The sequence below is a fragment of the Vicugna pacos genome, chromosome 11, assembly GCF_048564905.1.
Source record: "Vicugna pacos chromosome 11, VicPac4, whole genome shotgun sequence".
Taxonomy (NCBI): domain Eukaryota; kingdom Metazoa; phylum Chordata; class Mammalia; order Artiodactyla; family Camelidae; genus Vicugna; species Vicugna pacos.
The window spans coordinates 15185008-15256875 of record NC_132997.1 but is presented as its reverse complement, the minus strand read 5'-3'; the positions used below and the strand labels follow the sequence as shown (position 1 = coordinate 15256875).

Below are 71868 nucleotides of genomic sequence, written 5' to 3'. Positions count from 1 at the left end.
TGAGGAAACCAGGACTCAGGTAACTTGTCCAGGGTTCACAGCCAGTAAATGTATAGCAGAACTGGGATTTGTCTAGACCTCAAAACCTGTAATTATTATTTTTTTCCCTAAACTACTGTAGACTTTACCCTGTTATGGCGAGTTACCTGGAAATGTGCTTCTTGCATCCTGGATTCCTGAATATGTTGGTACCAGAATATAACATGATGATTGTCACGGCCCACTTGAGACTGTTGTGTAGATGGAAGAGGGAGGAACCAGAAGCTTCTAATGGGTGAGGAAATTAGGGTCAAACCAGCTTCATTTTTATCAGGAGGGTATTTATCAGTGTTGATCCTTCTCACTTCTCCTACGTACCTCCACCAGTTTCTTGATTTTCATTCATTTAGTAATGTTACTGAGCATGTACCTGACCTGTGTGCTAAGCAGTATGATTGAAGTGGTTTTTTTTTGCTGTTTGCAGTCTAACGGGAAAGTAATCACATTTACTCAATATGATGAATGCAGAGTGCTACCATTTATACCAATAAAAAGTTGAGCAAAGGTTTGAGTAGTCTGGGAGGGTTTCCTGGAGGAAGTGCTGTTTAAGTCAGAATCTGGAGAATGACTTGCAGTTAGCCGAGTGTAAGATAGGGAAGGGTGCTAAAGCATTTCAGGCACTACGTTTAGCAAACTGGTTGTAGAAATCAGGGAGTTTGCGATTACGATCCAGGGATATTTCTCATGGTGTTGCACAGGCAGGAAGAGCAGTTAAAGCTTCAGGTATGGATGTAAAACTAGATCATAGGAACTAAAATATGATAGGAAGGTAGGAACTGAAAACTAGATCAAGGCATCTACTCCCCACTCTCTGTACATTTACAAAATCTTCTCGCACCCTGCATCTCTACAAAGCTGGGTTTTTTTTTTTGTTGTTGTTGTTTCTTCTTGTTTCAATTTTACTACATTCCCATGCACTTGGCAGGAGACAGCTGACCCTAGCTGCCCAAAGGTATGTGTCTTCAGAGCACACCAACTCCTGGGGGAGAGAATCTAATGCAGCCTGGGCTAGTGTCCACCACTGGTCCAGGCAGCTGAGGCCTATGTGGAGTCATCTGATAAGGCTGAACTTCTTTAAGGTGGCACAGTGAGGTGGGGGTGGTTGTGAGATGTCTGCTGCTGACCTCTGACACTTACCAGGGTAGCTCTTGGTGCTGCTTCCCTTAATCTTGTGCTAGGCCAAGGCCTGCTGATGGGGGCTGGTGGTAGGAGAAGAGGGGAGGGCAAAGTCATTTAGGCGGGAGAGGGTCTTTGGGTTGCTTTTCAGGTACATCTACTTTCCTGTCTCTGGCAGTATGGGGATGGCAGCCAAACTGGATGGCGTTCTTTACAATGTATTTAATATTTGATACATATCTAACATGTGAGTTATGCAGCCTAACAATAAACACCCAAGAACCGACCACCCACTGACTGACTTCACACCAGATTGTCGGAGGCCCATGTTCTAATCTCTGTCTGCGAGTCTGCACAGTAGATCAGGGAAGAGTGTGTGCTCTGGACACCTGTATGTGACCTGAGCTTGTTTTTCTGTGCTATGGAGAGCGGGTAGTGATAGCCATCTCAGGGTTGGGAGGATTGAATGAAACACATAGGTCAGTGCTGACCCCTTGGCCTCGGGTTAGTGCTCTAGTTGTTACTCCCTGGAAGTGAACGGGCCTGGTAAGACCAGTGTCCTCCCTCCCCTAAGTCTCTTGGACATCATCCTGGAGTGTGAAGCAGAGTCCGCGAAAGTGAGACAGTTAGACTTGGGTCACACGGTTGTGTGGTCTAGGGCAACATCCTCTCCTGGTGAGATTTATCAGTTAGAGCATCTTCTCTGCCTGGCCCTGGTCTATGTTCCCACCCACCCTAAGGAATGCTGCAGGTGGTGTAGGAGACAGACTAATGAGGAAATAGATTACTGTGTCACTTGGTGAAGACACTGATACGAGATAATTCTGGAAAGAACCGCTAACTCCACCTGGGCTTCCCAGTTTCTAATTAATTCAGCAAATGGTGTCAGTATGCATTAGGACACATACTAGTTATTAAGCTACTTCAGTGAATAAAACACCTAGTTCCCGGGAGGCTTATGGACAGTGTATGCCTGGCTTAGAGTGAGCCCATTCCATAGGTTGCTGTTTGGTTTTGCTTATGGTTCTTTTGCTGTGCAAAATCTTGTAAGTTTAATTAGGTACTATTTGTTTGTTTTGCTTTTTTTTTTCTATTTCTTGAGTAGACTGCACTAGGAGAACATTACTGAGATAGATGTGAGATAATGTTTTTCCTATGTTTTCTTCTAGGAGGTTTAGTGTGTCTTGTCTTATGTTTAAGTCTTTAATCGATTTTGAGTGTATTTTTGTATACGATGTGAGGGAGTATTCTTTCTTCATTGATTAACATTGCTGCTGTTAAGTTTTCCCAAAACCGTTTGCTGAAGAGACTGTCTTTATTCCATTGTATGTTCTTGCCTCCTTTGTCAAAGATTAATTGACCAAAAGTTTGTGGGTTCATTTCTGGGCTCTATCCTGTTCCATTGGTCCATAGGTCTGTTTATGTACCAATGCCATGCTGTTTTGATGACTGTAGCTCTATAGTATTGTCTGATGTCTGGGAGGATTATTCCTCCAGCCTCATTCTTTTTCTTCAGCAGTGCTATGGCAATTCTGTGTCTTTTGTGATTGCATATAAATTTTATTATGATTTGTTCTAATTCTGTGAAATACGCCCTGGGTAATTTAATAGAGGTTACATTAAATCTGTATGTTGCCTTGGGCAGAATGACCATTTTAACGATATTGATTCTTCCAATCCAGGAGCATAGGATATCTTTCCATTTTGTTAAGTCTTCTTTAATTTCCTTAATCAGTGTTTTCTAGTTCTCCATGTATAAGTCTTTCACCTCCATGTTTAGATTTATTCCTAGGTATTTTATTACTTTCAGTGCTGTTTAAAAAGGGACTGTTTCTTTACTTACTTTTCCTGTTGATTCATCATTAGTGTAAATAAGTGCAACTGATTTTTGTACATTAATCTTGTATCCTGCTACGTTGCTGAATTATTTGATTAGTTCTGGTAGTTTTTGTATGAAACTTTTAGATTTTTCTATCTATAGTATCATGTCATCTGCATATAGTGACAATTTTACCTCTTGTTTTCCAATTTGGATCCCTTTTATTTCTTTTTCCTTGCCTGATTACTGTGGATAGGACTTTCAAGACTATGTTGAATAGGAGTGGTGAGAGTGGGCAACCTTGATGATCCCAGATTTTAGTGGGAAAGTTTTTAGCTTTTCACCATTGAGTACTAAGCTGGCTATAGGTTTGTCATAAATAGTTTTTATTATGTTGATATATGTTCCCTCTATATCCACTGTGGTGAGAGTTTTTATCATAAATGGGTGTTGAATTTTATCAAATGCTTATCCTGCATCTATTGAGAGGATCATGTGTTTTTTGTCCTTTCTCTTGTTGATGTGCTGTAATATATTGATTGATTTGCTTATGTTGAACCATCCCTGTGTTCCTGGGATGAGTCCAACTTGATCATGGTTTGTGAACTTTTTTATGCACTGCTGAATAATGTTTGCTAATATTTTGTTGAGGATTTTTGCATCTATTTTAATCAGTGATACTGGCCTATAATTCTCTTTCTTGGTAGTGTCTTTGCCTGGTTTTGGTGTCAGGGTGATGGTGGCTTCATAGAACGAGTTTGGGAGTACTCCCTCTTTTTCAGTCTTCTGGAAGATTTTGAGAAGGACTGGTACGAGTTCTTCTTTGTATGTTCAGTACAATTCCCCAGTGAAGCCATCTGCTCTATGATTTTTATTTGTAGGGAGGCTTTTTATTGCCAATTCAATTTCATTTCTAGTGATAAGTTTGTTCAAGTGGTCAGTTTCTTGATTCAGTCTTGATGGACTGTATATTTCCAGACAATTGTCCATTTCATCTAGGTTATTCCATTTTGTTTCTATGTAGTTGTTCATAGTATCCTTGTATGATATTTTGTATTTCTATGCTATTGGTGGTCCTGGATTTTTGTTTGTAGGAAGTTTTAAAATTTACTGATTTAGTAAGTCTCCTTGCTAGTTTTCAGTCTGCTTTGGAGCTTGCTGGGCTTCCTGTAACTGGGTGTCTGTTTCCTTTCCCAGGTTAGGAAAAGTTTTCAGACCTTGTTTATTCAAATATGTTCTCTGCCCCCTTTTCTCTTCTTCTGGAGCTCCTATAATGAGAATGTTATTGTGCTTGATGTTGTGCCATTAATCTTGTAAGCTGACTTCACTTTTTTTTTTCCTTCCTGTCCATTTTTGCTTCTATGTTTGAGGGAGTTCCCCTCACCTGTCCTTGAGTTCAATGATTTTTTTTTTGTGCTTCATCTGGTGTATTTTTAAGTTCAATTATTGTATTCTTTAGTTCTGTGACTTCTGTTAGGAACTTTCTTTTATTTTCTAACTCTTTGTTGAAGTTCTCACTGTGTTCATCCATTATTCTTGTGAGTTCAGTGGGCTTTTCTTATGAGTGTACTTTGAATTTTTCAGCAGGCAAATTACTTTTCTTCATTTCATTAATTTTTTTTCCTGGGGTTTTATCTTGTTCTTTCATTTCAAACATTGTCCATAGTCTTCTGTTTCTTCATTTCACTTGACTCTCTGTGTTGGTTTCTATGCATTAAGTAAAACAGCCACCTCTCCCAGTCTTGAAGAGTTATGTGGGAGAAGAACTTTGTCAATTAACCCTGCCTACCCTTGGTTGTCAATGAAACTGATTATCCAAGCAGCTTGTTTTATTTTAACAGCTCCTAGCAGTTGAGGGTGTGCCAAGACCAGTCAGTATCCCAAAGGGGAGACTCTCAGTCAACACCAAGGTTCAGGCTGATTGGAATCCAAACCGCCCAGTAACAACTTTTAAAGAATACAAATATACTGAGGCTTGGGACTGCAAATATAGGCCCTGCTGGCCCCTAGAGCTAGGAATTCTGGAGGTGTCTCCTGGAGAACAGTCACAGTGAACAGGGCTTCAGATAAGTATACAAGATCCTTTCTGGGAAATGTCAGTGAGCTGTAGCAAGGCAGACTGAGAGTGTAATGGTGGCACCCCCAGCCTACCTCCCCTGAGAGCACCTCAGTAGCCTCCTGATGTGTGCCAAACCTGAAGCCTGCCTCCAAGTCGAAAGCTCTAAGACTAGAAAGGAGGCCTTTTTTCACATAAAGGCTGGGGTTGTGTCTCAGTGCCCTGAAAGTCGTAGCCTGCCAAGAAGTGTCTCTCCAACTGTTACAGTCCCATTGGACTGAGACATGCAATCGGTCCTGGCCTCCAGAGGTAGGTGATAAAGGAGCATCCCCTGAGTGGAAGCCACAAAACCTGGGTCACCAGTGTGTAGACATTCCCTGCTTGGAGATACTGGCTCTCTGAAGCCCATCAGAGGGAGAGTGTGAAGATGGCTGGAGTGAAGCAGTGGGAGGGTGCAAAGATGCCACCTTCTGAATAAAAGGGAGCAGAAGAAATGGAAAAAGATGAAGTAAGAAATATAGCAAGACAGAGGGAGAGCGGGGAAGATGGCACCTGCTGGCTGGAGCATAAAGCTGGCATCCAAAGGGAAGGGAAAAAAGAGATGGTACCTGCCAGTTTTATTAAGGCAGAGGGAGAGCAGGAGGATGGTACCCATCAACCTCTGTCCCTGGGGAGGTGCCCAGCAGCCCCTGCCCCTCAGACCAATGCTTTAACTTTTGGAAATGAGTCTCTTTCACATAAAGTGTGTGTGCTTTTCAAAGAGCCACTTCTGCACTTGGCCCTGGGACCAAAAGCACAGGCCTTTTAAGAGTGGTTCCTGAATTCACCACAGCCCAGTGTGTCTCACAGTCATGTGTCCTTGAGGGTCTTCCAAGTCAGATGCTTTGGAGGTTTCTCTCTCAGTTATCAGTCTTCAAAATTTGAGTCCCCAGTGTGGGGGTACAAACCGTTCACACCGCAGGTAGAAGTTCCATGTTCTGAGTTCCCTCCTGAGTGTGTCTGTGCACACCAGGGGTGTGGTGTCTGGTGAAACTGTGTCTCAGCCTTTCCCACCTGGTTTGATGTGGTTTCCCTCTTGTTTGCCTGATGTGAAGGGGTTGCTCCACCATTTCTTAGGCTTTTCCAGAGGAAATTGTTCCACATGTAGCTGTAGATTTGTTGTGTTTTTGGGAGGTGGTGAGTTCAGGATGTTTCCATGGCACCACATTGAACTGAAACCTATTGTATATGTTTTAAACTTTGGTTTTCAATTGCTCAGATCACTACTAGTATATGGAAGTATGATTAATGCTGTGTATTCATGTTTATGTATGGATCTTATATTCTGGGATCTTGCTAAAGCTATTTATTATAATATATTATGAGTTTTCTTATAGATTCCTTGGAGTTTTGTCCATAGACAATGATGTCATCTGTAAATAATGACAATTATATTTCTTCTTTTCTAGTCGATATGCCTTTATTTCCTTTCTTGCCGCACTGCACTAACTAGAACCTGTAGTAATGTTGCAAACTGACAGAAGACAGCAGACATTCTAACGTTTTTGAACTTCGGAAAAGCATTCATTCTTTCACCATTATGATGTGAGACGTGAGTGTTTTGCAGATGTTCTTTGTTAGGTTGAGGTAGTACCCTTCTATTCCTAGTTTCTGAGCATTTTTAATATGAATGGGTGTTGAATTTTGTTTAATGTTTTTTCTGTATTGATGTGACTACATGGGTTCTCTTCTTTAGACTCTTCATAGGTTAGATTACAGTGTTGATTTTTGGCTATTGAACCAGGCTTGCATTCCTGGAATAAATTCCACTTGATTATAATCTATTCATGTGGATGCTTATGGTAGGTATTCTCGTGGATTTCTTGCTGTAGGCTAAATTACGGTTCCCCAAAGAGGTCCATGTCTAATCACTTCTATAACAATGTGTGATTGTTAACTTGTATGCAAAAAGGATTTTGCAGAAGTAACTAAGTTAAAAACTTTGAGTTTATCATACATTTTCTGGCTTTACTTAATATAAAAGGAGGTACACAGGAACTGAGAGATACCATGAGACGATAGAAGCAGAGACTAATGTGATGCACTTTGAAGGTGGAAGAAGGGACCAACTGCAAGGATGACAGGCATCCTCTGGAAGCCAGAAAGGGAAAGGGAACAGAGTCTCCTGTGAGGCCTCAAAAGCAATCAGCCCTGCTGACACCTTGACTGACATCAGACTACTGACCTGCAAAACATTACTATAATAAATTTGAGATATTTTAAGCTAGTAAATAGTAATTTGTAATTTAATGATACAGTTTGTAATTTGTAATACTTTATAATAATTTGTCATAACAGCCAGAGAAAATGAACACAACTTGTATTTTGTTGAGAATTTGTGTAGGTGTGTATCCATATTCCTGGGAGTATTTGTCAGAAATTTTTATTTTTGAGCTGTCATTATCAGGGTTTAGTGTTATGTTATGCTGGCCTCATAAAATAAGTTGGGACATAATCGCTTTGCTTCTACTTGGTGGAACAGGTTTTGTGGAATTCATATTATTCTTTTGAAACATTTGGTGGAAATCGCCAGTGAATACATGGATCAGGAGATTTCTTTTTTGGATGGACTCTACTATGAATTGAATGACTTTAAGAGTTTTAATATGTATTAGGTCATCTAGTTCATCAGAGTTAAGTTTTGGTAGTTTGTGGTTTTCAAGGAATTTTCCCATTTCATGTTTCTTTTCCCTGTGTGTGTGTGTGCGTGTGTGTGAGCGCGCACGCGTGTGTGTGTGTGTATATATATATATATATATGTGTGTAGTTGGTTTACAATTTTGTGTCGATTTCTAGTGTACAGTGTAATACTTTAGTCATATCCCATGAATATACATACATTTACTTTCATATTCTATTTCATTAAATGTTACTGCAAGATGTTGAATATAGTTCCCTGTGCTATACAGTATAAACGTGTTGTTTATCTATTTTATATATTGTAGTTAGTATCTGCAAATCTCAAACTCTCAATTTACCCATTCCCTCTCCATTCCCCTATGATAACCATAAGTTTGTTTTCTCTGTCTGTGAGTCTGTTTCTGTTTTGCAGATAAGTCCATTTGCTTCTTCTCCTTTAGATTCCACATTTAAGTGATATCATGTGGTATTTATATTTCACTTTCTGGCTAGCTTCACTTAGAATGACCATCTCCAAGTCTACCTATGTGTTGCAAATGGCATTATTTTATTCTTGTTTATGGTTGAGTCATATTCCATTGTGTAAATATACCACAACTTATTTATCCAGTCATCTGTCGTTGGACATCCAGGTTGTTTCTATGTCTTGGCTATTGTAAGTAGTGCTGCTGTGAACATTGAGGTGCATGTGTCTTTTCCAGTTAGAGTTTCTTCTGGATGTATGAACAAGAATGGAATTGCTGGATCATAGGGTAAATCTTTTTAGTTGTTTGAGGAATCTCCATACTGTTTTCCGTAATGGCTGCACCAAACTGCATCCCCACCAACAGTTAGTGGGGTTCCCTTATAGGAGGAACTGTTTTATATGCAAATACAAATTTGTGTTGCCACCAGTCCACACACAGGTCCAGCCAGCCGTGGGTGGGAAGGGAAGGAATAGTAATTGTGGGGCACCTCTGCAGACTCATTAGCCCCTAAGGCCACAGCAAGATGAGTCCTCCTCCCTCACCTGGACAAGATGCTCCGCACAGAAATCCCACAAATCCCACAATGACACTGACTGTCATTCCCCTTTTACACACCTTTAACAGGCACCCCGTGAACTTTCTCTCAGCCCATTCCCCTTGTGTCCTTGGGATTAACAGGAAGCTGACTCCACCACTCCCCGCATTGCAATAATCCCAGGAGGCTCCCTCTACAATGGTGCAGAGAGGCAAAAAGCCCTGTCTCTCAGGCCAAGACTTCCTCTCTGGTCAGGACACCCTGGCCTATCATCTGGCTGCCTCAGGGAAGCAGACTGAAGCTCCCCAAAGACAAGTGCTGTCTCTTGGCTCCATTCTAGAAAGCTGGGTAGTGTTCAGATGGCTGAAAGGCATGAAAATAGCTCCCCATCCCTAGTTTGCTCAGGGGTGCAGATGATGATGGGATGCCCCACAGGCCTGTGGCCAATCAGGCTCGAGGGAAAATAACAATGCAGGGGTCCCTCGGGAAAGTGGGAGCTGCAGACTCCCAGGACCAGTCTGAGGACCCTGTGTCAATGTGGAGGAAGATCTAGTCAGCCCCCTGTGGATCCATAGCTCCAGGGACCTCCTCAGCCTCCTTCTCTGGACCCCTCTCTGTAAAGCAGCACAGACATGAATAAGACTACTGTGTTCTGAGATCATTTCCAAACAAAACTGTCATCATTCACATTTTACATACATCACCCCAATGTGCTGCTCCCACCCACAGCCATCCAGATCCACCCCCCAGCCTAACTCCCCTCCACCCTACACCACCCTGGCCCTGATGATCTGACCCTCCTTCCCTGTCCTTCCTCCCTGGGGTCAGCACTGAATGAGGAGGAGTCCCTAAGGTCCCCTGGGGTCCCCCTGGGGGCTGGCAATGGAGGACTGGCCTGTTGTTCCCTACTGAGTGCAGTGCCTCTTTCTCCTCCTCCTTCCTGCGACAAACAGGTCACACCTCTTTTTTTGCAGTGAGGGGTGAGCCAGCCCTAGAGTCAAAGCTGGCCTCCCAGAGATCCCAAAGTCAGGCCTGGGCAGGGACAGCTTCCCAGCAGACACTGGGCCTCCACTAGAGGCCGCTTCCTTGACTTGACAGCTGGTGGAGGTGCTGGGCTGAGGCCAGTTCTCTGAGAGAAGGGGGCCTGGGGAGCCCCCCACCTCCAGGGCAGACAAATCTCAAGGGCCCTGGGGCAGAGCTCTGGGACATCCCCCAGGGCCAAAGGCTGTACTGAGAGGCCAAGAGGAAGGCCAGGATGCGGAGCTGCCCCTTGTCCTCACTGGACCCATCCCTTGGCCCTGGGGCCTCCCTAATAGGAGACGTCTCTCTGAGAACTGAGGCATCCCTGGGTCCTAGACTCCGTGCAGTGCACTTTTGACCCCGGGAAGGGGAGAGGGGCTGTCCAGCCTGGAATGGAAGGAAACCATGATGTCCTGGAGAGAGAATAAAGTGTTTGGACATGAACAGGCCACTGTCTGCTCGGTAGCACCTTAGAAGTTCCTCAAAATCAACGTCTGCTGGGCTGTCTTCATCACCGACCCCTCGCTGGGGGCCTTGGTCATGTGTCTGGGCATCTAGGCCAACATCTGACTCATGAGGACTTGAGTCCTAATGGGGTACACTGTGACTGGTGTGTGCCCGCACACCCAACTCCTCCTTCAGGGCCAGGAGTCCTTTCTGCACCAGCTGGTAGGAGGGAGGTGGACAGTGATTGGCCCCGCATACATGGTGAGGGAAGAAGGAGGGCTGGGCAGGGGGATGATGGCATTGGGGAGCAAAACAGGGAATGTCAACAGGCCTCCAGTCAAAGTACAGACACTAGAGCACTCCTGCTGTCCTCCTGGGCCTAATTCCCAGCTGTGTGTCCTTCCTTTCCCTCTGGGCCCCCATCCTCTCCTTCCTATGGTCCTGCATCGCACCCAGTCCCTAGCAGGCCCTCCATGAGGCCAGGCCTTCCAGGCAGGGGAGGATGAACAGAGCCATGAGGGCCTCCTGTTATGTGGTCCCATCCCTCCCCGGCTGACCTGGGTCCTTGCCTCCCTTGGTTACCTGGGTGTCTTATGCCTTCCCTCTTCTACCTGGGGTCCATCCCTCCCTTGTCTCCCTGAGTGTCCCTGCCTCCTCTGGCTCATCTCTTCAAGGGTGAGTCCTGCCTCCTGTTCCAGCTCCTCAGCTAGGGCCAGGAGGTCCAGCTGTGGTTCTGGGGAAAGCCAAGTCTGCCAGGAATAGAGGGTGAATGACTGCCTCTCCCTAAGAAGGAAGGAAGAGGCTGTGAGTATCCTTGGCCTGGAGTAACTTGTGAGCCATGAATACCTGGAGGGAAAGCAAAAAGCAGACCCACCCCATTGTCCTCCATTAGGTAGCCTGTTTTAAACCACTGAGGCAGTCAGCTACACACACACGCACACACACACACTCACACACTCACACACACGCACGCACAGAGAAAGAGAGAGAACTCAGGGACAAGGATCAGAACTTAAGTCCTAAAGACCCAGGCAGAACCCCTGTCCTGGTGCTGAGAGTGCCAGTCTCTGGAATCTTGCAGCCCCCACGCTCCAGGCCCAGCCCACCTTGGTGACGCAGGCTTCCTGGGAGCACAGCTTGTCAGCGTAGCTCAGGAGACGTGGGTCCGTGTAGGTCCCGTTCTCTTCCTGCTTCAGTTCATTTCTGTCCTCTTGGAATTTGGCATCTAGCTCCCCAGTGGCTGAGGGGACAGGCCCCACCAGCTCCTCCATGGTGTCCACATGCTCTTTCACAGCCTCAGGGGGATTCTTCTTAGGTGCCATGGCCTCCCAGGGACACTGGGATCTGTGTAGCTTCCTGGGCACACACACTGGGGGAAAGCGGGAGGAGAAATAAAGGTGAGGGGCTCCTGCATCCAGCTTCTGACCACGCAGTGCACATGCTGGCTCAGACAGTGTTATGAAGACATAGACGTGGGTGTGGTTGGGAGTCATGACCACCTGCATCTTCACCCACAGTGTTGGGGAATGAGGAGGGAGAGGTAAGGGGGAGCTTCTAAGAGAGTCACATGTGAGGAAGTGTGGAACCTCCAATTTTCCAAGCGTCTCCCCATCCAGCCTGCTTCTCAGGCAGGCTGTATGTGGTGTCCTTAGACAGGAAGGTGGGAGTTTTGTAACTGTCCAAATCAGTACCCCAGGGTGACAAAGGACAGCTGAGACCCCTCGATGGCTGTTCAGGGTGAAAGACCAGTAACCCCCTTGAGGGAAAAGGGCTGATGGGGGGACAGTGCCCATCCCTAAGCCCCTGTTACCTTTGTGTTCAGCTCCAGTGGGCACGTGGTTACCTGACTGAGGGCCCACTTTTTGGGCTGGGTCCCCCGAGGTTCTGGCTTTGGTGGGGCTGGAGGAGGCAGGCCCTGCACCCTCTGCATCCACTGCACCTGTTGAATCTGCATCTCCTCTGCCTCAAACTCCATGAACCTGAAGAATGAGGGAGGCACAGGCCATGCTGAGAAAAAGGCCTGGGCTCTGGAGCCCACCAAGGGAGCAGAGATGGAGGCATCAGAAGAGGTGGTGCTGGGGACAGTCAAGGCCTGTGAGGTACTGTCCCCACCAGGGAGCTGCTCTTGTGGCAGATACCAGATCTGAGGCCACCCCTGCCTCCCAGCACTGGATGGTGTTCAATAGCATACACCCAGGTCACTAAATTGAAACAGGCCTGCATGGAAGGCCCACAGAGGAGACCAGGATGGAGTCACATGGACTGTACTGAGAACACTACCTGGATGTGACATCCTGTGTGACTGACTCCTGGGAGAATGGAAGCCCTGGAGGACAGGGCTGTTATCTACTTGATCCATTAAATGATGGTTGTTTCTAGGAAAGCACCTGTCCCTAGTGGACCTTCCTATTTGAAGAATAAATGAGCACAACAACCCCATCATACAGATGTGAGTGGACCCGGGACCCCACCTCTCCCACCCAGGGATCCCTGCTCTCACTCTCCTAGGAAAAGGACCACTAATGGAATCACAAGTCTCCTTTGAAGTGGAAAATCAGTTTCACCCAAGGACAAAGTCCCAGTGACACAGAAGGCAGAGGCTTCCTCTTGGGCAGGAGGACAATGACCAATTAGCACAACCACAGCATCTCCAGCTGACCTTTCCAGGGGCCAGGGCCTCAGAAAGCACTTTCCATGAAGGGCCCCCTCTGTTCTACCCTGCTAGGGCCTGCTCCTCTGTTGACCCCAGTGTGCAGATGGGCAAACTGAGGCTCAGAGAGGTAGAGTGACAATCCCACATGTGACTGCTAGTAAGTGGCTGAGTTATCAATGTCCCAAGAGGATAGAGTGCTCACCTTTGGAACGGAAGGTCCAGCACCTAATGGGCAGTGGTGAAGCCTCTATAGTTGCCCAGGAATGTGTTCAGGTAGGAGGGGTGGCCGCCCAGGACTGTAGACACCAGGTTCATCACCAGCTTCTCCAGCCTGTGTCACTGAAGGCTCCACACTCTGTAGGTCTCATCCCTGCTCCCTGATGGTCCATCTCTCCCCTGGGGTGGAAAGAGGAGAGACATGAGTCAGCGGCAGCACTGGGGACCCCCAGTGGGTTGGGGCTGGAGCTCAGCCCAAATCCTAAAGTCTCAAGTTCTTGTGCCAGAGGTGGAAGAGGGGAGCCCTGAGCAGATTCAAGGTTCTCAGCATCACCATAACAAGGGGCGGAGGGCGATGATTAAATGCGTCAGTGTCTCCATCATTGTCAGAACCTCAGTGACTGCACCTCCCTGATGAACTACCTCAACCCTGAGACTGCTGCCACAACATCCCGTTCCAGAGATGAGAAGACAGAGGCTGATCCCGGGGTGGGAGGGATCAGGATTGTTAGGCCAACGTGGACACGTGGGGATGGAGGAGAAACAGGACGGTCTGTAGAAAAATGTAGAAACACTCTTGACTTAACATGAACTGAGTTCTGTCAAAGTCTCTTTCTCAGATTCTGTCTCATAAGTGGGCATTGACTTTGCATCTGGCCAAGGCAGGGCCTGGGCTGTGAGGGGGGGTGGGAGAGATGGGGCATCAGATTCCTTTGCCAGCAGGTCTCTAAGAGGGAACCCAGGGGAGGAGCAGGGCAGCTCTAGGACCCGGGCTTCCTGGGTGTGGACTCTCCTCGCTCACACTCACCCTGAGCCCATCCTGGGCTCTGCTGGTGTCGTGGGTCACCTGCCCTTCCTGCAGGGAGATGGCATGGGGTATTCTATGGACCAGGTCCTGTGAGGAGTCCTGCAGACACACTGCCCAGCAGCCAGGCAGAAACCTCAGAGCCCTGTCTGGTTGTCCTGACTGGTTCTCAGACCCATAAGACAGCTCCAGTCTCGACATGCACACACCACTCTCTGCACAGACCTCCATCAGGGACAAAAAGCTGACAACATGAGGGCCTTGAATTCCCACTGGCACAGAGAAAAACCCCTCAGGAGTCCTCTTTCCCCCTGCCAGCCCTGTCCTTGGGTGTGGCCATGACAGGACCACCAGGTTTCCACGTGTTCAATGGCTGGTTCCTGCCCAGAGGGGACACCTCCCCTCAAGTCCCCCTCCCCCCACATGGAGATGAGGGGAGTGGGCCTGCCCAGGGAGGGCTCCCAGAGGAGGCTGGTCCCAGATTGGCCTGCTCCAGGCTACCCAGTGTTACCTTAAGTGACCGCCTCATAGTAGAGCAGAGGTGTTGTGGTTGAGGGTTCAACCAATGCCTACGGCCTCTCAGAAACCTCTCACTCCAGAGTTTCCTGGAGGAGAAGCCCCGAGAGTTCACGAAACAGAAAGAACTTGTTTCTCTGTGAACTGTCTCCGGCCAAGTGAGGTTGCTCTGGGGCTGTCCCTAGAATGTGGGTGCCTGGTAACCAGGTTCCATTTCTGTTGGGGTCTGTGGTAAAGGAAGTGACATCACTTCCTGGGATCCACTTCCTGGAACCCACTCCTCAGACAACACCTCCACACACAGCCCTCTGGGCTGCTGCCTGCTCACCCCCTTCTCATTGCAAACCCACCTCTTCCACAGTTACAGCAGCCGTGCCCTCTCCACGGCTCCTGGGGAGGCTCTACATGCAGCTGCGAGGAGAGGACTTGGCTTCCAGACTCAACTCCTCATTGTTACCTGTTCTACATCTTGTATTTATCCTGGTGTTTCTCCAGGATGGTCTCCCCATCTGCACAGTGGGGCTGATTCTAGTCATACTTCTAGAGATGTCCTCAGGTGCATGTGGGGTAAGACCTGAGAAGTGTGGGGGTGGTGTCACTTGTAGGTGATGCCTCCAACCCCATGATTTTTTGTCTTATAACCAAGCTCACATCTGTTCCTCTCCTGATCCCACCCCTTATTTAATGTCACTGTGCACGTGTGTGTGTGTGTGTGTGTGTGTGTGTGTGTGCTTGTGCACACATGTAAGCCATAGCTCACTCTCTGTGCAACCATCAGAAAACTGCCCCCATGTGGGAGGGTTGGGCAAGAGCTTCCTGAGGTCTGAGGGTTTCTAATTTCCAAAGCAACCCTGATGAAAGGGGTTCAAGCCTTGGCCAGCAGGTCAGAGCACCGTGACCCCAGGCCTTTCAGGCAGCAGGGGCTGGAGCTGGGATCACAGACTCACACAGTCTGGTTCCACTGTCCACACTCAGCACCACAGTGCTGGGGGCAGGGAGACTGTCCCCTTCATGGGCACACAGCCTGGCAGGGTCATCTCTGGCTGGACACACAGTGGTCCAGGGACAGATGGGCAGTTGAAGGGTTGCTGTCACCAGAGAGATCTGACAGTGTCATTTGGTGCTGCCTCTATGTTCCTGTCCTCACATGCATCTCCCCAAGTTACAACCCCAGTATAAACAGTCACCCTCCACAGGAACAACAGGATTTTTATCTGCTGGAGTAAGAAGACCCTCAGTCTCAGTGGAAATCCCTGCTAATCAATTTCTCCCAGTGATTTCATGAGGAAAGTGTATCAGATATGATCTAATCTCCTAAATGTCTAAGGTTCAGTTGGCCCCAAGCTGCCTTCTGAAACTATCTTCCCAGCTATTCTCCTGTCCATGCTGCAGCTTCATCTCCCCACTTCTCAAACCAGAACCTGGGGCTCTGTCAGTCCTCCCCTGTCCCTGGGTCCCAACTCCAAGTGCATTCATCACCTCTCTGTATCTCCCTCCCCTCCCTGTCCAGGCCACCACTGACACTGTACTGGATTCATGCTCTTTGCTTCCTTTTCTCACTCCCTCTTACCCAAGCAGTGGATGTTTAAAAGACAGATCTGTTTCTGTGACTCTGCTAACACACAGAAATCTCTCAGAGGCACTTTGGGGAAAAGCCCCAATCCTGGACAAGTCCTCAGAAGCATCCCCAGGAGGTAGCACCTTCATCCACTGGGTTTACACACTGCTAAAATGCTGTGATACCCAGACAGAGTAAATGAATCAAATTTTCATTTCATTGCCACATAAAACAAGAGGTGTATAGTCAAGAAAAACTGCTCATGGAAATGAGTGTGTTCATGAACAGGGTGATCTGATTCATTAGGGGTTGTGTCTAGCTGGATGCCTGAGCCTGGGGAAGGAGTTATCTTCCAGGTGAGCCAAGGCTCCAGGCAGTTGCAGGTCCCCTAATCCCTGCTTCTTGGGAAAGTGGGGGTTCAGCTCTGAGAGGTTACAGGCCAGTCTGTACCTGACGTAGGATGGGATGAGGTGGGAAGGGCTGAGCCTCTCACACTCATTTCACAGAGTGTCTGGACTCTCCATTCTAGCTCTTAGCTCAGGAGGAATGGTGACACTTGGATATCCCATCACCGATGAGGAGCAGATATGAGTCGGGTCCAATGAGACCTGGGGCCGCACCTTACTTGTGGACACCTGCAGCCCCATCCCTATGAGGGCAGAAGACATAAAACTGGCACAGAGTGTGTTGTGCAGGATCAGGGTGGGTAAGCCTCCTGTGAGCTTCCTGGTGGCCAAGGGGACAAAGGCTTCACCCCTCACTCTTGACTGTCTATTGCGAATCAGTGGCCCTCTGGCTAACCTATGATGTCCACTGAAGACATAATGGTTGACATGTCTCAGGCTGCCCTGGGCCACCCTAGGCCCCTGCTCTGTAGAAACATGTCTGAAAAGTAGTGAACCGGCCTCAGCATTCTCCCACCAGGACCCTTCTGGCAAATCCCATCCTGGCCCCTCCACCAGCTCCTCCTTCACATCTTGCTGCCCTCCCTTCTGTGTTTGTATGTGTGCTTTTACCTCCACACTTTACCTTTTGCTGTTTTCTCAGTTTGGGATGTGCACTTTTTTCCTTGACTCAGCTCATGGGCTCATCTCAGCCCATGTGGAGCCCACTGCAGGGACCTACTGCAGCAGACAGCAGGGGCGGGAAGGCCTCTGGGCAGTGGTGGGAGGAACAGGAGGCCTTTGTGCTGCTCCACATCCTGGGTGTAGAACCTTGGCAGTGACTGCTCGGGGTGTGAAGACCCGAGTTTTGCTCTGGAGAAAGATAGCCTGGGGTTTGGTTCCCTGCTACTTGTCCTTCCTGGGGGAATTGGGAGCTCCCTCAAGTGTAAAATGGCCAGAGTCACAAGGCCCAGGAGCCAGGGAAAGGAGAAGCCTCCTCATGCCTTGTAGTGGGGAAGCAGGGATCCCTGCATGCAACCTGGGAAGGGCCTGGGCCAGCCTTTGGAATCCAGAGAGATTGAGCCATCAGGGCAGAGGTTTTCAAACTTTAGAGTCTCAGCAGCAGAGCCCTTTTCTTGAAGACAGCAGACTTGGAACACACAAGTTCAAGCCTTAGGGAAGTGGGGTGGGGCTAGATCTCTGGAAGCCAGGACCTCCTCTGAGGAACACCCTGGATCCAGGCTGGGGGCACACACACACCTGGAGGACCACTGCTCCAGGGTGAAGTAGGGACACAGGCTGCCCCAGGAGGCCTGGGACTGAGATAACAGCTCAGGTTCTTCCTGGTAACTGAACCCTCCTTCTTTTTGCTCACCTTTGGTATTTGGTAATGGCTCTCTGCAAACTCTGGCCTGCCTTTTCTGCCCTTTCAAGGAGGAGCCTATGGAAAGGATGGACCTTGCTGGACTCCATGAGGCTAGTGGGAGCCCTAGATGTCAGCATGACAGCCACAGGCATTTGGTCCTGCGACCTACCATGTCAGGGAGGCCTGGGTCCAGGGAGCAGATCTCTGAGGTTCTAGATTGTTTTGCAGAGGAGGCAACTTCTCACGCAGGTAACATTTCAGATTATCCTGGTTTTAAGCACACTGCACACTCTAAATGGTCCCCAGTTTCCAGACTGTAGAACGAGGAGAAAGAGGCCCCTGCCCTGCAGACAGGAGGTGCTGCTGTCTAAGGAGGATACGTTGTGTGTGATTTCCTTCCTCCTCACTGGCCTGTGGGGCGTGGCTCCAACAAATGGAAGCCTCTTCAGCTGGGCTGCCAAACATGGGTCCCTGCACTGTGCCACTGGTGTTGCCAAGTCCAAACTCACTCTGTTAGCCACACGACAGGCCAATAAATTGGGAGATGAGATGTTGGGGCAAGGAATAGCGACTTTATTTGAAAGCCAGCTGATTGAGAGGATGGCTGAACAATGTCTTGGAGAACCATCATGCTCTAGTCAGAATACAAGTTCCTTTTACACACACACACACACACACACACACACACACACCAAACAAGGGAGGGGGTATGGTTGGTTGTTGCAAACTTCTTGTTGCAGGCATTCTTTGTTCTTGCAGCCATCCACGTGGGCCAGGTGATGGTGTCCCTGTAAATTTCCTACAAAAACAAAGTTTTTCTCTATTTTACAACTTGCTGTCTCCACATAAGTGCAGAAGGGCTAACATCCTTAAAGGTCAGAGCCCCAAGATAGGCTCTCCTGTCTATTTCAGGCTAAAGGCAACATTGTTGACAGCCTAGATAGCAGGGCACAGTGGTTAAAACTAAAGGAACAGATCCAACATAGATTCAGATTTGTTCTCCTCTGTTACATTGTCAATGAAGTAGAAAGAGTACCTGGGGAGGCGGGGTGTGGCCAGGGGGTTGGGCCTACCAGTGGGTCCTGCCTTGGAGGCTGCAGCAAGGCGAGTGCCTGGAGGACACCTTCAGTTAGTTTCACTTGCCCAGCCCCCAAGGTGGAGAAAATCAAAGCTAAATGAATAGAAGCCTCAAATAATGGAATGAGGAATGATGGCTGCAGAAGATTGCTAGTCTGGGAAATTGAAAAGTAAAAACCCATGAGGGTAACTAGAGTAAAAATAAAGTAAAAAGTACAGTAATACAAAGAAAATGAAATCAAATAAACATACGCTGAGAAACCGTAAAAATGAGATGAAAGAGTTTGGGAAGAAGGGGTAAGGAAGTCAAGTAGAGATGGACTATTAATGTACAACAGAAGACCAAAGGCAGTGACTGAGGGAAAGCATGAAATAAGGAATAAATGCATGCTTTTGTTGTTGTTGTTGTTGTTGGTTTGTCTTTTTTTCTTTTAAAGAAAATCCCAGTGGGTTGAGAGAGGAAAATAGCAGTGGGATTTTCTGAGCTCAGATTCTGGCAGATGCGGGTTCTTTGGAGCCACTGGGTAAAGCTCAGCTTGGAACTGAAGATACAGAGCATAGAGCTTGGCTCTTTCTAAGATGCTGACCCTGCCCTGGGGGAGGTTGATCCCAGTACTGGGGTTGGCTTCCTCCTTGTGTTCTCAGGGGCACTGGTCTTCTGTGCCAAAGCCTGCAGAGAATCCCCCAAGCTGGGTCTTGTTCTCTCTTGCAAGAGGTCACCTTCATGCAGGTCTGGGCTGAACTAGCTTAGAAATCCTGGGTCAGGGCTCTATGCTGGGGAGGGAGGGAGGAAGGCAGTCTTTCATGGTACAGTATCTTGTCTGGTTTGGGGGCTTGCTTAAAGGAGCAAGATTGGGGTGGGGGTTCTATGTGCAGCAGATAGTACCCCAGGGAATGTGCCAGGGCTGCAGGCTCCTGGGAAGGTCAGGATTCCAGCTGGTGCTCCCTCAGTCCAGTTATTGGCTGAGGTGAGAAATGTGATGACAGAGAAAGGAGAGGTCTGCTTTATGGGATGACAGAACTTTAAGTGATGATGATTGTGGTTTCCTAGCGGGCCACCATGTTTTCTTTTCCTTGACATTTCATCTGCAGGTTTGGTGGCAAACTACAGGCTTGTAGTAGTGTTCCTGTTAAGATTCCTGATGGGCTCAGGGTATCGCTTTGCACCTCCTTTCCCAAGTGGGAAATGGGAATACCATCTTCTAGTAAGATGTAGGTTCTGAGCCCAGTGCCTACCTATGGTAAATATTGAATAACTATAGCTATAGTTGGTATAGATGAAGATCTTTTTAGAAAAAATGATCACTTGTTTTGGCTAAACAATGTTCAAATGAAGGATTTATTGACCCACTTTTAATTTCTGTGAATGTATCTTTGTGTAGTGAGGAGCAAACCAAGAGGATTGAGTCCTGGGTTTACCGGCAACTCACCAGGTGCCTTCAGCAAGTTACTCCTCTTGGCCTCAGTTTTCCCCTCTGTGAAATGGATTTACATCATATGACTCAGAGATTGCTAATCTCTCTTCTCCAGCCAGGTTATTAGAGTTGGGGTGAACTTGTTCATCAAGGAGAGTTGCTGCCCCAGGACTCTGGTTTGGGGGAGACAGCTTTTGCAGTCTCAGAGGTTGTCAGGTCTTAAAGGGACTGGGCTGGCCAGGATCAATAAGTAACTAAGGATTTGATGAGCCTGATAAAGCCCCAGTAATAGCCAATATCCTTAGAAACTGGTAATCCCAACTTCAGGTGGCAGACAGGATTCACGGAGTCTTGCAAAGAGGTAGGGGGCATAGTGCCCCAGTCATCTCTGGGCCGGCCTCCCAGCTCAAGGAGAAATGGGACCTGGGCAGAGTGCCCCTCCTGGTTAGTGAAGGGCTCACCAGGGCACTCCAGTCCAGCAGGGAAAACTGGCTTGGCTTGGGAATGCAGGAGGATGAGCATTAGGAGCTGAGCATCTTGGGATGGGGAAGGACCCCACATTGTGGGAGGTGGAGAGGACGAAGATACTCTGGCCGAGAACTTCCAGGGGAAAGCCAGCCTGAGTCATAGCCCTCAGGTTTCAAACTAGAGGGACCTCATCATCCAAACTACAAACTGACAGAAGCCTCCTCAAAACTGTGTGCTTGTCAGTTGACGTCTTAGTATTTGGAAGGGGGTCTTGAGATTGGTCTCACTGCAATCATGCTACCTCTGCCTAGCATAATATCAAGAAAAACTTCTAACTGGGTTAGAATTATCACATGCTTACTTTACTGCCATACTGCAGGGGTCCAAACAAGTGTGTTTGCAGAATTCCTGACCCTGTGGCTCTTGATCTCAAGTTTGAACCCCTAGAGGGTGAATATACTACCATACTTCTGAGGTGGAGACAGTCCCCATAGGAACCAAACTATTAGATAATAAAATCCATCCTTTATTTATTTTTCTTCTGTCTACAGCTGTTCAGCCAGTGCACAGTAGAATATCCACAGAATGAGAAACGAGACATGGAGAGTTTGCAGAGCCTGAGTGGGGCATGTTTTACAATTCAAGGCCAAGATGGATTTCTTGAGGAAGTGCCTTTGTGTGAGCATTGCACTCAGCTGGACAGCTCGGCCTTCTGCATACCTGGTCAGTTTTCTGTTTCTGCCCAGTGGCCCTTCATCCTGAAGGTCACCTTGCCAGTCCATGTGGCTCCCTACTGTTTCTTCAAACCAGCTTCTCCTCTCCCCTAGGCTGCCCCTGCCCAACTGAGTCAGTCCCATTAGCTACTGCAAGGGCTGCCTCACTGGGGACACTCACACACACACACAGTCTGTCACTCACATTAAATTCTTTCTCTTCTTGCTTTGGCTGGCTAACCAGCATTCAGTGCCTGAAAGCCTCCCTTCCTTCTCCCTTGGTAACCCTCACTCAGCCTTTAGAGCTGTTACCTCTTCCAGGCAGCCATCCTCTGGCTCTTCCTCCCAGGCTAGACCACAGCCCAGGATGTGCCTGTGCATACATGGCACTCAGGGTCCTCGCCACATCTTTTAATAATCTTTTTAACTGTCTGTCTCTCCTCTGAGTGAGGAGTTCCAGGAAAGCATCTCTGAATCTCTCATACCCAGCACCTGATCCTGATCAGGTAGAGGCTTTGGGGCCAGGCCAACAACAGGGCTAAGGGGTGCTCCTGGGCTCCCAGGAGTGGACTCCTGTAGGAGGCTCTGCCAGGTGCTCCCAGATCAAACTTCCATGGAATCTTGGTCTGGGAAGTCTCAGCTGTTTCCCCAAAATTTTGGGTGTGCCATGTGGAGCCCAGTCTGTCTGAAACTTGGTGGGAAGTGGGGCAGTGGGGAATGGTGGCTACCCTTCAGGCTTGCCACTTCCTCCCAGGCTGGGGCCCAAATAGCTTAACTCTACATCTGGTGGTGGTAGCTGGCCAGAAACATTCACCTAGCAGTGTAGAGAGCCCCGCTCTCCACTAGCTAAGAGAAAGGAACGCCCAACCCCAGCTCACATGTCAAAGGCTCCCTGCAGAGTCAGATTTTGAGCAGGCCAGCCCCTTGCAAAGCTCCTCACCTCCAGGCACTGAGGTGAGGGATGTGCCAGCTTCTGGCCATGAATTGGGCTTCAGAGTCCGAGCATCCTGCCTGACTTGCTGCTGAGCCCTGAATTGTGGGGCGGTGGATGGGCATCCACCAAGGTCCCTGGGGCCATCTAGGGTCCAGCCCATGGCCACAGCTCTGCTCCAGACATTTGGCCATGGCGTGTCCCCTTGCATCCTGGTGCCTGGCTGAGCATCCCTCCCCATCTTTCTCCTGGCTATCCTTGTCCTGGCTCCATGAGGGTCTTTCTGCCCAGAGCGAGGGTCATGGAGCGAGGCAGTTAGTGGCTGAGGTCAGCAGGCACCAGGGGTTCCAGGAACCTCAGAGGGCAGTGCGAGTCCTACCCTTATTCATCTTCACGTCATTGGTGAACCAGGGGCACAAGGCCCCGGGCTACCAAGTCTCTGTGTTATGGAAATGATAGGCCAGCCAAGAAACAAACACCAGTCGGAGAGTTGGAGTACTCAGATTTATTAAACCGGCGGGCTTGGAAGGGCTTCTGCTCCGAAGCTCTGAGCACCTCCAGAATGTATGCATAAGGTTTTATAGGGTTAATTATAAGCTTGGGGTATTCCACCAGTAGGCATGGAACAGCTTTAGCAGCATCCTTATCACTAAAGCAGAGGCAGATAGGCAGCAAACTGACATTCCAAGGCCAGATATGTCTCTCTGAAAATTTAGCTGGCTATCAAAAAATACATGAGCAGGGAATCAGCACACCGAAACTTATCAACTTAGATTTATGAGTGAACCCAGCAGAACTCAGATCAGTAATCAGACACTTGTTAAACGTAGATTTACGAGTTCGGCCCAGCTCGGCTTTTCCTTCACATCTTCACACTGCAGCAATGGCGGTTCCCCCCACCATCCTGGCCTCTGAAAGTCCCTCTGGCTGGGAGCAAGGAGCATCCTGTGCCCTCTCTGAGCTGCACGCGAAGAGCAGCGCAGGGCAAGGCTGAGACTGTGCGGTCACCTGGACAAGAGGAGGGTGGAGGGGGGCAGGGAGGGTGTCTTCTTCTGCAGTTCACTCCTCACGGGGGCCCAGACACACTGTGAGCCACAAGCCACTGTGTGGTCCTGGCTGTCACTGCCACTGCCTCCGCTGCCTCTGAAGCCTCACGAGCCACGGGAAGCACTACCAATGCCACCACTGTGCCAGCCTGGGCTTGAGCTGTCGCATCACCGCAGTCACCACCAGATTCGGAGCAGCGGCCTGACAGCGATGGGCTGGGCTGGGCTGGGCTGGGCTGGGACAGGCAGGCCTGGGAAGATGCAGCGTGCTCAGCTCACCAGGACTGCACCCGGACTGGTGCCTCCTAGCTTCACGCTGCCCTCAGCCTTGCTCTGCCCACAGATGAACCGCACACCGGGGGACATGGAAGCACTGACACTGTGACGTCTCCGCTGGATATGCCAATGCGTTTCGGTGTAGGCCAACTCCAGCATCCACATCGGTAGGTGCAGTGGGCTGCGGGACCGAGGCTGAGCAGGGGGACCCCAGCCATGCAGTGTCCAGACTTGGCTGTTCCCTGAGCTGAGGGCTTGGTGGGTGCTGCTACCAAGAAATGCCAGGCTGTGCCACCCCGTGGGGGAGATGTGCATGGGCAGCCCATTGCTCCCGAGGGCTCCTGCTGCTTCCTGAGTTTCCAGTACCCCCGTGGGGCCTTGTGGCCTCTGTGGACACTTAGGGACTTGGCTTTGGGGAACCCCGGGCTAGAGGCACATCTATACCCTGGCTGGGCCTCAGCCGGGGTAGCACGAGCCTTTATTCTCAGCTCAGAGCAGTGGGAGTTGGGTCAGATAGGGCCCTGGTCTCACCAATTTGGCAGGGCAGGATCAAAAAGGCCCAACATGAACTGTGGGTGAATGTGGGTGGGTGGGTGTTGTCAGCATGTGTGGCTGTGTATGGGCCTGGCACCATGTTGATGTCACTGCAAGAGAGCATTTGGGTGTGTGGGGCCATTGTAGCTTGTGTTGGTGTGTACATGACTGTCTCTCAGCTTGTTAGAGTAGACAACAGTGTTTGCCTGTTTCCCTGGTGTGTGTCTGTAGTTCCCAGTGTGGATGTGTATGTGATTGTGGCGATGGAAACCCAATCCTGGACAGCCCCAGTGTTTCTCAAGGCCCAAGTTTGGGTGCTGGCAGATGGTCTTGGGGGGGTGAGAGCCAGGGGAGAAGCCTGGGCAGTAGTGTATTGGGGGAGTGTGTGTGCAAGATGAGCAGGATGAGACCAATGGAGGTAAAACCAGGAGAGAAAAGATGAAACAGAGAGGAGGAGGGGGCCTGTCGATGGGGAGTGTGTGGGAGTTGATAGCAGCATGGGGAAATCCCAGAAAGTTGGGCAGGTTTGGGGGACTGACAGAGGTTGCTTTTTGGGAGTTGGGAAAGACCAGGGAGCCTAGAGAAACTGTGAGTTGGGAGGGGTGAGAACTGAGGAATGATGGGCCAGGCCAGGCAGGGGGGTGAGGGGTGGTGAGGGACTAAGCCTGGGCTTGGTGCGCTGCAATCCCCAGGCAGAGACCCGGGCCAAGCCTGCTTCCCAGTGGTGGGTGGTGATGTCTGTGGGGCTTGGGTCTGGAGGTCAGCGTTGCAGCTCTGGGTATAGCATGGAAAGGGACCTCCCTCCTCCTGCCCAGCCCCCAGCTCAGGGGAATCACTGGGGCCAACCCTGGGACTGTGATGACCCTCAGATCCTGGAGAGGAGGGAGGACTCCAGATCTGTCTGGGCTGCAGAGCCAGGCTCTGGCGAGTCTGACTGATCTCAGGTGTAAGTGCACAGAGTTAGCCAAGGCAAGAATGCAAAGGTCCAGCTCAAGGCCACCCTGGAGGAGCTGTTCACGGTTTAAGAATGGCCCCTTCTGGGCTCAGCCTTCCTGTGTCAGGAGGCAAGGAGTCTAGGAACTTTCTCCAATTCCCCCTTCCAGAGACCCCCAATGTACTTGGAAGAAGAAAAAGTGGGGAAGGATGGAGAACAGGAGGCAGAGCCCAGGCAGCCAGGCTGGGACTGAGCTGCCTGTCATCAGTCACCAAAAGCCCCTGCATAAAGAAGCCCCTGGCACAGGAAAGCCCCTGCAGACCTACTTGCTCTGCTCTAGGCTAGCAGGGCAGATGGAAGTCATCAATCCAATTTTGGGATTGGGGCTGGGGCCATTGGCCTGCAGGGAAATTTTCTGGCTTCTGGGATGACACTCCTGTGACCATGTCAGGGCCTTTATGTGCTGCCTAAGGTCATGCCAGCTTGGCTCAGTACATTATGTGGGTCATGGCTCATAATTGAACTAGCTTGGTTGTGAGAGACTTGTATGACCTGGTGGCAGCATGTGCCATGTACATGTGTAACTCATGTCAAGTGTGTTGGCATATAGGGGCGGGTGTATTTCTGTGCTGGTGGACCAAGGAGAGACTTAAACTCTCCTATGTGGCTGAAACTCCAGCCCAGGACCCCCACCACCTGGCAACCTGCAGTCCTGCCAGCACCATGACCTGAGGGCCAAGGGAGGGGGTGGGGTGGGGAAGGAGACCCCCTCTCTAGGCCTGGTCTTGACCCCTCCTCTCCTCCAGGTGCCATCTTCCAGGAGAAAGTGGCCAAGGATGACAGGGCATTTCCAGCTGGCCGCACCAGACCTGAGCCTCAGTGATGACATCCTGCAGAGCTAGAAGATCACCTGCTCCTTCAAGGTCATCGAGGTCAACAACGCTTTTCAGGCCCTGCAGGAAGGTATGTGGCCAGCCCCTGTGCCCAGAGCTAACAGGGGTGGGGCCTGCCAGGTGGCACAGCACTGGAGACCAGCGGGGTTGTTACCAGCTGGGCTGCGCAGGGCCCTCTGTGTGCCTGGGCAGTCACCATGCTATGCAAGTTGGGGGCTCTTTCCCTGGCCCACCAAAGACATGGCACAGGTTGTGCTCTGCCCTGCAGGGCAAGAGTGGAGAGCTTGTGAGCAGGTGGGCTGGGCTCCTTGTGAGCCATGTCACAGGCATGTGAGGCTCATTTCCAGCTCCATGGGCCAGTGTGTGCACCCAGTCCTGGTGGCACAGTTGTGTGGCTCAGGGTCCTCATTGTTGTGAGTGTTTGTGGGTGGGCATGTCTGTGAGGCATGTGTCTGGGGTGGTGCCCCTCCCCTGACCTGGGTTGGGTGGCATCCTCTTCACTGCCTACAGAGGAGGCTCTGGCACCCAAGCCCGTGGTCTCCCCTCTCAGGAGCACAAGCCTGGAGGCGCAGCATTTCATGGCCCCTCTGTGCCCTGGCCTGCTTTTCTCGGCTGCCCTTCTCCTCTGGTTTTGGAGAAGCCAAGCTCTATTGCCTTCCCTTCCTGGGCCAGAGGTAGGTGCTGTTGGACCACGGAAGGAATGGAGTTGGGCCAGGCCAGGCCACAGGGAAGCAGGTTGATATTGATGACCTGACTCACAGGGAGGCTGCCTGCAGCCACCTGTGTGGGCGAGGCTCTGTGAACACGTGGCCGCTGCTGCACGGAACTGCAGTCTTGCTGCAGCCTTACTGTTCTGAGTGCGCATCAGGGCCAGAACCCTGCCAGCCTGGCCAGCCCCTGACCAGCTGGCTGTAGAGCCCATAACTTGCTCTATTTGGTGGGAAGGGGTCAGGCAGAGCCAGTTTCAAATCCCAGCTGTGACTTATCTGCTGTGTGATCTTAAAAGGCCACTCGCCCTGTCCAAGCCTCAGTTTCAGTGTCTGTGAAGTGGGGCTACCTCAGCGTTGTGGTGGTGGATCTAGAGAGGTGATGTGTGCAGAGCAGGCAGGAGGCTGTTGGCAAGCAGCCATCCTTGGGGAGCCCAGCAGCGGTGTGCTGAGCCCCATGCTGTAGTTAAGGGTTTGGGCGGTGGCACATTGTCCCCTTAGCCTTGGTTCTCTCTGTGTCCCAGCTACCATTCGCTCTGTTCTCCTGTTCCCTGGACAAGAGTACATGACACCCCTTGGTCTCTGGGCCCTGCCTAGGTCTACCAACCCCCAGGTCAGGTCAGAGACATGGACCCCGCTGGCTAGACACCATCCTCCCCAGGCCCTAGGCTAGAGCTCTTGGCTCAGTCTGTCCCTGTGCCGGCCCTGACGTGGCCTGAGCCCCTGCAGGCTCAGCCTAGGCCTGGCCTGGGAGGCGGTCTCGGTGCTCTCTCCTCCCCATGCAGACCTCCTGCTCGGTGCAAAGGCAGAGGCATTAGCTCTTGACTTAGCTCTGCTCCTGGACTGGGGCCCAAAGCTCTGAGACCTGAACTCATCACTGGGCTGGGCTCCCTGTGCGTGTCACAGTGGTGCCCAACTTGGGAGGCCGGTGCCAGGTGCTGAGGGGCCCTGACTTGGCTCGATCCCAGGGTCCTGGCTGCCTTCCCTGTCATGGCTGCAGACATCAGTTGCTGCTCCTCCTCAGTCCTCGGTGGTCCCAGGGCCCCTGCTCTGACTCACCTCTCCCTCCCTTCCAGGCTTTTACTGAAGGAGTTGGCCCCCAGGGCCTCAGGGCCCATATGTGTGAGATGAGATCCCTTCAGCTCCAAGGGCCCTTAGCCTGGGATACAGTGGCCTGAGGCTCTCTCCACCCCACAGCCCTTTAAATGTTTAAAGACAGCCACTGTGCCCTCAGACTTTTTCAGGCTTCACATCCTGCAGCCTGAATATTTCTCACTTGGTTCTCTTTTGGATTTGTTCATTTTATACTTGCCTCTCTTAACACACAACATTCCTAATGTCTCTTGATAGGGGACTTAATTTGCTGACCTCAGCTTTCCTGCCTCTAGGATGGGGACAGTGGTCCCTCCCTTAACAGGTTGTCTCCAGGACCAAATGTGGTAATGACAGTGGAGAACTTAGCTGGTGCCTGGCACTAAAGAGGCGCTCAGGAAATAGGAGCCACAGTCACTGTCCTCATGATGTCTGACCAGTGCAGGGGGAGAAGCATGGTCACTGCTGGTTCTGGATGCTCTGCTGATATTAATGAAGCCTTGATGATTGTTGACCCTCACCCTCTCCTCCCGCTATGGCTCTGGTTGAGTCTCTGGTCCTCAAGCGCAGGGCTTTTGCCCAAGAAAGGGTGATGTGTCACAGAACCCCTCCTGGAGCCTGTGCAGGTGACTGATTCTAGTGTGTGACTTTACACCTGCTCCTTTTAAGTCCAGCCTGCTCAGAGCTTGTCCGACTCACGCATGCCTTCCAGAGGGTTTCCTCTCCTACCCAGACCTGAGCCAGCCCACAGGGTGTCTGTGTCACTCTTACCCACCTCCAAAATGCTCAGTAGGCTGGGCCTGGCCCAATCCTGCTGCTCGAGCTCCCTAGCTTACTCTGTGGCTCCACATGGGGTCAATGGCCAGTGTGCATGGGACACGGGATCTTATCTGGTGGGAATCACTGATGTACCACTAATGGCTGCATTTCTGCCCCAGACTCCATCCTGTGTTCTGTTTCTGTATACTCTTTATATATGGACTTTATAGAGTCACAGCACATGGGGTCTTCTAGGGCCTGGACCCCAGACTTTCTGTTCCTCCTTCCTTCAGTGTAGAAGTCTGTGGGGAGTCATCTGGATGGCCCTGGGAGCCAGCCCAGGAACCTCACCAAGGGGAGGAATGTGATGTGCTTGGCAGCTGTGGTCTAGTACAGGCTCCTGGTGATGGCCTGTTAAAAAGCAGAGGCATCTCTCAATACCCAGAGTCTATGGACCCCTGTGCCCAGGGCTGTGTGAGCATCATCTCGGACAGCCCTGGGGAGCATGGGGGATTATACAGAGAGCACAGTGAAGCAGAGATTGCTTCAGAAATGTGAAGGCACCTCGGAAGCTAAGCAGGGTCGGGCCTGGTTAGGGTTAGTACTTGGATGTGGGAAATGTGAAGGATTGATAGCAAGCCAGCATTCTCCTTGTTCCTTGCCCGCCTTCCCACTATGCACGTGACCCTCACCCTATCTCAGGCCTTTGTCCAGTTCTCACCACCTCCACCGCCATGTCCCCAGCCTCAGCCTGGATCCTTGTGTTCACTTAGTGTTCCCTGCCTCTGCTCTCCCTTCCAGGACTCTGTCCATGCAGCAGCCAGAATTACCTGAAAAATCAATCCAGTCACCTCCCTCTCCTGTTGAAACCCTTCAATGGCTTTTTGCTGTACTGAGAATAAAATCTAGACCCCTTATCAGGGCCTGAAAACCCCCAAGTACCCCCACAAGGGCTGAGCTCCTCTGCTTCACTGCCGCCACTCCTCTTGACATCTCGGCTTCAGCAATCTTGACTTTATTCCTGTATCACCAATAAGTGAAGCAGGCTCCCACTGTGGCGCCTTTGCACACACTATCCACACCTACCTGGAAGGCTCTTCACATGACAGGCTCCTCTTCAGGCTCAGCTCTTCCTCAGATCTCACCTCCTCAGAGAGGCTCCTCTTGGCTCCAAGAAGGGCCCCTCTCATTCCCTGACAAAGCCTTCTTTTCCTTTGCTAGCTTCCCCACCTGCAATTATGTTATTAGTTTATTTGTGAGGAGCACCAGGTCTGTGAGGGTGGGGACTAGTCTGTCTCATTTACTGCTCAATTCCTAGAGCGGAGCCTGGTGCATTGGTCATGGGTGCTCAGTAAAAGCCCCTGGATGGATAACAGGGCAGATGGACACATGGGACCTCTGTTCTCTGAGACCCTCTCAAGCTCGGGGTCATGCTCAGAACCACTCAGGGTCCCATGGCATGTGGGGCTTGTTGCATTTATAGCTGCCATGTCCTGCCACCTCATGCCGGCTTTTCCCTCCTGGTCAGCTTCTGGATTTGAAGGCCTCTCCTGGCAATAAATGATAGGAGCTGATGGCACAGCCTCTCCCGGGCAGGGGCCACTTCCACGGGGGATGTTGAGGCCCAGCACAAAGGCTACAGTCACAGCGAGGGGGTTTCCCATGCTCACCATCTGGAGCAGGGAATAGTTTTGGGGGACTCATTTCTGGAAGATGTTTCCCCTCCTGAGCTGTTCTGTCAGGGGCTCAGGGCCACTGGTTTGTCCATCCCCTCTGAGCTGTGCCTGTGGGGCTGGGAGTGGGTGATGAAGGAAGGAAGGTTACCCAGGGGAAGTAGAATCTCACACTGGGCTCCAGGTACTGGCCTTGGGGTCTGTGTGGCCTGATAGCTGTCTGGGTATTGGGTATAAGCCAGGATCTGGGTTCTTTCAGATCTGTTTTTTTTTTAATTAAACTATACTTGATTTACAATGTTGCATTGGTTTATTTTGTGCAGCATTGGGATTCAGTTATGCACGTAGATATTCTTTTTCATTATAGGTTACTACAAGTTAGTGAGTGCAGCTCCCTGTGCTCTACAGCAGGACCTTGTTGTTTATCTGTTCTGTATGTAGTAGTTTGTATCTGCTCATCCCACACCCAATTTATCACTTCCCTCTGCTTTCCCCCGGTAATCATAAGTTTGTTTTCTGTGTTTGTGAGTCTCTTTCTGTTTTGTAAAGACATTCATTTGCATCTGGGTTTCCATTCTTATCTTCCACCTGGGAATGCTCTGGTGGGCTCAGGAGCCCGCCGATTCTGGCCTCAGTCTCCACATGTGTGAAAAGGGGATGATGACTTAGGAAGGGGAAGGGGGAGGGAGAGAGAGGGGCAACTGGAGGTGCTCAAGCTGCAGACCCGCTTACCCCTGTACCCCTGCAGCAGGTGGTGAATGGTGCCTATTTGCAAGGATGTAGCCGCCAACCATGCCCCATTGGCCTCTGAGGAAGCAGGAATTAGAACCCTCCTGGTGAGCCAGGGCTGAAGGCGCTTTGAAGTTCTGTGTTGTTGATGACAGAGTCCTCATCAGGAGCATCCTAGGGAGCATAGCTCAGGACTCCAGCTGTGTCAGGCTGCTTAGCTTTTGGAACTTGGTTAAGAGGAGGACAGAGTGGGTCTCTGATGAGTATCAGCACCCACTGAGCAGTGCTGTTGAGTGCTTCAGGGGAGCTTCTAGATGGCGGGGTGCAGCCGGACAGGGACTGCGTGCCAGCTCTGCTCCAGCCTTGCCTCTGGGGCATTCTATAGGAAGCCCTCCCTGGCTGCTCTGTTCCCTGAGGGGGCTCGGGCTTTCTCTTTGTGACCATGCCACCCTGCCCATCTCCTCACATGTCTTAGGGGTCACCTGTGGGGTCTGGGAGCACAGGTACCATTTTTTATGCATCTCAGGACTCCCAGCAATGCAGGGCCAGAGTAAGTGTTTGTTGAGTGGCCGTGTGACTGTACCTATGGCAAGTACACGTGTGGGCCTGCAAACACACAGGAGTGTTGCCTGTGTGCCCTAGTGAGCTGCCAGGCATAACACCTGCAGATGGGCTGAGACCCTGGTGGTGGGAGGGTCCAAGGATCATCTGCTTAGAGACCCCCTTCCTGTCAGGACCCCACTTCCATGACAATGAGGCAGAGCTACGGTGCCCTGAGTGATGTGGAGATCCTGCCTCACATGTCTGAGAGGAAGCTGTTGCCCCCATGTGTGCTTGCGGGACTGCTAAGTTGGACCATCTGAGAATACCTCCCCCCAGCCTCACGTCAGGGAATCCTGCCTGTCTGATGTCACTCTCTGTGTTAGTTATGTTAGTCATGTGGATGTCAGTAACACCTGTACTGGCCTAAGCAAATAGGGATATTTATCAGGCAATATAATGGAAAAGGCCTCAGGTTGTGTAACTTCAGGCATGGCTGGATCCAGGGGCCCAAATGGTACCCTCAGGACATTGCCTCCTTTTCCACATCCCGTCCCTGCCTACCTGGGGGTGGGCCTCCCTTCCAGGCAGACTTACCTATTCAGAGCCCCCAGGCTGCTGCAGGCTCTTGTCTAATCAGCCCAGCCCCCTGGTGCTTCCCCATGGGAAGTTGGAGACTGTTTAACAAGAGCCTCCCAAGGGTCCCATGATCGCTGCTCATGGGTGCCGCATGGAGACCATCTACTCAGGATCAGTCCTGGTGCCAGTGGAGTGGGATGCCCTGGTGCTGCCCCAGCCCCTTAGCTGAGAATGAAAGGGGATGAGCAGATGTGAGTGGTGAAGAAGAGAAAGGAGGCTGGGTCCCCATTACCAGCATACCCTCCTTCTCTCTGCTGGTCCCCAAAAGTGAGAGTGGCCTCGCAGAGTGGGGCTTCTCTACCCATCCCCAAGTTACTCTGGGGTTTGGGATTGGGCTGTAAGCCATGGGGCCACACCTGGTGACCAGATCTTTCTGCACAGTGGATTCCAGGAGACCTCAGACTTTGAGGATTTGAAAGCTCTCTGGGGCGGGCAGCATTAGGAGGGAAAGAGCCAGGCTTTGAGCTCTGTGCTGTGCTCATGGGGTCAGGAAGAAGAACAGAGGAGGCTGGGCAGTGTGGGAAGGCTTTTGGGGGGAGGAACACTTGTGGTAGCCCAAAGGTTGGGAGGCTTTGACTAAAGGAAGTGTGTTTCAGGCATGGAGGAAAGAGTGACCTGAGCTGTGGGTGGTGTTTGGGGCAGTGAGGGAAGGGTGGGGACCAGCCTGGTAGGGCAGAAGCTCTGGGGTGAGAAGGGAGAGGACCCTGGGTCTGAGCCCCTCCCCCCTCCAGGTTTCCTGAGGGTCCCTGTGGATGTGGTGTGACTGGGACCTCCCTTCACACCCTTAAGTCATGAAGGGAGGAGGACCTGAAGGCCAGGAGGTGGAGTGCACTGCTCTGTGGCCTCCTGCAGGTCCTTCCCCTCACTGTGTCCTTCCTCTCACTGTGTGTCAACGTCCTATTTCCAGGAAGGCGGTGGGTGGTGGGTCTTGGCCTTACACACCGTGCCCACACTTTATATGTAGCCACAACCCATAACCTTGGCCCCAGACTTAGCGTTTTCCACTTGGGAGATTCTTTCCTTTCCCCACACCCTGTTGTGGGCAGGGCTGTCTGCTGCCTTAGGGATGGCTCATTTGTGGTCACCCCTCAGAGCTCACCTAGGTTCCCAGGGAGGGGGAGAAATCCCAGGTTGGCAGCAAGAGACCTGGCTTTGCCCTTGCCCCAGGCCAGCTCTGCTCTTCCTTCTGTCTGGTGGGGACTCTGCCCCAGGCTACCATGGACCCTGAGGGGCTGGACTGACCATGGCAGAATTAGGAGGGCAGGAGTGAGCTGCCTTATTGACAAGGGCTCCCGCATCCTCCTGGGCAGGTTCTGTCCTGCTCTGAATAATTGAATAGAAATCCTCCACACATGAGACAGAGCTCTCTCGGGCTCTGCCTAATCTCATTAAGAAGTCTCCTGACAGTCTCAGTAGGTGCCTGGATGCTCAGAGGGGTTTATCTCTGCCACGGGGTGGATAGGCCCCAAGAGTGTGGACCTGGGATCAGGCCCCTACCCCACTGCCCTCCAAACTCAGGCTTAGGCAGAAGTGATGCTTCACAGCTCTGCCAGCCACCAGCAGTTCTTACTCAATCAGTTATGGTTTGCTGGGCTTAATTACTTTAAAATTAATTTCATCTGGAGAAAGCAGGCAGTGGAGGAGAAAGAAATGGGACCATCCGTAGGGCCATGAGGCTGGGCAGGGCTGATGAGATGGTTTCCAGCTGGGCCAAGGCCACTCTCTGGGAGAGCTCTGGCAGGCTGCCCATCCTGCCTACTGGGTGTGGCAGGGACAGACAAGTGGGCTAAGAGTATGATCTATGCTACAGGAGAATGTAGCCAGCCCGGGGGCCCTGGGTGCACAGATGGGGTGCCTAATCTAGTTTGGGAGCAACCATGGGAGGCATCCTGGAAGAAGTGACTCCTGAGCTGAGTCTTGAGGTGGATATTCTGAGGCTTGATCAGACTAAAGGTCAAGATGTTTGATGAGACCCTAGATATTGGTGTGCTGTTTCATCAAATGACAAAAAGTCAAGTTGTCTGTCTATTTTTGAGGTGTTAGCAGCAATGACATTCAATGCTTAGATTGGTTAATCCATTTGGGGGTGAAGAAGGATGATATTTTAATTACATCATTTCTTTTTCACTTATCAGCTGGTTTAATTTTTTAAAGAGACACTTCCCTTCATCTACTGTTGGGTCACCCATTGAAGCAGTTCATAGAGGAAAGTCAGGTTAGATGCTTCTTTGTTTTCATTCACTTATCCATTATCAAAACAATGAATTGCTACTCTGTCATCTTGCGAAGATAATGAATTTTAAAAACCAAAATGAAGTCAAGGATTAAAACCTATTTGACAGATTACAGTGCACTGCAGTTATTGCATTTGCTGCTGTTCAAACTGTCTCATCTTGTCACCAGTTAGAACCCCTTCAGGTTAGGTTTTAAGTCCTTTTGATGTGATCCTTGTAGTCTGAATGCTTCCTTGACATCTGGTTTGGCAAAATGTTTCAAGCTTATCTTGTATGTTTCCTGCCCAGGACTAGAATCAGTCATTTCTCCAAGAAACCTTAGTTTCTTTTAGTGGGAAATAATATTGAATACTAAATATTTGACACTGGTATCCCCCCTGCTTCTGGCTTGATCATTGATTCTAGGTCTTTTCCCTAGGAAGTGCTAGATATTACATATTTGAGAAAATTCTCTGTTGTTTATACAGATACATCCGATTCAAATTGAGAACTGTGAGATTTTTACTTAACCTCTTCTGGGACATCTGTTTCTCCTTTCTTCCTCACTGGCAAATCTGATTCTCAAAGGCACAGGGAATAATTGAATTAGAATATCCAATTAGTCATTTGTTTCACCTCAATTGATGCACACTCAAGTTCAGGTGAACAATATCCATAATACTGTGTAAGACTTCAATGAGAGAAACTGAAAACAACAGGAATAAATGAGAAGATATTCCATCCACATGGATTGAAAAAGTTAATATTGTTAAAATGTCCATATACCCAAAGTCTACAGACGTACTGCAATCTTTAATATAATCCAATGGCATTCTTCACAGAAAGAGGACAATCCTAAAAATTGTATGGAAACACAAGAGACACGCAATAGCAAAAGCAACCTTGAGAAAGAAGAACAAAGCTGGAGGCATCACATTCCCTCATGTCAAACTATATTACAAAGCTATAGTGATCAAAACAGGATGGCATTGGCATAGACACAAACCCACAAGTGAATGGAACCAAATACAGAGCTCAGGAATAACCCTATGCATGTATCATCAGTTACTTCAGTCAATTTACAACAAATGGCTAAGAATATACAATGGGGAAAGGACAATCTCTTCAGTAAATGGTGGTGGGGAATGCTGGACAGCCAGAAGCAAAAGAAGGAAACTGAGCCACCATCTCACACCATCCACAAAAGTTAACCTAAAGTGGATTAAAGCCTTAAATGTAAGATCTGAAAATATAAAACTTCTAGAAATAAAAAAGGCAGTCAGCTTCTTCATGTCAGCCTTTGTGATAGTTTTTTTTTTTGATCTGCCTCCAGAGCAAAGGAAACAAAAGCAAAAATAAGTCAGATCACATGAACCTCAAAAGCTGCACAACAAAGGAAACCATCAACAAATAAAAAAGCCCCCTGTGAATGGGAGAAAATATTTGAAAATCATAACTGACATGTGGATAATATCCAAAACATGTGAGAAATCATATAAATCAATAGGAAACAAAAAATAAACAAGCTCTATGATTATAAAATGCATAGAAGATCTAAATAAATAATTTTTAAGAAAGATATACAGGTGGCCAGTATGTACAAGAACAGAAGCTCAGTGTCACTAATTATCAAGGAGGTGCTAATGAAAACCACAATGAGATATCACCTCACACTGAATACAATGGCTATTATCAACAACAACAACAAAAAAGGCTAAGACATTACAAATATTGGAGAGGATATTGAGAATAGGGAACCCTTGTGCATTATTGATGGGAATGTTAATGGGTGCAGTCACTATGGATACAGAATGGAGTTTTCTCAACAAATTCAAAACAGTACTACCATACAACACTGCTACCCACTTCTGGTATGTATCCAAAGAAAAGGAAAACACTAACTTTTTTTAAAAAAATTGAAGTACAGTCAGCTACATTGTGTCAGTTGCTTGTGTACTGCTCAATATCATGGTCATGCATATAGGCAAAATACTTACTTGAAAAGATATATGCACCCAAATGCTCACTGCAGCATTATTTACAACACCTAAGATGTAGAAACTACCCAAGTGTTCAATGACAGATGAGTGGATAAAGAAATGGTGATTTAGGTGTACAATGGAATATTCAGCCAAATAAAAGAATGAAATCTTGCCATGTGACAATATGGAAGGACCTCAAGAGCATTATGCTCAATGAAATAACTCAGAGAAAGGCAAATAATGGAGGATCTCACTTATATGTGGAATTAAGAAAGAGATCCAAGCTCATAGATATAGAGAACAGATTGGTTGTTCCAGAGGCAGGAGGTGAGTGCAGAGAAATGGGTGAAGGTGAAGAGAAACTAACTTCAGTTTTAATACAAACGAGGCATGGAGATGTAAGAAGCAGCATGGTGGCCATACTTAATAATATTATATTGCATAGTTGAAACTTGCTAAGAGAGTTGACCTTCAGAATTCTCACCAGGAAAAAAAAATTGTTTAAGCGTGTATGGTGATGGAAGTTCATCTAGACTTCAAATAGGGAAGAACAGACATGACTCCATGTTGATCTGTTTCTTGTATTTTAAGCTTTGTATTCTATTGGTTTTGCTACAAAGTAATCACTAAGAGAATGTTGTCTCTAGCCTGAAATGTACAGGAGAGCCTATTGTCGAGGCTCTAACCCTTAAAGAAGAACACCTTTCCATTCATATAGAAATAAAAAGTTGCAAAGCACAGAAGAACATTGGTCTTGTGGGGATTTATAGGAACACTGTGACCAGATCAACATCAGCAAAGAAAGGATTCAGGTTCCAGGAGGTTTGCACCAACCAACCACAACCCCTCCCCTTTTAGTATAAAAGAAATCTGAATTTGAACTCGGGTAAGAAGGTTTTTGGGGACACCAGTCTGCTATTATCTCCATCTGCTGGCTTCCTGAATAAAGTCACTATTCCTTGTCCCAGCAACTCCTCTCTTGGTTTATTGGCCTGTTAAGTGGCAAACAGTAACAGCTTGGACTCATCAACTGACTTGCAGTGACTGTTTTGCAATATGTACAAGTATGGAATGATTATGTAACTCATTTGAAACTGACCTAATGTTGTGTGCCAACCATACCTCAAAAAGAAAAAGAAAAGCTACAGTATCCTAAGATAAATATAATATAGAACCAGCTGTGACTTCTGAAAAGTTAAAACTTTAGTTGCATCTCATGTCAGTTCTCTCCTCCCTCTTCCCTCTCTTTTGATTGTACCATTTCTACATTCATAGAACATAAAGCCATCAGGAGACAGGCTGGGACATGGGACCTTTTACCCAAGTGCACATATTGATTTTGTGGCAGAAAAGCCCAGTGACACCATGTCTGCTATGGGGCCAGGTACTGTCTGTCCTCTGTCTAGGATGTGTATTTCTGTATTTCAGTTATTCTGTATGATTTTTTTAAAATGAGGTAATTTTATAAGGCACCACACTAGGGTGGAAAGAGTTAACCTTTTTTCTTATTTCTCTAGTTTCCTGCAAAAGCTCTATGTAATGCCAGACTTTGACCATCCAGACTCAGAAAAACTACCTGGGCTGCTGGTAGTAAACCTCAGAGTGCCGCAGTAAGTGAAATATCCTTTATAGTTTCATGTTTGTGTAATGAATTATAAATTAATTAATCAGTTTCTATCTTCATTCATAATTTGAAAGTCTCTGGCTTTTCTAATAGTTTATTTGTGACTTCCTCACTGAAATTTAGTGGCTTAATTTTATTTATTGGAAAAGTAGAGATTGTGGACAGAATAACAGAAATCCTGCTATTATTAGGTTATAAATGAAAGCCTCAGAAAATATTAGACTACTTTACTCCTGACCCACACTTTGTGGAAATGCAGTATTATGTATTTCATGTTTGTATTAAGAGCTATATTATAAATTACATTAATCTTAAAGTTGCTTTGTGTGATTAGATCTCTTCTAAATCAAATAATACTAAGATTTGTGTTGACTAGATCTGTTTTTTACATTTCTAAATATATAATTTATATTCAGTTTCAGATAGGTCAGGAAGACTTAATGTAAAGTTTCTTTCAAAGGAAAGACACATTGGGAAGAAAGCCAGGTCTTTTCAGCTTTGCTTAATTAAAGATTTCTTTTGTTAGACTAAAGCTTCTTTATTGCAGCAGGAACCAGGTTGCCCTTTATTGGGAGTGTGGTTTTGTTTTGTTTTGTTTTGTTTTGTTTTAAGAAATACAATAAAAAGGAAAAATAAAAATTAAAGGAAAACAAAGAAAAAGAAAAAGTAGATTGGTTTATAAATAAGGCTCTTAGTGCTCTGTGCTCCCTCCAGTTGTAGTCCTAAATAATTATTTGTGTATAAATACTGTCATGGTGGCCACATGACGGGTATCCAATCTGCTTGCTAATGCTGCAGTGTAAAGTTTAAAACTGGTGAATCTGAAACCCTAAAAGTAACAAAGGATTTTTATTCAGAATATATAAGAAAATATAGAGAACAATATGAACATGATAAGAAACTTTGGTGGAAAATAAGGAAGGAATATTTGACAGGGGGGCTCACAGTAGAAGAAATACAGTTAACTGATAAATACATGAAAACAGGCTCATTTTCAAAACAGAAAAATACAAAGCATAGCAGTAAGATACCAATTTTTACCATCAGGCAAAAATTTAGACACACCCACACCCTCTTCATGCAATGGTGCTTGTTACAACTTTTGTGGTAAATTAATTCAATATATTGATCTATAGTTGAAATACATGTACACTTTGGTTTATCTGCCTCACCCTTGAGCCTCTATATGGTAGAAATAACAGTACCAGTATGTATTTTATTGAACTAGCAAATGATCGACTCCTGGAAATAATGGATTTTCTCTGAAATAAGCCAGTGATTAAAAAAAAATTCTTCAGTTTAAGACTTTTCTGATACCAATTTAAGTAAGTTTAGGTTAACATAAAAAGACATTTAGTGTGTTATAAGAATACTGTGGGGTTTTAGCTTAGTGGTAGAGCACATGTTTAGCACGCATGAGGTCCTGGGTTCAATCCCCAGTGCCTCCATTGAAAAAGAAATTGAAAGTAAATAAACAAACAAACCTAATTACACAACCCCCCCAAAATACTATGGGCTGGTTGCATGCAGTATTTTTTTTTAATAAAAATCTCTATAGTTGTTGCTTCAGAATTCTTGTTGTGCATCAATAAGCATTAATGGTGCTTCTGATTTTCAGACTGGACATTTAGCTATGGACATGTTACTGTCTCCTACTTCAAAATGAGCAGGAGACTTGTTAAAGAAGAACTCTGGCTCTTGGGTGGTCTGGGTCATATTGTAAAGGTATGATATATATACATAAAACATTTTAATATTTTATTTAAAGCCTGAAGAAAATTCACATACTTCAAAGAATAATTGCATCAGTTTGAAAAGATCTGTTCTTTTTAGTAGCATCTTGAAAATCTTTTAAACATAAAGCCATTAACACTTTGATATGGGGAAGTTATGGAAATTAAAAAAAATAAATTACAATCTCATATTTTAACATCTCACAAAATAAAACTTAGAATAAATAGTATTCAGAGAAATTCTAGCATATTCATAGCATGTGTACAGATGGCTTTTATATGTTAGTTAAGGGGATAAGTATTGAAGTGATGAGACATGCTAATGTATATTCATTTCTTTTCTCCTAGTGAAAGATGTATGGATCATTTAAGTAAAGATGAAGATGAACAGAAAGTAGTGGCCTCATTATGGGGAGCAGAGAGATGTTTATGAGTTTAAGAAAGTGTAATAATGGGGGAAAATTATTTAATCTTAAATATGACTGTGTGTGGGACTGTCATAGTTTTATATTAAACATCCCTAGAGTTTTACATTTACTAATCCAAGTTGAAATTGTAATGCATTCTTGAGCAACCAAAGTTAAAGAACATGTTAAATGAGCAGTGTAGTTTTTTTAAGTTTGTTGCGCCATATGAAATCATGCATGTCATTTGTTCATACTGCCAAACGTTATAGTTCTTTCCTTAATGTGGAATCCTGCTTAAATACATTAACTTGTTTGTAGAAAATAATAGTTAAATGTAGTCATTTTGTTATATTTTTAATTAATAAGAATTTTCTTGATGTAACTACTTAGTCACATTGTTATAATCACAACTTATAATAATATTTGGCTTTGAAGAGTACTTCTGAACTGTATTCCATAGGTATATTTGTGGTTTTTTTGACTTTTCTGAATGACTTAACCAAGTTCAGAGTAGATTAGAATTTATGCTGCCAGTGAATTTCAAGACACATAGACTGTGTGTTGGCCAGATTGGATTAGCAGTGAATTTTTTTGAAACACCTGTGGGAAAATGATCTATTATGAATGAAAAGTTTCTGGCATAGATGAAATGGAAATTATTTCTTGGTTCTTCTAGAGTGCTTCAAGTACAGTTGATAAACATATAACTTTTAAAAATTCTAGATGAATCTACTTTAAGAACTTTAAATATTTGTTTATTAAATTAGTGATTGTTCTTTTCTGATCTTTAAAATGGTTGGTAATTCATTTCTGGGAATGTATAGTACAGAATATATTAATTATGAACAAGCAATTATAACAGTGATGTTTTAATTTTGTAGTAAAGCAATAGCTCTATTATTTTCAATTTAGAACACGGGGGTTGCTATTCCCTTAGATGACAAAGGCTGACAATCCTTCTTCATCTTTATGTCTTTTAGAGCACTGCGTGTTGTGTGTGAATTAATGAATGAATGTTATGGATTGCCATGAAATTTCAAAAAATTTCCTTTTAGGTAACAGGTCATAATCCAGAGAATCAAAGCTACTTGATAGCGTATAAAGATTCCCAACTCATTGTTTCATCAGCTAAGTAAGTTTTTCTGAAATGTCATGCTTTCTTTGTTTTTTCCTTTCAAACTGATGTGCAGTGTTGTGTTTTTAGTGTACAGCATTGTGATTCAGTTATAGATAGATATCAATAGATAGACAGATTATTTTTCATTATATGTTATTACAAGCTAGTGAATGCAGTTCCCTGTGCTCTACAGTAGGACCTTGTTGTTTATTGATTTTGTTTATAGTAGTTTGTGTCTGCTAATCCCAAACTCCTAACCTATGACTCCCACTTCCCCTTCCCCTTTGGTAACTACATGTTACCAAAGATAAAAGTGTCTATGTCTGTTAGTTTCTGTGAGTAATTATTGTTTTGTAAATAGGCTCATGACATCTTTTTACGTTCCCCTTATGAGTGGTATCATTGTATTTGTCTTTCTCCTTCTGGTTTACTTCCCTTAATATGATCATCTCTAGGTCCCCCATGTTGCTGCAGATAGCATTATTTCATCCTCCTCAGTGCATGTAAAGTTTCCAAGTCTGTCTCCAGCTCTGGTTCTAGCTCATTATAGCAGCTTCTTCCTAATATCTCTAGCCCAGTTCTTGATATTGCTGCCTTGGTTCTCTGGTCTCTAGCCTGTCCAGTACAATCCCAGTACCACAGGGGTTAACCTTCCACAGATCTCTATTTTGTAACAAGAATCCCAAACTCCAAATCTGTGTGATTCCTTATTTCTTTGGATGGATGTCCAACATCCTTAATATAGTATCAAATACCCACTTCAGCCTGACTCATTTGTCTGTTTTTTAACCTCTTATTTCAAAGAATTTCAAACAGAGATAAAAGCAGACTGTAGCATCATAACCCCTGCTGTACACCTCATTCAGCTTGAATAACCAGCAGTCATGGCCAGTCCTATTTCCATGTATAACCCTATCCATTCCCCCTTCTATATTATTTTGAAGCAAATTACAGGTTTCAAAACTTAATCCATAAATACTTGAGTATATAATCTCTAAAAGAGAACTCTTAAAATTATAACCACAATACCCTTCTCATACCTTATAAATTATTAATTGCTTAATATTATCATATATATAGTCATTATTCAAATTTCCAATGGTCTCAAATTTCTAGGAGTCTCTAGTTACTATTAGATTTGCTTTCAATCTGTAGGCTCCCTTGTCATCTCTTTTTGTCTTATATTTATAAATTATATCACACTTAGTAGCTTTAAGGCATATTCTGGTTGTTCTGTAACCAAGTTTACCCTCCCTTACCAAAGTATATTCTTGCAAGTTAAAATCTGTTTCTTAGTTTGAAAATGTCTTTTGTGTACTTCATGACCCCTGACACGTGCCTTCTAAAAGGAGGCAGTTAGGAACCTTTGTGATTAGGACCTCTGTGTCAGATGTCTTAGAAGAGGCAGTAGAGGTCAGAATTGGATGTTTGTGAAAGACCACTCATCTGGCTTTTTCAAATTTTCAGCAGAACCCTGATTAAAGCAGGGACAGCATATTGAACAATTAAATATTCTCCTGCTGTTCCTACCTCACCTCCCAGCAGCTTTATTAGCTCAGTGCTCCTTAAAGCCTGTAGTTAACAGTAACAGCATGGCAATTCTGGTGAACATCCCCAAACTTTTAAAGAACAAATTATTTCATGTCAGACACAAGGAACTGCTTCTTAACCAAAGAGTATGTTTTAAGGAGCAGGTGGAGAGCAATCAGACATAGTATAGATTTCTTTAGGGGTTTTGTGTGGTTTATAATACATGAAGACTCAGCTGGCAGAGTCAGGTTACTTCATCTCTCCTAGACTTTTTTTTAAATCAATGGACTTAAAGAGAGTTTTCAGAAATACTATACCCACTTAAAGATTATATTTCCTTATTATTTTGGGTAGCATCTTGAGAATCCTTGGATATAGATGATACCCTTGTATGACTGCCAGGAGACATGTCAGTTAAATGACCTCATGTTAAAAATATGATGTGGGGGGTTGGGTATAGCTCAGCATAGAGCACACACTTAGCGTGCACAAGGTCCTGGGTTCAATCCCCAGTACCTCCATAAAAAAACTTGGTTTGTTCTAATGTTTATGAAGTATTTAATATTTATCTATACAAGGTTATTATGCAATATTAATATAAATAGTATTCTTTACCTAAGCTAAGAACTTACATTTGAAATGAAAAAACATATAAATGAAATTCAGAAGTGCCCAGTGTTAGCTTTTAGATATTTAACTTGTTTGGGGATGGGTTGTAGTAGGATGTTATGCTGGAGAGTTTTGTAAAATGGGGGACAGCTGTGGGTAGTAAAGTTATAAACATCTGCATTAAATTTATAATTTTAACTTTGCTCAGAAAAAATTATAGTATCAAGTTTTCCCAAAGTAAAGCAAAGTTTTAGCACTTAGTTTGATTACCAGACACGTTTGGTTCAGAATTGAATAGGTAATACATTATAAGTTCTTTAGAACAAAAAATTAATTTGGCAGCATTTATGATAAATTTAAAACAGTAAGGTCCAAGTAGGTAGACATTCTTAGTGTAAGTATGTGTGTTTAGCATAATAGTCTATATTTTGTTTTCTCTTAAGAGCATTATAACATTGTAAAGAATTAACTAAGCAGTATACCAGTGCTGAGAAGAGTATTTGCTTACCTGACAGTGAGCCTCTGCCTCACCGGAATATCACCAATCACATGGGCAGAGCAGTAGAAGACGGCATGAGGGCCATCACTGGGGTGCTGCTCAGTTTAACTAATGATAATGGTAGGTCATATTTTCTTCATATAGTCTCACTGAAAGATTGTATTACATGTAAAAATAAGTTACTCCCCTTGTTTCTTCTTTTCTTAATGTCATCATTTTAAAATTGCCATCATATAATTCACTTATTCATGTGAAGATTTAACTGCTTTTAGCACTTGATATTTTAAAAACCAGCCTGGTAGCTTGGCTCAGAAATATTATTGTCAACAGTGTATCTCAATAAAGGAATAGCTATACCTTTTTAATTTTTAATATTTGTGTTGATGCATACTCATTGTTAGTGTCATAAAAATCCTCTTCCCATTCCCTGTTTCAGAATGGGAAGGCAGGAGGGCAGGGTGGTGTGACGGGCACAGCGGTGAGCTGTGTGCTTCAGGTTCCACGGCACCTACCTCAGGGGCAGAGGTTTGGTATTCGAGGGCTGGTGGGTTCAAGTGACTATTTCAGAAATGAGTACTTGATCTGTTAAGATGACCAAAACTGCATCTTAGTTTTGGATTTAAGAATCAGTTGCTCAATATACTGTGAGTTTCAATCAATTCCTTATGAATATAACCTCTTAGAGCACACAAGAGAGCCATGAAGGGCCATGTGTGAAAATAAAGTGTATAAGAACTAAAAGTAGTGAAATCATTCTTTGGGAAGACCATTATTTATAAATTGGTTATTAACCATTCTGAAGATGATAGCACACTGATTTGTTTTCTAGCTGTCAATAAAAGTTGTATATTTATTTGTTTTAATTCTCACCTGTGGTAACAGGCATATTTTACATTTTGTAGGGTTTAGGTCTACTGGTCAATCTAGTTGAGTATAATGCTTGGAATTGGCACTGTCTTGTCAACATGAAACATCACGTTCTTTTGGTCCTTCCTTCTGTAGGGGAGAGGGAGGTGGTCGTTTAAGGGTGTCTGGACAAGTCCCTGCAGTTCAGGCTTTAATGCAGTAAGCAACAACTTAAAAACAAACTAACACTTTCAGTCTTTACATCTGTCCAGTTTCTTCATCTGTTGTTACCTTCTCTCGCTCCTACCTTCCCTCCCGTCCTCTTCCTCTCTCACCGGGTCAGTGTGAGGGACACTCAGTTAGACTGTGTACCCTTACTTATTATTTACTTACTTTGCTGACTGTTTTCAACTTCTGTAATCACTCCTTAGACATTGTTAGCAAAAAACAGAAACAAGGCCTCTTTGTTTATGAATCAAATGTAGATTATTAACAACAAATTACAAATCAAGTTTTAGCTTTATCCCATCTGGTTCAAGTCCTCCAGCATCACTTACTGGTCTGATCTGTGCCCAGGATGTGTTTACCTAAATATTGGGGCATACCATTCAAATCAAAGTATGTATGTCTTTGGAGTAATTTCCTGGCTTAGGAATTGTGTCAGAGTATGTATATTTAAAATTGATGTCCCCAGCTTGCCCCGCCCCTGTCACATACTCCCTCATCAGCTGATTTATACTCCCCTGTAAAACTGTATGTGGGTTTTTGCTTCTTGGCAGTGCTGGCTGTAACTGGTTTTCACTTTTGCCAGTATAATACTTTCTGCCAGTTCCTAGCTACCTTTGTCATTTCCTTAAGTGACAGTTTGCACATGTTGAGAAGTGATCATGAACCTTTTCTTTATTACTATTTTTTCCAAAGCCTTTGCTAACCCGTTAATCCTTTTGGCCTTTCTGAAACTAGAAATGCTTGATCTGTGTCTTTAGGTATTAACGTTCAACAAATTCTCATTTTCTTGAGTCATAACTAGGAGCCTATCATTCCTTTTCAAACATTTGGATCTCAGGGCTTCTTTATTCTGTATACTTTTATGTGATATAAAGTATACATTATAATAATTATTGGGCATACCAAGTAACTTTTGTTTATATGTGCTTTATCTATTGATAAATTAGAAGTCAAAACAAAAAAATTGTAAAATTCAGGAATTCATTCTATTAGCCATTGGTGTATAAACATAATCACATGGCATGTAGATTCTGGAAAACCCCCACCATGTAGTTGTGAGAGAATGAAAGGAGTCAGTTGACCTTTTAATATACTTACGAATGCTGTTTTGAGCTCACAGATTCCTGAAAGGATTTGGGGGACCCCTAGGGAACCTGGAAGCAATTTTAAGAAATACTGCTTCATATAAAGCTGAAATTTTATTTTCTTGAGGGTATTAAATTTTATATACCATGCTTGTATATATTTAGCAAAGTTTTGAGATCTCCTTGGCATGTGGTTTTCATGTAGCTGTAGCTGTCATTAGTAACTTTGGGTTTCCCCAGTCATATCAGTGAGTATATGAAATGCTTTCTGTATGTTCGGCACTGCAGCAGCACATGGAAATAAAGTGAGTGAAGGCAGGAGGTTTAGGGGTTCCCTTTTACAGTTTTTGGTGTGTCCTTCCATTGACAATTGTACTTCCATTGTTAAGTATTCTAGTTGAGATCCAGTTCTAGGTCTTTATCTGAGAACTAGCTTTTTACTTTTACTAGTCCTTGTTTATCTCTTAATCCCTTTAAATTCATTTTAAAGGAGCCACATTAGTTTCCCCCAATATTATGTTTTATTCAATGTTCTTTCTTCCTTCCAGTTAATTTATCCAGGCTGCTAGGATTTAAATATTGTTTAATTCTTTTAACTTTTCATTTGTATTTTTTGCTTGAATTTCCTCTCAGTATAATCCAAATTAAGAAAAAATGTTGAGATTCTCAGTCTTATAAACAGAATGCCAGCATCATTAGTAGGTGCACTTAATTTGCTTGATTGAATTTCAACAGCTTTTATAGTTTTGCTTTGGCCTTCAGTTGGATGAGGAGCAGGGGCATTTATTGATATCTATCCTTGTTTACCAGACAAATGCTTCTTAGGGTTGGTGATGTTTAAAAGCAAATTGAGACTTAGCTTTGGATATATTCATGCTGGTTGGTGATCTCTACTAATGATCTTCAAAACTCATCTTTATCAGCTATTCCTTGAGTGAGAGAGAACAGCCCATTTGGCAGAAAATAAAACAGGTGAGTTGATCAAAGATGCTCCCACCACTCAACATGATAAGAGTGGAGAGGCAAGAAACAAGTGGAGAAATATGGTGGGTGTCAAATGAGAAGATAGATGGTACAGAAAAGAAACAGGTGGAAAATGATGAAGAAGTTGACCTCAATAAAGGTATGTTTATTTTGATGTATTCAAATTAAATGTCTTCTTTTTCCTCCAAAACATGTTTAACTCATACATTTTTATAAACTTGCTGTTTTTATGGCCTCTCTAGTTCAGTGCAAATAAGCTTTGATATTTCAGTGCATGTAGGAGTTCTTCACAGTGAGGAAGAACTCACTAGGAAGTGAGGAATGTATATGTCCAATGCAGGCAAGGTCTGCTCTTCTTTCCTGGTTCTCTTTTTACTTATCTGTAAAGAGAAGCAGCTAAATAATAGGACCCCTAGAGGTTTTTATACTTCTGAAATTTGGGGGTTCTTTTATTAGCCTCACTTTGTTAAACTGAGAGGTATTGCCATAAATTACAATAATAGTTCTCAAAATCTTTTGCCCATATTTTTAATTGGGTTGTCTGTTTTTGGTTGAGTTATAAGAATTCTATATGTTTTACAGACTTGACTCTTACTGAGTACATGATTTGCAGATACATTTTGTGAATTGTCTTCACTTTTTTGATGGTGTCATTGAAACACAAAAGCTTTAAGTTTGATGAATTCCAACTTACCTACTTTTTATTTTGTCACTTGTGATTTTGTTGTTGTATCTAAGAAACTATTTCTTAACCCAAGGCCACTGAGATTTAGTCCTGTGTTTTCATCTAAGGGTTTTATGACTCTTATGTTAAGGTCCCTCTTCCATCTGTGTTATTTTTTGTTAGCTTGTGTGGATATCCCATTTTTCTAGCACCATTTATTGATGTTTAGTGGTTTTGAAGGAAATGACTAACAGAGCTATTGGTTTCTTGGATGCTTTTGTGGGTCTGTGTGTGCTTGTGTGTTTTAATGTACTGTTACACTTTTTGGTTTAAATATTTTCAGCTCTTCAGCATGCTGGCAAACACATGGAGGATTGCATCATAGCCTCATACACAGCACTACTTCTTGAGTGTCTCTGCCAAGAGAGTCCAGTAAGTATGGACTTTATGTGTCTTAAAAAGATTTCATTGTGACTGCTTCATTTCAGTACCTAATTAACTTATGACTTTTTCTTATCCCCTTATATTTGGTGAACTTTAGAAGGTACATTTCAAAGTAAGAATATGCTGAGTTTAATGAGAAAACTCCCAGGTTAATGGAGGAATGGATTCACTGTGCCTTTGGTTGAGGTCAAAGAAAGCATCTTCTAAAACCTGTGCCCAACTGGCTTGAGGTGGAAAAGTCCAGCCTCAGTGAGAGCATCAGACTCATAATTTCTGTCTTTAAACTCTGCTGTACTCTACATGTCATCTTGTCTTTGCTAGCTCTCTTCATAGCCCCGTGCTGAGTCTAGCTACGTGTCTTGTCTACTTAACTAATGTCCAGTGGAAGAAGGTGGCCTCTTCCCATATGTTTATTTGTAAGAGCAATGGTTTCTTTTCCCTAGGACCCCTGCAAACCCACTGCAAAAAGTAGCCTTCCCCTCACCTTGGCCAACATTGGCTTACTTGCTTTTTTTGATCTACCCACTGGCCAGGAAAATGGGATTACTATGTGAGATTTAGTTCATCATGATTTAACTATGAGAAGTATGTGTGTGTCTAGACATTTGGGCTGAATCAGCACAGAGGTGGACAGGTTCTGGCTATTGGGATGGTCTCCTTTAAAAAGGGGAACATATGGATATTTTTTAACAGAAAGACCCCATAGAAGAGCCAGATTTTAAAATAAAAGGGAGGGTTTTTCCCCCTTAGGAGCCGGGGTCATTGAGGATGCCAGAAAGAGTGGAGAGAGGTCTTTTGCATAGTTGGACAGTTAATTTTTCTTTTCTGAGGCTGAAGGATTAGAAGTCAAGACCATGATCTGAAGGGCTTCTATCAACCCACTCACATTTCATTTTTGCCATCGACATTTCTCCATTGTCTTGCTTTCTACTGTTTCCATTTGTCTTAAGTCCTGTGTATTTTTCTGAATCCTTCTTGTCCATCTCTTCCATATTTACATTGCAGTCAAGCTCTGATCTAAATGCACACTTGTCCACTTCATTGTGGCCCTTGGTGGCATCACTGCTTTCAGGATCAAGACCAGAGTTCTTATCATAGGCCCTACAAGAGCTTTATTCCCCTTCCTGTATGTAATCTCTTCAGCTCAAGCCTTTCCCTTATTTGCTTAAAATCCAGAGATTTTAAGGGCAAATGAGAAATATATGCCAAGAGAAGGGAAGGAGCAAGAGTCTCCTTCAATAGCCACCCCCCCAAAAAAATGATGGGCATGCTATTTAAATTTAAAGATTTTTAAGTATTGTATTTTGCATACACCCTAATTTCAGTCATGGTCTTTCTTAAGTAATACTTCTTGAAATTAACTTGAGTTCTTAGATGTGATTTATTTTGGGCCATCTTTCCTATGTTAATAAATTCCTATCCATCTATATCTCTCTTGTCTCTAAAGATATTATAAGATCCTTAGGTTGTGGGAAGTGTTGTGAATTCATAGAACCTAAGATGTCTTTGTTACCTGGGGGATTATTATGACTAACCGCAGAAAGCTAGCTGATACCACAAAACGTAAAGAAAATGGTTTGCCCAAGGCTTAAGTGGAAAAGAAACAGAGAAGCAGGTGGTTCTGTGCAGTAAGTGCTGCTCTGTGGTGAGGGCAGCCTGCCTAGGGAGCCCAGGAGACTCTGCTGTCATGTCCCATCACCCCCTGCACAATGACATCCTGCAGGGCTCAGTCTACCCTCCACCCTTCCTGTCCTTGCTGCTCTCGTGACTCCTCGTTCCTGAAGTCCTGCACACCGCCGCCATGGCTGACTGGCTTAAGAGCACATCTGATCATATAACTCCTCTCTCACCAGTCTTTCTTGACTCACCATCATTTAGGGAATGATGACTTGTTACTACTGCAAGACCCCAAACTTAAAACTACATTCTCCAAATTTTAAATCTATCAGACTCTTTGGGTACTTTCTAAATTGCCCAGATAGGCCACACTGTTTCCCACCTTGTACCTGCTGCAGGCTGCTTAGAAGTAGATGCTGTGACTCTTTCCCACACCTCAGCCACTCACTATGTTGTGTTCTGCAGTGTGGGGACAGAAGAGGGTCAATTTGGCTTATTGAGAGGCTTCCACTCAGAACCCAGGATCTGATCCCTTATCCTGTGTGATGGGTGTGCGCTTCTCTACTGAGCAGGCTGCATGGATCCCTCGGCCCACTCTCGCAGCCCCTTCCCTAGAAATTGGTTCAAGATGTTCTTAAATTCAGCTTTCCTTTCCCTCTGCAGTGACTGTAGCTATTGCCCTTACAGAATATTCTCCACTCTCCAGTATAGTTTAGAAATACAGACATTTAAAGATTGTCAAATCTCTCAGTATTTTAGCTGCAAGACTTGTTACTCCGTAGGACTAAGCTTGTGCTTCACTCCCAGCTGGGGACCTGTGGTGGCTTTTGGTGGGAATGGTCACTTAGAATATGTGTGATTAATACTGTGCTCCTTAGCACATGGTTATGTTAGCAATGTTTTTTGATTAAATCTTTTCTGAAATTCTATTTATATCATTACTTTGCTGATGTATAATTTCAAAACTACCTTGACAGGAATAAAGAAGAGGGAGAGAGGGGACTGGTTGCATGTTTCCTAAGAGGGGTGACATGTAGTCTTTCCTCTCCTGCCCCATCAACAAAAATCAAGTCAGAAACTTCCCTGTTCCTCCTCCTTTTGTGGCAACATATTTTCTTTTGTGTTTTTTATTATAGGTGAGCCTCCTTAGAAGAGCTTTTCCTTTTTTTTCTTTATAGACCTCTAAATCATTTTTAAAATATGTTGAAATAGAACAGGTTTTTAGACAGGCCATGTATTTTCCTTGTAACAGATAAGTTTGTATGTAGTCTGGCTGCTTCTTGCTAATTAATGAAGGGAAACATCTTAAGCTTAAGCAAAACTGGATTCTCTACATCAGGCAGTCTAGATAAAAACACAGTTGTTAAGAGAGAAATGGAAATGAAAACAAATTCTGTAAATCTAAGTGTTTATGAACCTTTTAAAGTGAGAAATGGAGGATAGATTGAAGGAGAACTCTGAAAATGTGCTTGAAAACAGGGTCCATGAGGGGAAGCTGAGCTCTGAGAAGAAAGACACCTCCCTTGGTGTCATGGTACTGTAGAGGGCCAAGCCAGCCTCCAAGCTTTCTTCCTGTAGAGCTGTGATCGGAGCCCTTGATTCTGAAAAGTCTGCTTCCGACTCCTCCAATGAACCGTGACCAATTCCCGGGAGTCCTCTCCATTACCAAAAGAAGTAAACAACAGCCCTAGAGCCATTGAAAAGTCTCCCAAATCCCAGAGTCTCATCAATGGGATGAAAAAAACATCCCTCAAGCAGCCGGGTGTTCCCCAGAGCCTCTCCAGTGAGAACAGTAGCAAGGGGTCGCCCTCCTCTCCCATAGGGTCAACACTTTGGGCAGTCCCCAAAGTCTGCATCAAAACCATTGAGACGTCCTCTGGTGAAATCAATGGGACGGTGATGAGGGTGATGCCTCAAGTTGATCTCGATGCTGGAAAAAAGCCTTCCAAGCAGATGGGGTCCATGGTGGCATCCGTGATGCCACTTCTTTCATCTCCAGCCTTGTCCACCATCCTTTCCTCCCACCCAGGGTTCCTCTGCAGTTGCTGGTCTTCACCAACACTGTTGCCCTTGCCAAGCTGACCCCCAGACAGGTCACGATCAAGACTGGTGACCACCTTCCTCCCGGTGCTGGCCATGAAGACGGCTGGCTTGCAACTCATTAATTTGAAGCTCGCCAACACCACAGTCAAAGCCATGGTCATAGCTGCTGCCTCCATTCAGAGCACCAGCAGCACCATCATTAAAGCCACCGATGCGATCCAGCAGCAAACTGCCGTGGTGCTGGCCTCCAGCCTGGCCAACGCCAAACTTATGCCAAAGACTGTGCACCTCACCAACCTTAACCTTCAGCCTTAGGGTGCCCAGGCCACCTCCGAGCTCTGCCAAGTGCTCACCCAACCTCAGCAGCAAATAATTAACATCACAGCCTCATAGCTACACAAAAAGATGTCACAGGTCCAGGTGGTGTCCTCCCTGCAGAGTTCTGTGGTGGAAGCTTTCAACAAGGTGCTGTGCAGTGTCAACCCAGCCCCAGTTTACATCCCCAGCCTCAGTCCTCCTGCCAACACGGGTGTCATGTTACAGACCCGCGGGTACAAGTGCTTGGAGTGTGGGGACTCCTTTGCCCTGGAAAAGAGCCTGACCCAACACTAGGACAGATGCAGCATGTGCACCGAAGTAATATGCAACCACTATGGTAAGGACCTTGTCTTTTACAACAAGCACAGCCTTCTGTCCCATGCCCACGGGCACAAGGGAGTGGTGATGCAGGGCTCCCACTTGATTTTGAAGCCTATCTCAGCTGATCAAATTATTGTTTCTCTGTCACGTAATACTCCTGCTTCATCTCCGACTCTCCTGAACTCCATGGGAGCCGACACCCACACTGTAATTCAGTCTGGCATAACTGGGACAGTCATATCAGCCCCTTCAAGCACACCCATCATTCCAGCAGTGCCCCTGGATGAAGACCCATCCAAGCTCTGGAGGCATAGTCTGAAATGTTTGGAGTGTAAAGAAGTTTTCCAGGATGAGACATCGCTGACTACCCACGTCCAGCAGGCTGCAGATGTGAGTGGACAGAAGACTTGCACTATCTGCCAGATGCAGCTTCCTAACCAGTGCAGCTACGCCTCCCACTAGAGAATCCATCAGCACAAATCTCCCTGCACCCACCCTGAGTGCGGGGCCATCTGCAGGTTGGTGCACTTCCAACACCCACGTCACCAAGAACTATCTACACTACACGCGGAGAGTTGGCTTTTGATGTTTGCATTGCAATGTTGTGTACCCTGATGTGGCTGCACTGAAGTCTCACATGCAAGAGTGAAGTCTTCTACAAGTGTCCTATCTGTCCAGTGGCATTTAAGTCCTCCCCAAGTACACATTCCCATGCCTACAGACAGCATCCTGGCATCAAGATCAGAGAGCCAAAAATAATATATAAGTGTTCCATGTGTGACACTGTATTCACACTGCAAACCCTGCTGTATCGCCACTGTCACCAACACATTGAAAACCAGAAGGTGTCTGTTTTCAAGTGTCTGGACTGTTCTCTTTTATATCACAGAAGCAACTCATGATTGACCACATCAAGTCTACACATGGACACTGAAAATCATCGAAGGGCCTCCAAACTTCGGTATAGACTTGCCTTTGAGCATTAGGCCTACAACTCAAAATTCAGCAAATCAAAACAATGACACTGGATCCATGAATGGGAAAGAGAAACTGGGAAAGAAATCCCCATCACCTGTGAAAAAATCAGTGGAACTGAAGAAAGTGACCAGTTGTGGGTGGATGTGTTGGGAGTGTGACTACTTGTTCATGCAGAGAGAGGTTTACATTTCCCACGTGAGGAAGGAGCACAGGAAGCAAATGAAGAAACCCCTCTGCCACCAGTGTGACAGATCTTTCAGCTCATCCCTCAGCCTCTGCCAGCACAACCGGGTCAAACACAAAGGCATCAGGAAAGCTTACACCTGCTCGCACTGCGCAGACTCCAGGGATACCTTCACTAATTGGCTGATGCTGGAGAAACACATCCAACTCATGCACGGTATTAAGGATCCTGACTTGAAAGAAATGACGGAAGTCACCAATGAGGAGGAAACAAAAAAGATGCCAAGTTTCCCAGCCCCAAGCGGAAGTTGGAAGAACCCATTCTAGAGTTCAGGCCTGCCAGAGGAGCCATCACCCAACACGTGAAGAAGCTGAAGATAAAACGTTTTCAAGGTTCGCAAGTGCTCATGTGCAGCTTCACCACGGAGACCCTGCTGCGGTTCCACGAGCACATCCCGCAGTGCAAGTCAGATGGCTCCTCACCAGTGCCAGGAGTGCGGCCTTGGCTACACGTTGCACATCTCCCTGTCCCAGCACCTCTTCATTGTCCACAAACTCAAGGAATGACTGCCTATGGCCAAGCAGAACGAGGTCGGGGGGAACAAGCCTGGACCTGAGGACAAGCCAGCCACTGCCCAGTGTAGGACCAAACATGCAAAGTGTGAGCCAAGACCTTTGAGATGGAAGCTGCCTTAAATGCGCACATGTGGACCCATGGACGGCATGGCCTTCATCACATCCAAAAGAGTGAGCTCGGCCAAGAAATAGCCCTGCACCTCTGCCAGGAGAACCCCTGTCCACATTGGAAGAAAAAAGACATTTTTGTTACAAAAAGTTTGCAGTATAATAAAGTTAACAGTTCAGTCTAGGCTGTTGCAATATATCCTCTCTCCACATCCTCCTCTACCTTGTCTGTATATCCTTGATGAGTATTAAAACAGTATTTGAGTTGAAAAGAGTTTGTGTATATTTAAATGAATAAATTTTTATACTCTTTGCTATGTTTGTATCAGTATTTCATGAAAAATGTTTTGAAGAGGGGCTTTGGGGTTTTTTGTTTTGTTGTTTTCTTTTTTTTGGTTCATTTTTTTGTTTGTTTTCAATTTGGGTTAGGTTTTTCTTTTTCGCACTGTTCCTTTAAAACAGAGTTCTTAATGGCAGTTCCTGAATTCCAATAAACCATTTTGTATGTCACAGATTTGAATGGGTTAACTAATCACAGGCTACGATAATACTTTTTTTTAGTGTTTTCAATTTTTAGATTTAACTACCTAAATTGTAGGTGACTGTAGGTCTCCAAAACATTAGGAACTTTTAAATGTCTTAGCACTGTCCTCAGCGTGCCTGCCCCACCCACATGCACCCATCCTGTGGTCACACTCCAGCATGTGGTGTCCTCTCCAGGCCAAGCCAAGCAGTGTTGGAAGCAGCCTTGCAGATGTCTCAGGTCCCAGTGAGGGATGAAAACTTGAGCCAGAAATCCAGTAACTCGGATTTCCTTAATTCCATCTCAGAACAGGGAAGAAGGGTATCCTAACAGGAAAAAAATGGGGGTGGGGGTGATGGTGATGGTGATGATGATGGTGGTTTTTCTGGACAGATTTGCAAGGCTGGCTTATAAAAGAGCACAGCAGATAAAGTGATGAAAAGGCTGGATTCCTGTAAAAGTTATAATATATAGTTAGACCAGCAGATGTATATAGTCAAGTTTTTGTCATGTAATTTATTAACTATTACAAAGACAGAACTGAAAATATCAAGTATTTCTCTGGCTCTTGACAGGAGAAAAAAATCACAGTTGACTTAACCCTTTGCTGTCTAGAGAGTTGGCATTTCCTGTTCTGGGTGCTACTGCCAAACGTTCGGGTGCTGCACAGCTCCAGCCACCGACTTGTCAATGCAGTAGCCAGCGTATCGCAATTGGCTGTGCAATTCAGCATTGGTACACCGGGGTTTTAGTTCAGACATTTCAATAAGTATCTTTAATATCAGTGGTTCTGCTTTCTTAGTGCAGCCAAGGTACTCCTCTGTCCCTTCCAAATGTTTATAGTTCTCTGGGAGTTATATTTTTTGGTTTTATTGTTCTGCGTTATCTTTTGCATTTTGCATTTTGTTTCTTGTATTTATCCTTTAACATGTTTTGTACCTTTTTTTTTAAGAAAAGAAATCTTTTTGGGTGTATATAGATATCCTTGCATGATATATTGTAGTCAACATTCGGTTCTTCAAAATGTCTTGCTGCTGTCAGATGCACTAACCACACCCACCATAACTGTATTAAACATATTTCACATGTAAATAAATGTGGGACATTTGAAAACAAAAGATCCATAAACAATAAATGCTGTAGAGGGTGTGGAGAAAAGAGAACCCTCCTACACTGCTGGTGGGAATGCAGTTTGGTGCAGCCACTGTGGAAAACAGTATGGAGATTCCTCAAAGGACTAAAACTAGACTTACTGTATGACCCAGCAATCCCACTCCTGGACATATATCCAGAAGGAACCATAATTCAAAAGAACACCTGCACCCCAATATTCATAGCAGCACTATTTACAATAGCCAAGACTTGGAAACAACCTCAGTGTCCATTGACAGATGACTGGATAAAGAAGTTGTGGTATATTTATACAATGGAATACTACTCAGCTATAAAAACAATAAAATAATGCAATTTGGATGGACCTTGAGATTGTCATTCTAAGTGAAGTAAATCAGAAAGAGAAGGAGAGATATATGATAGAATTTATATGTCAAAACTAAAAAAAAAGACTTATTTACAGAAACAGAAATAGACTCACAGACATAGGAGAGAAACCTATGGTTATCAGGTGTAGAAGGGGCTGTGAAGGGATAAATAGAGTTCAAGATTTGCAGATACTAAGTACTATATATAAAATAGATAAACAACAAGTTCACACTGTGTAGCACAGGGAACTGTATTCAATATCTTGTAGTAACTTATGGTGAAAAAGAATATGAAGATGAATATACGTACATCATGTATGACTGAAGCATTGTGCTTTACTGTGAAGGACAATTGAAGACTTTCTCACAGAGGAGGGAATGCTGAGGACAATGAGTGCAAACAGCAGTCCAGGCAGCAGGACCAAGTCAGGGCAGAGCACATGACAGAACGACATCTTCAGATGCCAAGCGACACATCACAGGAGCGTCCGTATATTTTTCCTTCTAAGCCGTCACTCAGGAGTAAAAGCAAAATGAGACCATTTCCAGATCAAAGAGACTGAGAGAGTTTGCCACTGTCAGGCTGTCACTGAGAGTGAGGAAGGATGGATTTAAGGAAGAAGTGAATGGATCCAAGAAGAAATGATTGGAGAGTGAGGCATGGAGGCAGGAAATGGGTGAGTGCAGGTCTGTCTGACAGTCACGACTGTGTAAGTCAACAGTCAGAGGTTAGTAATAACACTTACCATGACTAATGACAAGGCATAAGCCTCTGTGGTTAAGTGTTGTGCCCTGGCCATCACCGGCCACCCTACCAGGGCTCAGGAAGGCTGAGCTGAGGTTGGAAGGGCAGAAAAATACTTATATATAGTCATTTATATCTGTCTACCTAAGAAGAATTGTACACCATAAACAAGTGCAAATTATTCCTGAAATGCAAGAAGGCTTCAACGTAAGAAAATACATCAGTGTAATGCACTACATTAACAGTGTGAAGAGAAAAAACCAGGATCATCCAAATTAATGCAGAGAAAGAAATTGATAAATTCACCACTATCTTCTGAATTTCATGTAAACATGAGAAATGTAAGGGGTAACATTCACACACTTTTTTAACATAACTCTAGCACAACTGGATAACAGCAGTTTTCAGAAGTATCACACTATTCTATACTGCATTATAACACGATGTAACTTCATTCTGTTCATCCTGCTGTGTGTCAGGTCTCTTAGAGCATTATGAGAGAAAGGGTAAAATTCAGCATGGATGCTCATTGCAGAGAAAAATGGAACATATTCGTTTTACGCCATTGAGTTTAACATTCAAGGGAAACCCACCATTACAACAGTCATGCAGAGCTGTGTTTCTCCATGTGGTTACTGATCTGTAAATTCAGTCCCATCATGAAACTGTAGGTCCATTGGATCTAATATTCTGATATTGGATCCCTAAGGGAATTAGAGGTGTCCCCTGAGAACTAGAGTGGAGAGCTACACAGTAAGGCAGTCAAGGGAGCTGAAGTGAAAACAGAAATGAGAGCAGGTGGTGAGATGTGACCTGGGAGATACCTGGGATCAGGTGGGTCCTGGCTGAGGGGCACTATGAGAAGACCATCAGGTATAACGGGCCTGGCAGGTGAGAAAGGTGACTACTTATGATGACCTCCTGTCAGGACAGCTCCAGGAGAGTCCCCACTTCAAATACATTTGCAAACTTGTCATATCTTCCCTCCCAAATGTATTCATTCTGAAATACAAGCATGTCTTCTTGGCCAAGTGCTGGGCTAGGAACCTGTAATATACTCAAAACCAAGGTGTAGACTCTGCTCCCAGGTGGCTGAGCATTCATTATAATACAATACAGGGAAGGCTGTTGTATGCCGAGTAGCAGGTCTAAAACCACAACCTGTCCCTCTCCCACAGTTCCTATAATCCCTGTTGTTTATTCTGGCCCTTTAGGATACACAGGATTTTGGCAAAGCTCCCCAGGGGAAAGCAGATCCAGTGCTCTGGGGATAGGAGACAGCGTGGATCCATCCACCTTGGCTGTTCTAGGCAGCTCTTTCCCTTTGAGTGGCTCCCACTGAGACCCACTGCCCCCTTCAGTTGTCTCCTAGGGATTCAGGGACAATCCCACTGTCCTGTGAGCAGACCACTTGCACCCAAAGATCTACACCACACACACAAAGGGCAACATTACTTAAAATATCTCTAAAACATTATACTGCTTGTCAAAGTGTTTTACTTAGATATTTACAGATGGTTGAAGGGAGAGAGGAAGGGTCAGAGGTGGACACAGATGGGGGCTGGACACAGAATTATACATGTCAGTGTGCCACAAGGGACAACTTCCACTCAGTGGCTCACCTTATAGTTGTGAATTATAGTGTATTTACATTAGATTCCAAATGAGATTGAAGAAGAAAAGCAAATCTATATGCCTTAAAAAATCCTAAGTTTATAAAACATGTTCTGATGAAGGCTAAATTGAATGGAGCAGAGTGTTTGTCATAAGCAGTTACACACCCCTCCTTCTGGTGGCCATGTGAGGAATGGCATGCATCCTGCTGGCTCCATGGATGTCAGACAAACAGGCAACATTCACACACACACATCAGTCTTGCTGTTGGGAGAAACCAGATTCCGTAAGATCAAAGTCTTCAGTTTGCCTTCTAGTTGAAGTCCTTTTCTTGATCATATCTCAACCGGGCATTTCCCAAGGGCAGGGTCTCAGGGAGATTTGATGGAGCCCCTGAGCTGGGCCCTGGGTCCACGGTCCACAGCAGAGAACAGAGAGGAGGTCGATGTCTCACAGGACCTGCAAGGAGAGAGTGGGAACCTGCTGGGGTCACTTGTCCATATCCCAGCCCTGTGTGTCTGGTGCAGAGAAGTTAATATATCCAAACAAAGACACATATGGCCCTTTGCTGTTTATATTAACAATAAAATGTAAAAGCAGATTAGAAACGTATCACACAGCATATTTGTCTCATTTCATCTAAAATGACGCAGAACTTGAAAAAATGGGATGACCTTATATTACCAGTCACATTTGCACTTAACATGAGTCATTATCGTATCAATTGAAAGCTTTAGAAAATGTGAAATTCAGAGCTGCATAATGTACCTTCTGGTCCTTTGCCCTTAGAGAACCTGCTTCTATTGTTCCTGCTGCCAGCTTCTTCCACAGCCATGTCTTCTTCATGTCTGATACTGGAGCCCAATCCTGTCATCCACAGGCGGCTTCTAAATCTAGCATCACTCTCTGACTTTCTGAGCACGATCCATGTCCATTTTGCTAGGATACAGGCACTTTCCACCATGTCTTCTCTCCTTCTGTGGACTCAGAGCTTCTCCCAGGCCAGGAAGCTCCTCAATCAGTTCTCAGTCTGCTCTCAGCTCAGTGCTTGACATACAGTAAATACTCAATCAAGATCTGGAAATAATTATTCTGAATAAGTTATGCACTATTTCTGATGTCATCCTAAAATGAGAATTAAATCCCAGAAATGAATCGGGATGTCTTGAAGCAAAAGGACTGGTGTGTTGTTTGCACGGTTTGCAAACCAGGAACACAAAGCTTTTACCTGTAATTGACAGTATGAACTTGGAGGGTTGATGGGCTGAAGGAATTCTAAAAGCAAAACCACAGAATGTATAGGTGGGTGACTTGTAAGGGGATTGGATGGCCCTTGCAGCCAGACTACAGGTCCTCACAGCTGAACTGCAAGCTTTCCATGACTGGCTGACATCAGACCATCTCCTGAGGGGTTATACCAGGTGGGACCCTTAGCAGAATCAGAAGTCTCAGAGGTTTTGTTTGTGGTTTTTCTAAGAACTTGGGAGTGTGTTACTTAACCCCCGGTCTGTCATAAGCTACATAGCATCTCAAGCTTCCAAAACCTCTAAGTGGCCCACGGCTGTCTGGGCTTCTGTACTGAAGGCATTTTCTAGAGTTGAATTTGGTTTTGCCTTCAGACTTGGATGTGATCATTTCTGCCCAAGTCCTACAAACTGACACTGAGCCTGTGCTCCAAAGCATCAGGGTAGTGCTTCAGCCCAGGCAGCCCTTCCCCTGGGTCCTCTGATCTCTCCTTTGTCTGCTCCCAGTTTAATCAGGGGCTTCTGTCTCTCCTCCTCCAGGAAGAGCTCAGCACGTTCTCCCTGTGAGGACCTATGTTCTGTGATTGGGGGCAGCCGTCTTCAGGCAGAGAGTAGAGAGGTCGCTGACTGTGGCCTCACTCAGTTATCTCAAACCATGGGAACCCCTGACTTTACGCTGTTGGACATCATTGGCCCCCACCCCCTATTTGTGGTTTTAGGGGAAAGGCAGATCTCCATCCCCTGCAGAAGCTGAAGGCAGGGATGCCAGTCCTGGGGCTTGGACCAGGGGTGGGGCAGTGGGCCACTGCTGGAGGAGACTGAGGAATGGGTGGGCCTGTGAGCACCTCCCAGGACCTCTGGCCTGAGGTTAGGACCTCCCTACAGCTTCTCCAGCACCTGATATGTTTCGGGAAGACTCTGCTCATCTGAGCTCAAGTGGGTGCCCCTGTTGCAAATCAAAATTCCCATGAAAGGAACATATCCAGGACCCTGCCTTAACATGATGTCCTGCCTATTTTTATTTTTTAAAAGATTAAAATTTAAACCAAAACACAATGGTAATCAGTGTCCACATACATTAGTCAGCCAGGCACAACAGGCCACAAGTAACATGTTATCACCTCTAAGAATAATCAGGAGTTGTAAATTCACAGGCACATCAGGAACAGTGAATGTCCCAGCACTGAAATGGAGGGGAGGCAGCAGAGACTGACTGATACTTACAGCAGGGTCCTTTGCTCTGGCTTTGGAGCTGTCTCAGGCAGGAGAGGTGTAGCTGGCTCTCTGTCCAGAAGTGTTTCCCCAGCAGGTTTGGAGCTTGTGCTGTAGCTCCAAGAAGGGAAAGTCTCATCAATATGACTGCTTTCCCACGTGTCTCCCAAAGAAAGGGGAAACATCACTGCGAATCAGTAAGCTCTTAGTCCAAGGTTCCACCCCCAGGAAGTCTTCCCAGGCTGCAATCCATGGGATGAGTGTTCTGGGCGTCCTCATTGCTCCTGTGCCAGTTCCAGCCTCAGGAGACTCTGCTCTGTGTGGTCCAGTGCCTTCCCCTCCCCACTCACCCCATCACCCACCTGCATGCTCCCCACCATCACTCTCTGCCTCTGGGAGCTCCATTGCTCCAGCTGTGCCAGGAGAAAGTGGGCCTGGTGCTCCAGGTCTGAGCCAGGCATGCCCACCTCTAAATACATTAGCACGGTCTTTAGGCAGGGAAATTCTGGAGGCTGGTGGAGATCCTCTGGGTACTGGAGCAGCCAGGTGCCCAGGATGGAGGCATGGCCCTGGGGGTAGTCGGGGGGTCACTAGAGTCAGAGGCTTGGTCTTTCCATCCAGGCTGGGTTCCCAGGGTAGCCCAGCAGGGACCTGGGCCTCTTTGCCTTTGGCTCCTGCCCATCCAGAGGCCGGCTCTGCTCCATGTCCCATCTCAGCTAGCAGTCTGGGCAGAGGCAGGCTTGGACACAGAGGAGGGGCTGCTACAAGCCTTCAGAAAGGCAGCCCTTTGTCAGTGGTGTGACCACCTCTCCCCCTCTTCAGGGATGCCTGTCACACTTCTCTGTCCCTCTCCTTGCCCCTCCCCACTGGATGGCACCTCTGTGAGGACAGGCAGGCTGTGCGCTCTGGGCACTGCCCTCTCGGGAACACGGGAGCTGCTCTATGAGTGTCTGACCCAGGAGGGGACAGACAGGCTGTGTCTGCCACCCAGGCTTCCTACGGGATCCCTAATACCTCAAATATTAGCTTCTGTGCCTGCCTGCTGCCTAACCTGCCAGGAACCCTGCCTGGGTGTCCTCCTGCCTCTGCCACTCTCCTTCCATAGGATGCCACAGCTGTCCCCTGAGGCTCACTGTGTCCCCTGAGCACCAGCTGAGTCCCCACCATTGAGGTTCCACCAGATGCTGAGCAGAATGCTCACCACCGCTTGTGTGCTGGGTCCCAGGAAGGGGGTGGGGGCAGGGCTGGGATGGAGAGGGGATGGCTGTGGGTTCTCATAGGGGCTGACTCTGGCCTCTGACCACCTGTGTGCCCCTCACAGCACCACAGTGCATACAATAGCCCTCAGGATCTCCTTTCCTCTTTGCCAGGAGATGCTCTAAGACTTCTGCTCTCAAGCCAGAATCAGAGGATGTGTGGGATCCAGGGTTATGACCACCCCCATCCATCCACACAGCCCACAGCTCCACATAGTCTTTGGGGAAGGGAGTCCCTCCCTCTTCATTCAGAGACTCACTGTTTCAGCTGGTGCAGGGATCCACTGTCATCATAAGTGTAAGGGAGGATGCATCCATACCTAGAGGAGGCCAGGAAGGTGTCACATGGACTGTACTGAGAACACTACGTGGATGTGATGTATAGTGTGACAGCGTGACTCCCGGGAAAATGGAAGTCCTGGAATGCAAAGCTGTTGTCTGCTTGATGCATTACATGTAGGTTGTTCCTAGAGAAGCACCTGTCTCTAGGGGCCCTTACTATATTACACACACCTGAGTGGGCCTGGGACCCCACTTCTCCCTCCTGCAGACCCTGCTCTCACTCTCCTAGGAAAGGGACAGCTAATGGCATCACAAATCCCCTTTTAAATGGGAAAAAATTTCCACTCAAGGACAAAATCCCAGTGACCCAGGAGGCAGAGGCTTCCACATGGGCAGGAGAACATTGACCAATTAGCACAACCACAGCCCCTCCAGCTGACCTTTCCAGGGCCCAGATTCCTAGAAAGCACTTTCCATGAAGGTTTCCCTCTGTTCCTACCCTCCTAGGGCCTGATCCTCCCTTGACCGCAGTGTGCAGAGGGGCAAATTTAGGCTCAGAGATGTAGAGGGACAATCCCACATGTCACTGCAATTAGGTGTCTGAGTCACCAATGTCCCATGAGGACAGAGTGCTCACCTTTGGAACAGAAGGTCCAGCACCTGCTGGGTGGTGGCCAAAGCTCTATAGGTGCCCAGGAATGAGTGCAAGTAGGAGGGGTTGCTGCCCAGGACAGCAGGCACTAGATTTGCTACCAGCTTCTCCAGCTTATGTTGCTGAAGGCTTGATGCCATGCAGGTCTCATTGCTGCTTCCTACTGATGTATCTTCCCCCTGGGGTGGAAAGAGGAGAGACCTGAGTCAGAGGCAGCACTGGGGACCACCAGGGGGGTTCCAGCTGTTGCTCAGACCAAATCCCCAAGCCTCAGTTTCTTGTGCCTGAGGCGGAAGAGGGGAGCCCTGAGCAGATTCACAGTTCTCAGCATCATCATTACAAGGAGCAGTGGGTGATGATTAAATGCAGTAGTGTCTACGATCATTGTCTCAGCACAGCCCTGGCAGCACCTCCATGCGTGAACTACATCATCCCTGTGACTGCTATCACAACATCCCATTCTAGAACACAGAGGCTGATACCGGGGTGGGGGGATCAGGATTTTCAGACCAACATGGACACGTGAGGATTGAGGAAAACCAGGAAAATCTGTAGAAAAATGCAGAAACATCCTTGACTTAACATGAACTGAGATTCTGTCAAAGTCTCTTGGTGAGATTCTGACTCATATGTGGCCACTGACTTTGCATCTGGCCAAGGCAGGGCCTGGGCTGTGAGGGCGGGTGGGAGAGATGAGGAATCAGATTCCTTTGCCAGCAGCTCTCTAAGAGGAAGCCCAGGGGAGGAGAAGGGCAGGGCAGATATCCAGGTTTTCATAGATGTGGAGTCTCCTTCCTCACACTCACCCTGAGCCCGTCCTGGGCTCTGTTGGTGTCGTGGGGCACCTGCCCCTCCTGCAGGGAGATGGAGTAGGGGACTCCATGGTCCAGGCCCTGTCCCATCTCCTGTGTGGAGTCCTGCAAACACAGTGCCCAGCGGACAGGCAGAGGCCTCAGAGCCCTGTCTGGCTGTCTCGGCTGTTTCTCAGACCCATAAGACATCTCCACTCCAGACAAACACATGCCACCCACTGCAAGGATCACCATCAGGGAAAAAAATCTGACAACCTGAGGGCCTTGGGTTCCCATTGGCACAGATAAGAGGCCCCTCAGGAGTCCTCTTTCCCCCCTGCCAGGCCTGTCTTCGGGTGTGGCCATGACAGGACCACCATGTTCAACAACCAGTTCCTGCCCAGAAGGAACAACTCCCCTCAAGTCCCCCTTTCCCCCACATGGAGATGAGGGGAAGTGGCCCTGCCTGGGGGCTCCTAGAGGAGGCTGGTCCTAGACTGGCTTATTCCAGGCCACCCCATGTTACCTTAAGGGATCTCCTCATAACAGACAAGAGGCGTCTGGGTTGAGGGTTCAAGCAATGCCTACAGCTACTGAACAAGCTCTCACTTCAGGGTTTCCTGACAGAGAAGCCCCAGGATATCAGGACACAGAAGGAAAACATGTTTCTTCCTCAACTGCCTCCAGCCAAGTGAGCTGGCTCAGGGGCCATCACTAGAATGTGGGTGCCTGGTAACCAGGTTCCATTTCTATTGAGATCTGTTGACAAGGAAGTGATGTCACTTCCTGGGGTCCACTTCTTGGAACTCATTCCTCAGACAACACCTCCGGACAGCCCTCTGGGCTGCTGCCTGCTCACCCCCTCCTCCTCACAAACCCACCTCTTCCACAGTTACAGCAGCCGTGCCCTCTCCATGGCTCCCGGGGAGACTCTGTGTGCAGCTGTGGGGAGAGGACATGGCTTCCAGATTCAAATCCTCATTCTTGCTTGTTCTCCATCCTGGATAAGTCCTGGTGTCTGTCCAGGCCTGTCTATCTCCCCACTAGCACAGTGAGAATGCAATCAAAAGGTCAAGTGCCAGGATAAAGTCCACTGCAAAAACACCACAAATAATGGCTTCACTTATGAGTACAGAGATTATCAGTGTTCTAAATGCCTCATCTTTTTTCAGCACAGCCTTGGATGCAAGCAATTGCAATGCAGAAAATACATATTTACCTCTTGCTTCTACACGACTCTTGCTGATGGTAAAACAAATACATATTTTGGTGAATGTTTGCATAAAGGAGCAAAAATGTTTCTTCCAAGCTGAAACTAAGCATGAATGAGTCTATGGAAGATGTTGGATATTCTGCCCAAATTCTGCAAAATGCTTGCTGTTAAAATAGCTTTGTTGCTGAGTCCAAACTCATTCTGCTCACCTTAGGACAGGCCAATAAATCTGGAGATGAGGTATTGGGGCAAAGAATAGCAACTTTATTCAGAAAGCCAGCAGAGAGGATGGCAGACCAATGTTTTACAGAACCATCCTGCTTTAGTCAAAATACAGGCTCCTTTTATACAAAAAGCAAGGGAAGGGGTGTGATTGGTTGTTGTAAATTTCTTGCTACAGGCACTCTGTTCTTGCAGCCATCCTGGTGGCCCAGGTCAAGGTGTCCCCGGAAACTTCCAACAAAACAAGTTTTTCACTGTTTTGCAACTTGCCATCTCCACAACAGTGCCTAAGGGCTAACATCCTTAAAGGTCAGAGATCTGAGAATAGGCTCTCCTGTGTATTTCAGGCTAAACGCTACATTGTTTCACAAAAGGTGCAGAGCTGGCAAGACTGAGCCTAGAAAGTAGGGCACAGTGGTTAAAATTAAAGGAACAGATCCAATATAAAGTCAGATTTGTTCTCCTATATTACAGCTTCTGTTGTCCTTTCTATTAATGTTGAAGTAATTGTCATGAAGTTGTTTTCTGACTTCAGGATTTATACTGTTTGAATTAAGTGATTAAAAGATTTTTGTGATTTTTGTTGGCATTCAGTATTTTTCATTTCTCTTGCATTCAGAAACTCATTGGTGCTCTCTAACAAACACAGCTGGAAGAGTTCTCAGTTAATTTAAAGCAGGGAACTAATATTTTAATTTTTAAGGAAAGGCCCCAAATTCTTGTTTACTTTTGAATAATCCATTGAATGAAGCCAATTTGCTTATTTCTTATTTATCATTTTCAATATCTCTTTAGCAATAGAACTATGGAAATTGAAAGAACAGCAAAAAGTGTTTTTGAACTATACCATTGTTTAATGGAACTTGGTGAAATCTTCCTGTCAGACTGTTCTTAAAAGGGAAAACATTAGTTATGAATAGGAAAATAAATTCTGATTTGTGGATAATCATTAATGTACCTGCCATGACTCTATTTTGGAGGATCATCTCTTGAAGAATTTGATTGTTTAATGTGGATGCTACTAGTTCTTCATCAAACAAAGAGAGAAATGGAATTATCAGGTATACTGTTTGTTATAAAGGAAAGGAAAAGGAAAGAAAAATTTGACCTAAAAGTTCTCTTTTTTGTCACTGGTCATGTCAGGAAGTCATTAATCAAGAGATCCAACATAATCCTGAAAAATGGAAAAGGCAAGTTTTGCCATGAATGATGTATCAGGTGTTTCAGAAAATAAATTTGTACAGAAGTTCCCAGAGTTGTTAACTTTATGCTATTATACTTGTTCACAATGCTAAAGTTGTGTGTTTTCTCATTAATGAATGTCCAACGGACAAAGAAAGAAGTGAGATGTGACCACTGAAGAAGATATGTGACAACGTAAATTGCACAATGCCAATGGACTATCTCTGGAAGAAATTCTGTAAGTGAATTATGCAAAACAAAGAACTGTTAAGCAGAGCCAATAAATCAGGGAAATATGACATATGAAAGAAATATGTAGTTTAAATGCTTGTAATTTATTTCAGATGAACAACGAATAAAAGTATGTCTCGCGGCTTGAGCACTACTTGCTAAACCTGGCAATACTACCCAGTGTGCTGGAAGTCGCAGACCCTCTCTAACTAAGCTGGCTGGAGGGCTTTAGGGAAACGCACCGCGCGCTTTCCAGCCCAGGACGAGGCTGTCGCTCCGGGCCTTCTGCGCATGTGCGCCGCCCCCGCTTCCCCTCCCCCCACTCGCCCGTGTGTTCCAGGTCCCTGGTCGCGAGGAGACGGCGCCCGAGACTCTGCCGCCTGAGGGCGAGGGGGGCAGTTGGGAAGCGGCTGCTGAGCGCCGGAGGGTTGGGCGGGTGGAGCAGGGGCCTCCGCGCGAGACGGGTGAGGGAGAAACGGCTTTGTCCTCTGACCTCGGTGTGAATCCGGCTCCGTTTTCACGCACCTGAGGAGACCCGGCGCGTCCCAGCGCTCGTTACCGGGTGAAGCGGAGTTTCCTCATCTTCGGGGCGAAGCGCGGTCCGAGGCGCCGGTGCGGCCGCGCGCGGACGCCGGCTTTCGGGCGCTCGGTAGACACGACCTTCTCATCTCAGCGGAGAACCGTCTTTTCTGCTCGGGATCTCGCTCCATCCTCCCAACCACCTGCGGTCAGTGTCGTGGCCCTTTTTAACAGTGAAATAGGCTCAGAGAGGCGATAGGAATCCGAAGTGGTGAGCGGCGCAGGGGCAGGAGGAAGGAGAGATTCCATACCTCATCCTCTGCCCAGCATGAGACCTGAGCATGAGTCAGTCGCAGCAGTTAGCAGCTCCGTGGCCCTAACCCCTTTAGGAAATCATTTTGAAGTCAATGGGCATTGGATTTGGGGAATTTCTTCTTGTTTCTAAAGAACTTGTGAACCTGGCACATAAACGGACGCGTCCAGGTCCCTCTGACCGCCCCCGTCCCAGCGTTGCCTGTGTTCTCAGTAGCACCAGTTTGCTTTTGCAGGTGGTCCTCCTTGTAACTCAAGCTGCCAGGAAGATCCCAGAGCTTTAGATTTTGGGTGAATATTCCAGCTGGCTTGGGTCCGGCTTTTTTGTAACAAAGTAGCATTTGTGATTTAAGAAGGGGGTTCCAGGAGCAGGAATCCCTGGTAGGACAGCCAGCTAGCCTGAGACTTCAGTAGAGATCCAGAGCCCTAGTGGAAGGGGCTCTTACTGCTCAGCCAGAAGCAATTTGGGTCCTCTTGCCAGAACCACTGTCATAGCCAGACTGTCACAGACTGGGTGATGGTGGAAGCTTTGGGCAAACTTTCAGAAGAGGTGTAAGCTGTGGCTGGGATAGGAGGGCAAGACAAAAGGAACAGAAGATATTGCTTCTTGGGGAGTTAAGAAAGCATCGTGTGGAAGGAAGAGCTTACCAGCCACAGGGGAGGGAATTGCCTACTTCATCCCTTCATTCTTCACTGCACTCTTTCTGGACTCTAAGCTGCTCCCTCACTACACCACAACTAGAGATATGCTGATGCCCCTCTGTAGTGATGTTAGAGAATCAGAGATGGTACAGCAAGACAGGTCTTTCATACCTGGACTTCAGACAGGACTATTTCTGCTTTACTTAAAAGATGGTGTTGGCATAGTGTGGGCAGGAAGTGGGTCTAAAATATTAAGTGGTTACAGTCATACATTTTATTATGGCAGAATCAGGAGCAGACATTGAGTCCCTTAGTTCAGGCAGGATTTTTATGCTTTGACAACCGATAAATCAAAACCGGGTTTTTTGTTTTTGTTTTTGTCAAAAGATACTTTTGAGAACCTGAAACCAAATTAAAAGGATTTTTTTTTCCTTCCAAAAGAGACCAGCCCTTTAAAACACCCCATTCCTTTTTTCAAAATCTTGTTGGGATTCTTTGTTTTGTGATGAACGCTATATATTTTTTTCCGTAATTTTTCTCACCATCAGTTTTAAGGAAAGTGTTATAGTCCATTCTTTGGTTTTTCCTATTTGGCTGAATTAGTTTAATGTGTTTACATTTTTCTGGGTTACAGCATACATAGTTCATAAATTAGCAGGAAACAAATGTTTTTACATTTGAAAACTAATGTGACCAGGCACTGCATAGTCATAAAGAGTCATGCATGGACACAGTGTCCCTTTCTGTCCCTTCTCAAGGTGTCTCCCTTTCTGAGGTGTTTGCCAGCTACTGTGTGGAGCTTGTTGGGCAGGTGACGTCTCTCAAGACCTTTCCTTCTTTCTCAGCTGTACCCTTACAGTTCTGCACTCTCTTCCAGGACCAGCAGAAATGATCACATCCCAGGTGCGTTGTTTAATTTATGCACAGTTTTGCTTAACGGTGATTATTTGAGGTTTATAAAATGCACATTCATATGAAATAGTAGAAATAAATAAGTTAACATCAGGAAAAATAGAGAGCAGAAGCCAGCAAATGGCAGTCCATGGGCCATGTACTGCATGCTGCCTGTTTTTTCATGGCCCACAAAATTTAGAATTTTTAGATGATGGAGTAACAAGCAAATCAAGAGTAATATTCTGTGACATGAAAATTTTATGAAATTCCAGTCTCAGTATATGTAACATTTTACTGGGACACAGTCATGCTCATTTATTTATGGTTGTGGCTGCTTTAGATTTGTGTACATTACAAGGGTGGATTTGAGTGGTTGTGGCAGGCACTGTATGGCTCACAAGCATAAAATATTTATTGTGTGGACATTTACTGAATATGTTTGCTCACCTCTAGTACAGAGTAGCAGATCAATAGTAGGACAAAGATGCCATGTAGGTAAATGTGAATCTTGTGATCTTACTGAGTTGTGAAATTAGGAAATAAAAAGTTTTTTGAGAGTCTTTGTTAGGTGACATTGCGAGCCTTCCAGTGGCAGCCTTAACATTACCTAAAGAAGTGGTAGAAATAAAGTGAATGATTCTTATCCAATTCAGGGGAAAAGTTAAGAGATGTCAAAAGAACATACGTGATAAATAATTCAAATGAATTGAGTCAGTATTAGCACTTATAATTGTTCAGAGAAGGGACTGGTCTGGGTAGACCAGGGCGACCTAGGGTGGTTAGTAGGATGAGGCTTTGTGACAGTCCTGAGGACTGGGCAGAATCTAACTCTTTGTAGAGTCTGATAAGGGATCCCCCTCTTATTTAATTGTGGTAAAATGCATGTGACATGAAATTCACAGTTCAACCATGAAAAAGTATAGAATTCAGTGGCATTTTGTGCATTTACAATATTGTGCAACCATAGCCACTGTCTACTTCTAGAATTTCTTCATCACACCAAAAGGAAACCCTGTGCCCTTAACAAGCAGTACCATAACTTAACAGTTACTCTCCATTTACCCCAACCCCTAGTAACCACAAATCTGTTTCCTGTTCATGGATTTCCCTATTCTGGTTAGCCCATATACATGGAATCATGTAGCCTTTTGTTTGTGGCTTCTTTCACTTACTGTGTTTTCAAGATCTATCAATGTTGTAGCTTATATCACTTCTTCATCCCTTTTATGACAATAAATATTCCATTCTATGTATGTATGTGTATATATATTTATGTATATATATACATGTAATTGATGGGCACTTGTGATTCCATTTTCGGTTATTGAGAATAGTGCTACTGTGAGTGTTCTTGTACAAGTTTTTGTTTGAAGACCTATTTTCAGTTTTTTCCTAGAGGTGAAATGGATGGATCATGTATGTGATAATTCTGTGTTTAACTTATTTTGAAACTGCCAAACTGTTCCACAGCAAGGTCCCTTGCAAGTCATAGGAATTTTATGTTAGCTTTTCTATTTCCACACAAAAGTCTGTTGAACATTTGATAAGGATTGCATTGTATCTGTAGGCCATTTTTGGGAATATTGTCATTTAGAGAATAGTAAGTCTCAGAATCCATGAACATGAGGTGTTTTTCCATTAACTTAGGTTTTTAATTTCTTTCAGCAATGTTCTGTAGTTTTTAGTGTACAAATCTTACACATCCTTGCTTAAATTTATCCTTAAATATTATTTTAGATGCTGTTGTAAATGGAATTGTTTTCCTAACTTCCTTTTTAATTGCTTATTGATAGTGTGTAGAAATACAAAGGATTTTTTAGTGTTGATCTTGTATCTTACAACTTTGCTGAATTTTTTCACTAGTTCTAATAGTTTGTAGATTCTTTAGGATTTTCTATATATGTCATCATGTCATCTGCAAATAAGAGACAATTGTACATCTTCCTTTCCAGTTTGAATGCCATTTATTTATTTACCTACCTACCCACCTACATACTTACCTACTGACCTATTTGCTCTGGCTAGAATTTCTAGTGCAGTGTTGAATATATAAGTGACCAAAGCAGGCATCCTTGTTTTTTGTTTGTTTGTTTTGTTTTTTAAATCATCTCAGTCTTCTACAGTGTGCAGTTCAGAAGTGTTAAGTTTATTTACACTGTTGTGCAACCAACCTCCAAAGCATTTTCATCTTGCAAAATTGAAAATCTGTACCCATTAAACAGAAACTCCGCACTCCCTTCTGCCTCCTGTTCAACTTTTTGTTTCTGTGAGTGTGACTACTCTTGATACTTCATATATGAGTGAAATCATACAGGATTTGTCTTTTTGTGACTGGCTTATTTTACTTAGTGTAATGTCTTCAGGGTTCATCCATGTTGAACTATGTTTCAGAGTTTTCTTCCTTTCTTAAGGCTGAATGATATTCTGTTGTGTATATATATCACATTTTGTTTATTCATTCATCTGTTGATGGATATTTGCTTTGCTTCTGCCTTTTGGCTATTGTGCATGATGCTTCTATCAACATGGGTTTACAAATATGTCTTTGAGACTCTGCTTTCAATTCTTTTGGATAAATACCAAGAAATGGAATTGCTGGATCACATGGTAATTATATTTTTAATTGTTTGAGGAATCACCATA

General features: G+C 45.8%; 1 long non-coding RNA gene and 2 pseudogenes across 1 annotated transcript; 2 read left to right on the top strand and 1 right to left on the bottom strand.

Annotated features, from left to right (window-relative positions):
• Positions 1-39892: 39892 nt before the first annotated feature.
• Positions 39893-50695, top strand: LOC140699162 (wings apart-like protein homolog; annotated as a pseudogene).
• A 210-nt stretch (positions 50696-50905) lies between these two features.
• Positions 50906-54445, top strand: LOC140699160 (zinc finger protein 532 pseudogene; annotated as a pseudogene).
• Positions 54446-61052: 6607 nt separating this feature from the next.
• On the bottom strand, positions 61053-63280 carry LOC140699675 (uncharacterized). Its single transcript, XR_012077923.1, has 3 exons — positions 63205-63280; positions 62546-62605; positions 61053-61140 (listed from the first exon to the last, which is right to left on the bottom strand). It is a non-coding gene; the product is annotated as an uncharacterized lncRNA (long non-coding RNA).
• Positions 63281-71868: the final 8588 nt, after the last annotated feature.